We start from the raw sequence: 72,089 nt of genomic DNA, 5'->3' as shown, positions 1-72,089 counted from the left end.
TTTATAAATATAAGTGGTTGGAGAGAAAACACTTTGAGCTTGATCTTCAAGTTTAAAAAAATAACTGAAGGTAAGGGCTTACTTAGAATATCACCAATTTGTGATGGTTCTGGAACATGTTGAATGTTGAGTTTGTTGACAACCACTCTTTCACGGACAAAGTGAATGTCTAGTTCAATATATGCTTAGTTCTAATGTGTAGAAATGGATTGTGTGAAATTATTAAAACACTAAGATTGTCGCATAGCAAATTAGAAGAAAGATAATCTATGAGTAACTCGGAGTCGAGAGTTTCTAACAATAATAGTTCTGAAGAAGTATGAGCAAGAATTCGATATTCGGCCTCAATGTTAGATCTTGCTACAAGTGGCTGCTTTTTGGAGCTCCAATATATAAGGTTGGGGCCAAAATAAATGCATAACTTGGATGTGGTCCTTCTATCATCATGGTCACTAGCTCAATCTGGGTCATTGCACGCTCTAGGAAAAAAAATTATAAATTGCATTATCAGGGGAGAAAATTAAGCCATTAATGGAGGTGCCACTAAGACACCCTAATATTCTCTTACAAGTGCTACAATGATTTTCACGAGGGTTTGCGATAAATTTACAGGATTTGTTTACACAAAAAACAATGCCAAGACAAATTATTATTATTTATTGTAAGGCATCAACAATAGACCTATACAAAGGGCATCTTGAATTATATAGATCTCATGCTTGTTGAGCTTCCAATGACTGAGCATAAGAGTGTTGAATCCTTTTGCACCAGTCAAATTAACTTTGGAGAGGAACGCTACTACAAAACACACATTTAACTTTGGTCACGAAGTTTATTCAATCTCGGTTATAGAGGCAAGGTAACAAGGGGCGTCATAATAACTTGTCACTTAACCCTTCGATTTTTAAATAATAGAGGAGATAATTAAAATGATCATAGGTTCAATCTCCAGTATTAGCCTTTGTATATCTTTAAAACTATTGCCACAAACCTCTTGGTTTATGACCAAAACCGAGGGAAAAATAATATTTTTAAAATACTCATTATATTGTTTATATCGAATATCAATAAATTATTTTGTTTAGAAACTACATTGTTTACACAGAATATTACATTGTTTACGCAAAATATTAAGATAAAAATATATAACAAAATTTGAATCTGATTCATCATCATCAGTGTAAAACAAATGATGGATCTTCGTTTCATTGAAATCTTGGGGAAGAGAAGATCTTGGGTGCAAGATATTCTCTATCGCTTTTGCATTCATTTGTTTCTGGCATAAAGCAAAAAAAAAAAGGTTAGATAAATAAAATTAATATTCAGTCATATGAGTATTAAAGAACACAAACCTTGAACACAAATAATTCTCTGCTATTGCAATCCATCATAGAGAACTTTTCCAAGCTTCTTAAAGAACACAAACATTGAACCTAAATGTTTTCAGGTCAAATTCTTTTATTATCAATTTTTTATATTCATAATGCTTTTATCATGGATGTCTTTTAGGTTTCATGTGGATCACTAATGATAGTGTCTTGAGCGTTGATACTCATTAAATAGAAGACAAAAATGTGTTTAAGGACGGTAAATAAACACAATAAACACGCCTATATATCCCTTCGGTTACGAGTCAAAACCGCGAAAAATATGTTTCATTTTAAATAAAAAATACAATGAAATATTAAACTGAAAAGCACCATATTGCTCGATTTTTGTTAAAAATCGAGGGGGATAAGCTTTTTTGAAGAAAAAAATACATTCTTTTTTACATTTTCTACAACAGAATATTAAAAATTACAACAAACCCAAATTTATCATTGTTATTCTTGGAGAACAACAAATCTTTTTTGTTATTCACATTTTGTTGTATACCTTTTATGCTTCCAACTTCTAATAAGTTATTTGTTTCAACTATTAGAAAATGTTTTTTTTGCACTTGCAATCCATTCTAGAGAACATTTCCAAGCTTCTTTAAGTTTCAGGATTTCATTATCTTGAGCAAATGTTTTCATTGCGAATTCTTTCACAAGAAAGAGAACAAGATATATAGTGGTGGATGTAGGACATAGATTCGTTGTGGATTGATGTCTTGGAAATATCATGAGCGTTGTTACTTTAAGAATGTAGAGCGTAGATTCATTGTTGTAGCTGTGTAACTAAATCCCTCGGTTCTTTTTCAAAACTGAGGAGATAAGTTTTTCTTTTTTAATTAAATAATAAAATAAAATAAGCACTTTTCCCTCGTTTTTATCAAAAAAACAAGGTAATACATTACTTGCAAAAAACGATGAATGATAAAAATTTGAAAGTAACATGCCTTATTTCCTTTTTGATTTTTCACCATTTACCATTTTCTGTGTGATGTAATTGCTTGCAATTTACATCAAGTTTAGGAATAAATTTCTCAATATTGTCAACCGAAGAAAACAATGATGTTTTCTTTGATTCACAACATAGGAAGGTTATTCAAAAAATACAACAATAACATCAACACCATTACGTGGGATAGATTGCAAGGGGAAAAAAGATATTTTGTTCAAGATAGTAGAACTTTGAAGATATTTTCTGTCTTATAATCCATCCAAAAGAATGATGCGTACGAGTTTGGGACGACAACATATAAGTTAGGATTATGGTAAATTATGTTTAACGTGTGATTTTATAGTAAAATTTGATTATTTAATCTCTCTTTTATTACGGAAACCGAAGGGATGCATCATTTAGTTTACTAATATAAAATAAAATAAAAATAAAGGCACCACTTATAAAGAAATAAAAACATAAACTGCATTAGTTGGGATTCGAAGCATGTCCTGAATTATTTTTTCCCTTGGTTTTATTTGGAAACTTGAGAGAATGTCATTTTTATTTTTTTAAAAAAAATAAAACATGACGCACTTTAATATTATACCTCGAATTTTTGTTAGGTGAGGTGAAAGCTTTGTCATGAAATGTATTATTTATAGTAGTGAAGATCATTAATATACTTGGTATGAGTCAGAAGCAATAAGACATTTTCATGATATTTCACTTCTATTCCAAGGAAATACTCAAGTTTCCTTAGGCTATGTTTGGGAGTTTGGAGGGGAGGGGAGGGGAAGGCTTCCAAAAATGAAATTTAAAAAAATTATAGAAAAATATTTGACATTTTTAAAAAAAATGATTTTGTTTAGAATGATAAAAGAGTCATTATCATTACCAAATTTTTTATTTTCAGAATACTATAACAACCTAAAAGATATTTGGAAAATTTATGTAAGCCCTTCAAAACCCTCCTTCAATACAATTTTTGAGTTCCCCCATTGTGAGATATTGGATCGAACTCTAGTATGGCCGAAGGGTAGCTTCTTGGTTCGACAGGGTTAAGCATGATGTCGAAGGTTGTTCACATGCTTGTGTCGAAGATGCTAGGGTTGTTAGCATGTTAAATTAGGTTTTAGTGTTTAAACCCTAATTTGTTAAGTTAGCTTGTTTATTAAGTTGGCTTGTGTAATGGGTCTTGTGGAAAAAGCCCATTAGTTAGTATGTTAGGTTTTATTATAAATAGCATACTAGTCTCTCATCATTGCTAAGCTGCAAATCCTAATTTAAGGTGAGGGAGGTTATTTGTTATTCTTGTAAACTTGTAATCTTGTTTTAAGAGAAAGTAAAAGAATAGCAGTTATAACCAATTCTTGTGTTCTTATTCTCTTCCCTAATTCCCTATTATACTTTGTTATTGGTATCGTTTTTCACAACAAATTGGTGCGGTGAGCGTGGAGAAGATGCCGTCAACAAAGTATGAGATTGAAAAATTCACCGGAGTGAATGATTTCGGTCTGTGGCGCTTGAAGATGAAAGCCCTACTGGTTCAGCAGGGTTGTTTGGAAGCGTTGAAGGGAGAGGCAGCCATGAATGCTGCATTAACGGCAGCGGAGAAGACAACTATGATCGAGAAAGCACACAGCGCAATTTTGTTGAGCCTTGGTGATAAGGTTCTCCGACAGGTATCAAAGGAGACGACGGCATCAGGGTTATGGGTGAAACTTGAAAGTTTGTATATGACCAAATCGCTGGTAAATCGACTCTACCTGAAGCAAGCTTTGTATTCATTCAAGATGATTGAAGACAAAGTATTGGCTGAGCAGTTGGATATGTTCAACAAGCTGATTCTTGATCTTGAAAATATTGATGTGAAGATCGATGATGAAGATCAAGCGCTGTTACTATTGTGTTCTTTGCCTAGATCACATGCTCACTTCAAAGAAACTCTCTTGTATGGAAGGGAGTCCCTGACGTTTGAAGAAGTTCAATCAGCCTTGTACTCTAAGGACTTGAATGAACGAAATGAGCATAAACCTTCGACTGTTGGCGAAGGTTTGGCCGTTAAAGGAAAACTCTTACGAAAGGATGGTAAGTTCGACAAGAAGAAAGGCAAAAGCCAGTCGAAGTCTTACAGTGGCGAAGCATCTGGCATTCGATGCTACCATTGTAAAAAGGAGGGTCACACAAGAAAGGTGTGCCCTGAACGCCTGAAATATCATGGAGGTAAGGATAATGGCAACGCTGCCATTGTTCAAGATGATTTCGAATCATCTGATGTTCTTGTGGTTTCAAGCAGTGACTCTAAGAGAGAGTGGATTATGGATTCAGGTTGCACTTGGCACATGACTCCAAACAAAGACTTGTTCGAGGAATTATGTGATCAAGATGGTGGATCAGTATTGCTGGGAAACAACAAGGCTTGCAAGATTGCAGGTATTGGATCTGTTAGATTCAAGCTCCATGATGAGTCAATAAGGTTGTTGACTGAAGTCAGGTATGTTCCTGATTTGAAGAGAAATCTGCTTTCTCTTGGTGAATTCGACAAGAAAGGATATGTTTTCCAAGGAGAGAAAAGTATCCTAAGAGTCATGAAGGGTTCGAAGGAAGTCTTGAGAGGCGTGAAGAAACAAGGCTTGTATACCCTTGAGGCTGAAGTTGTAAGTGGTTCGACAAATGTTGCATCCACGAAACCTTTGTCGAAAACTGAAATCTGGCACATGAGATTGGGCCATGTCAGTGAAAGGGGTCTGGTCGAATTAGGGAAACAAAATCTGCTTGGTGGAGACAAAGTCGAAAAGCTGAAGTTTTGTGAACCCTGTGTACTTGGAAAATCTTGCAGAGTGAAGTTCAACAAAGGCAAATCAAGAACACATGGATCCCTTGATTACATCCATGCTGATCTTTGGGGGCCTGCAAGGTGTGCATCACATTCTGGGGCAAGGTATTTCCTATCCATAGTAGATGATTATTCCAGAAAATTATGGGTATTCATCCAGAAGACTAAGGATGAAACGTTTGAGAATTTCAAAAGTTGGAAGACTCTGGTTGAAAATCAGACTGGCAGAAAGGTCAAGAGGTTGAGAACCGACAATGGCCTTGAATTTTGCAATGAGGCATTCGACAGTTTTTGTGCTACCTCTGGTATTGCAAGGCATAGAACTACTGCAGGTACTCCACAACAAAATGGTTTGGCTGAAAGGTTTAATCGAACTATTTTGGAGAGAGTTAGATGTATGTTGACTAGTGCGGGGTTAAAGAAGGTGTTCTGGGCTGAGGCTGTTGCGACAGCAACATATCTGATAAACAGATGTCCTTCGACAGCGTTAGATATGAAGACACCTGAAGAAGTTTGGTCGGGACATCCACCAGATCTCGACAAACTGAGAGTATTTGGCTGCATAGCCTATGCTCACATTAGGCAAGACAAGGTCGAACCTAGAGCTCTGAAATGCATGTTCATGGGATACCCAGAAGGAGTCAAAGCTTATAGGCTATGGTGCCTAGAGTCAGGTCACAGGAGGTGTATCACCAGTCGAGATGTTGTTTTCAATGAAGCTGAAATGGCTTTTAAGAAAACTGATGATGTTGGTCGAAGTACAGAAACATCTGACGAAGAGCTGGAACAGGTAGAGATTCCTGTTGAGGTGGAGCATGTTGATGCTGAATTGCATGTCCCTGATGAAGTCGAAGAAGAAGCAGAAGATGCTGAGGAAGTTGAGGAAACTGACGATGACTACCTATTGTCGAGAGATAGGTCGAGAAGAGTCATCAAACCACCTCAGAGACTTGGGTATGCAGATCTTATAGCTTATGCATTAATCTCTGCCAGTGAGGTTCTTGATGATGAACCTAGAGATTATAAGGAAGTTATGAGGAGTCAAAATAAGACTGAATGGCTGAAGGCCATGGATGATGAGATGAAATCTCTTCATGATAATCACACTTGGGAACTGATCAAGAAACCTGCTGGGGCAAGGTTAGTCAGCTGTAAATGGATTTTCAAAGTTAAGGAAGGAATTGAAGGAGTGACGTCGAAAAGATATAAGGCAAGGTTAGTCGCAAGGGGTTTCACTCAGAAAGAAGGTGTCGACTTCAATGATGTGTTTTCTCCTGTTGTGAAACATAGGTCCATTCGAATGCTGCTTGCCATGGTGGCATAGTTCGATCTTGAACTAGAACAGATGGATGTTAAAACTGCGTTCTTGTATGGTGATCTAGATGAAACGATCCTGATGAGGCAACCTGAAGGGTATGTCGAAAAGGGGAAGGATGATTATGTGTGTAAGTTAAAGAGATCCTTGTATGGGCTGAAACAATCTCGTCGACAGTGGAATAGGAGATTCGACAAGTTCATGGCACGCATAAGTTTCATTAGAAGTCAGTTCGACCACTGTGTTTACTTCAGATTTCGACCTGGTAATTCATTTGTTATTTTGTTGCTTTCTGTGGATGATATTCTCATAGCAAGCAACAGTGTCGAAGATGTGATGAGGGTGAAGGCTGAACTCAATAAGGAGTTCGATATGAAGGATCTGGGAGCTGCTTCCAGGATTCTTGGAATTGACATTCGAAGAGATAGAAAGAAGTCGAAGTTATGTCTATCTCAAGAGGCATATCTACGGAAGATTCTTGAAAAGTTTGGTATGTCGAATTCGAAGCCAGTTGTGACTCCAACAAACCCTCAATTCAAGCTGAGTGTTGATCAGTGTCCCAGTACTGATGTCGAAATAGCCTATATGAATAGCATCCCATATGCTAATATAGTTGGTTCTTTGATGTATGCTATGGTCTGTACTAGACCCGACATAGCTTACGCAGTCAGTCTTGTAAGCAGGTACATGGCGAATCCTGGAAAGGCTCACTGGCAAGCATTGAAGTGGATTTTAAGGTACATAAATGGATCTCTGAACAGAGTTCTAATTTATGGTGGAGCCTTGGGTGAAGATAGTAAAGCAGTAATAGAAGGATATGTCGACTCTGATTATGCAGGTTGTATGGATTCCAGGAAATCTATTTCTGGATATGTTTTCACTATGTTTGGCACAGCAATTAGTTGGAAAGCAACACTTCAGAAGGTTGTTGCTCTATCAACCACTGAAGCGGAGTACATTGCATTAACTGAAGCTGTGAAAGAAGCATTGTGGCTTGAAGGTTTTGCGAAGGAGCTGAAACTTCAAGGTCGAGGTATCACTGTTAAATGTGATAGTCAAAGTGCAATACACCTGTCGAAGAATTCAGCCTATCATGAGCGAACTAAGCACATTGATGTGAGGCTGCATTTCGTCAGAGGAGTAATCGAGCGTGGAGAAGTCCAAGTGCTGAAGGTTTCGACTGAAGACAATGCTGCTGATATGATCACCAAGACATTGCCGAGTTGCAAGTTTTTCCACTGTATGCAGTTGATAAAGCTGCATGAAGAAAACTAGTGTGTTCCCTTGATGTTGTAGAGTTAGATCCAAGGTGGAGATTTGTGAGATATTGGATCGAACTCTAGTATGGCCGAAGGGTATCTTCTTGGTTCGACAGGGTTAAGCATGATGTCGAAGGTTGTTCACATGCTTGTGTCGAAGATGCTAGGGTTGTTAGCATGTTAAATTAGGTTTTAGTGTTTAAACCCTAATTTGTTAAGTTAGCTTGTTTATTAAGTTGGCTTGTGTAATGGGTCTTGTGGAAAAAGCCCATTAGTTAGTATGTTAGGTTTTATTATAAATAGCATACTAGTCTCTCATCATTGCTAAGCTGCAAATCCTAATTTAAGGTGAGAGAGGTTATTTGTTATTCTTGTAAACTTGTAATCTTGTTTTAAGAGAAAGTAAAAGAATAGCAGTTATAACCAATTCTTGTGTTCTTATTCTCTTCCCTAATTCCCTATTATACTTTGTTATTGGTATCGTTTTTCACAACACCCATTTTATGGGGTTTTTGGTGTTATGAATAAACTCAAACCCTCCAAAACCTTCCTACCCAAAAACTTTTTATCCTTTTCACCCAATTCTTCTTATTTTTCAAAGTCCTCCCCTCTCTTCCCCTCCAAACTCCCAAACATAGCCTTAACTTCCAGGGCCGGTCCTGACTTTTTAGAGGCCCAAGACAATAATAAAAATGGACCCCTAATATAAAACTAAACAATTAACTTTTTTTGAGTTTTAGTTTTTAATGATTAAAAAATGATTGTATATAATTGTAAAAGCGCATACTGACAAATAATTTGATTACCTTAGTTGGTCATGGTAGAACTTGTAATTTTCAATTGCATGGATTCGATTTCAGTTGACATTATTTATATTTTCTATGATAAAAGCTTCTTCATCATCTTCATTGTTCGAAACATATACTCTCTATAATGAAGCTTCTTCATTAGCAAACGATGATTCTTTGATGAACTTGATGATGGTTCTTTTAGGATTCTTAAAATCATCCCTTCAACATTTGAATTAACTTGTTGAGATTTTTAAGGACTTCTTTCTTTCTTTAATTTTTTCTAAAAATGACAATCACTTCCATCTTTGATTTTAGGATTGGATCAGATTTTTTTATTCTAATTCTTAACTATTATTGTCGGACACAAAAGTTGTAACATATCTTAAAATATTTAATAATTTTTTGAGAATTTTTTTTAATAATATTAAAAGTTATTTTCAATAATTTTTTATAAATTAAAAACTAATTTTAACATCTAATTATTTAAACATATATCATTAACAATTTTAATATAATAAAAATCACATAATTTTTTTAAATATAAATGATATATCTAAAAAAATAATCTTTTATAAAATATTTATTTAAAATAACATTAAATTTAAGTGATATTTTAAATTTTAAAAAACTTATAACGAAGTAATAAATTATTTTTAAAAAATTAAAATAAACTACACTTTATTTATTATAAGATCCTACATTTCTAAAAGATAATTTTAAATAATTTATAGATTAATTTGTAATTTTAATACAAACTTAAATTCTTTATATCCAACTTTATTGTAGAAATAAAACAATTAAATTTAACCCAGGACATTACCCTTCTGGGTCATGGAATTTGAAACACGTAACCAACCGCTCAGCCAAGCGCTGCTTTTGTAAACTTTATGTAATGTATTATATTTAATATAGTTCAATTGAATTTACAAATCCCATAAACTCAAATTTAGAGGCCCTCATTTTTTTGAGGTCATGGGCTGTGGGTCAGCTTGCCTTGGCCCAAGACCGACCCTGTTAGCTTCACTACAACAAAAAGACCTTTTCACCACGGTTAGTAAAGGGATACCATTAGGGTTGATCAACCGTGGCAACGTAAGGTGTGGTAGTATATGGCAACTTTACCACCACAGGCTGATAACCATAATAAAAACTCAGTAGTGCATTACATATATTAACAATTATAAAAAACAATTAATTGTAGTAAAATATGGAGGGCAGAAGTTTGATACACAACGCTACAATTTGAGAATTTATTAACATTTCACCATGGTTATAACTAGAAACCGTTGTGATATATTCTCTTGAGTTTATTATAACTTATATGAAATGCATATTTCACCAACTTGTCAATAAACATATTACCTTTATCCATATTTTTCTCTTTGATTGTTAGAATTTGGTTTAAAGCTTGTAGTTTTTCAATCAACTTTTTCTTTTTTAATAGTTCGTTATGCATTTTATTAACTTTAGTAAAAAAGGAAGTGTTGATTTAAGAACAACATTAAACCAAATTCTAATAGTCAAAGAGCGAGATACGAATAATGGATTGTAGAAAGCACGTAAATCATTGATTAATGTAACTTGTTTTCTAACATAACTTAATTTTTCATATTATTATTTTCTAGTTCAATTAGAAAGGTTATATATTCAGTGAGGGGTTGGAAAAACACTCAAACCACATACGATATATTAAACCTATCTTCTATGACATGTTGACTGAACATAATGAAAGCTCCAACGTACATGATATATCATTAAAAATAACCAAAATCTTCGACAACTTACAACTTTTATCAATAACAACATAACTTAACAACAACATACAATTTTTATCAACAACAATATATCTTAACAACAACATGCAACTTTTATCAACAAAACCAAAATCATCAACAACAATATATCTTAACAACAACATACGACTTTTATCAACAACAACATAACTTGCTTGAGCACGCAAGGAACCCTGAGTTTTATGATTACCATTGCCTTGAATGTGAATTGGATCACTAGAGTTGTTTGATTGTTGCTTGACTTGAGTTGGCTTGAATATTTCATCAAATATATGCCAACATTCCATGACATAGTAGCCATACTTGTTGCAGAGTTGACAAGTTAGACAATTACCAATGCCAAGATTGGACCTTCCATGACCAGGACCACATAATTGGTGTCCTTGACTATGAATTTATGATAATCACCATGACATCCACCATTTCTGCTTGATTTTTCACTAGGTGTGGGCCAAATTTGCAGTAGCATATGTGATATCTAACTGTTGTCGATACTTGACAAGTTGTGCTTCTAGAACATAAAAGAAAAGATTCAAAGTCATGAAGATCCAATGGCTTAACTTTATCATAGATCTTCATGATGAATAGATTGTATTCTTTAGGTAAACTTTGTAGAATCGCACCAACCGAGTCTCTTTTAGAGATAGGATTTCTAATTGCAAGAAGTGAATCAACTATAACTCTGATTCGTAAAACATAATATGATATTGAGAGATTTTCCTTCTTCATGATTTTGAGTTTCGTCCTCAATTGATGAACCATAGATTTCATTAATGCCTAAAAATGTTTATGAATTTTGTCCCAAACTTCAAAAGCATGTTTGTAAGATAATACTCAAGGTAGAACCGCTTCATAAATAGAGATTGGTCTTGAATAATCCAAGATTTTTATTCTTCGGAAACGATATTGCCAATTCTATCGACATTAGTTTTGAACATCAGAGGAATTTGAAGATTAACCATAATTTTGTGTAATTTATGAGAGAGGATGACTCCTTCAACATGTTGGTTCCAAAGCATTTTTTTTTTTTTTTGCAATTTGATTGAGAGTTTTGGTGGGATTTTTTTTTGAATAAGGTGTGTTTTAAAATTAGTTCTCCCCCACCATAAGGCCTTAATGATTTCTTATTAAGGTTCTATCTTTTTGCTCAAAAGTTGCGAAGAAAGTCGAGCTGATCTAATCCTAAGGATAAGATACAACCAGGAATAGAAATATAAGAAAGAAATGCAAAGGTTCATTATCTCCATAATTGACATACAAAAGCTTGATATCCTGGGTCATCTCGACACGTTATAGTGGTTCGTTTGAGAAGCTCTTGAAAATAAAGCTAGCTTTTTTAGGGATAAAAGGGGGAGCCTGTCTAGTTCTACTAAGGCGTATAACATCGAATCTGCTGCTGGTGATGAAGAAATAGTTGGTTGTTTGACTCTTTGGATTTGCTATTTTGACAACGATACTAACAATTCTAGTTTGTCGGTACTAAATTCCTCCTCCACCCAAACGTTTATTAATTTCTTTCTTGACAAAGGAATTTCTCGAAAATAACATGCAAGGGATTGAGTTACAAGAACTTAGCTAGAAAAATACTTTTCCCATATTGCCTCGTTCTATAACTTCCCTTCTTTACCCTATCCACAAAGTTGTAAAAAGAGAGAGGGACGACTATATAGCGGAGTCGTTTCAATTGTATGCCACGGGATTGACCTAAAAGTTAAGTAAGAAGGAAATGATCCAGTGGAGACCAATTCAAAGCTTAGTGGTAAAACTCTCATTTCTTAGATAAAAAAAACATGGGTTGTTAATAGGGATGTGCCCATTCATTCCCCCTCCTTTTCCGCTTGATAACCCGAATAAGAAGCCTTAGGGTTGTCAGCAATGTAAGGAAATTAATTTCTCTCATGCCTGCCTTTCAAAGGTTGGGTTCTCTATGGGAAATTTTAGTAAGGTCATTAGTTCCAGAGCCTATGAGTGTTATGCAAACAACATCGATTCACTATAAAGACTGTGACATTTCATGTCCAGCTCCTTTTATTCTATAATTCCTTCCCCCCTTTCTTTTACCGCTAGTTGAAGCACGGTATTTGCCGGTCTCAAGTACTAAGATCCCAAATCGAGATTGGCTAGATGGGAGTAGCTCATGTCCGACTCGAGAAATGATGTTTCATAAGATAAGTTTGTGCGTGAAAGAAAAAAAATGCAATTATGGGAAATGAATTGAAATGTACAAATTATGAGGAGACATCTTGAGGTGAACCTGCAAGATTCTATGAATCTGGGGCTGAGATTTCGAGATATTTCATTGGAGCTTCTCTAAAGCTCTGTGTATATGAAGATTCTTCTTAGAAAAACAAATAGTTTCTAGAAAAAAGAATATGGTAAGTAGAAACGATCCCTGGTTTATAATTTATATGTGTGTGATACCATATTATGATAAAGTGTTCATCAAATGTATTAACTTTAATCAACGTTATACTTTACTAGTGAATGCTTGTGCAATATTTATACAACTCATTCACTTTAACTAAGACATGAATTAAGTTTGTTATGAGTCAAAACAACTTTCTTTCAACAAATTTAATTAACTCCAACTACTAGTGTTGTTACTCTAACTCCCTCGTACATCTTAATCTTAATATATAAATTCAAAGTTGTCCCGATGATAATATAAATATTTAGCTAATAATAATAATAATAATAATAATAATAATAATAATAATAATAATAATAATAATAATATCCAGCTACTACTATTATAAAAGTTATAATTATTTATCTATTATTATTATTATATATATAATTATTAAATTTATAAAATTGACACTATATTAATAATTAATAATAATGATTATAAGAATAATAATAACGATTAAGAAAAAAAATTAAAATAGTATAACTATATCTTTAACTTTTATTTAATATAATATCTTATACAATTCAATATGTAAACAAAATTAAAAACCTAAAAAAAACCATCAAATAAATTTTTTATCTTTACATTTTATATAATATAAATATAATATCATACACATTTTCTAGAATTTAATCCTTATAATTTTTTATTCCTATTATCTTAAATTTACTGAAAAATTTATAAATTAATAAAATAAAGTGTCATAAAAATATTTAAATTTTTTGTTTAGTTTTGAAATAATATAATTATAATGTTTATTATATTTTTAAATTTTGGAATGTAGAAGAGGAATATTTTTATATTTATATAATTATAAATAAATATTAATAACTCATTTATCATTAATATGTTTTAATTTAAATCATTTTTAATTCTTCAACGACTCTCTCCCTTTAATTTTATTGGATTCACTATTTATAAAACTCTTCATTTTAAACTATAATTCACTATTCACCTGATAATTATATTAATATTATTAATTTTTATTGGTCTGCATATGAGTATAAATATTATAAATTTAACTTTTAAAATTTTTATAAAAAATTATTAAAATTAATATTAAAAAGTTATGTTATTATATTAATAAAATTATAAATGATTATTTTTTATAGTAAAATTTATTGTATTATATTAATAAAATTATAAATTATTCATTTTTTATAATAAATTAATGCTAAAATTATATAAAAAAATAATATTAATAAAAAATATCATGATGTGATATAATTGTTACATGTTAACACTAATAATATAGTTTAACATTAATAATAAATTAAAAATTACTTTTTAATAAATATTATAAATTTTAATTTTCAAATGCGCGTACATCTCACGGATTTAGACAATCTAGTTAAACTAATATTTAAAAATATTTTTTATTCCAAAAAATAGTGTTACTTTAGCTAAAACTCCACTCACTATTTTAAAAATCAGTCATTAAACTGGTGAGGATATTGGATTATTGGTTTATTGGTTGAATCATTGGATTACAGGTCGAACCGCATGACTAAATCAAATTAAATCGGATAACTCGATTGAATAAATCAGTCTCTAGTGTAATACTATATATTTATTAAATCGGTCGAACCGGGTGACTTAGTCTCTAAAAAATATCACAACACCTATAAAATTTTACAATTTTAAAATATCATAATTTCACATATTTGTCTTTTACATTAAAATCCTAAATATAATCATCACTCACAACAAAATAATACAAAATATAAATTTAAGTAAATTTTAAACCGAGTCTAATTGCAAACAGGGGAAAAGTTGTTCCAAATAAGATTTGAATAAAGTTTAATTATATTTTAATTATACATTTTATAAAAAAATTATGAAAACGACGTCGTTTTGTGAGAGAAAAAGTATGCATTTGAACCACCGATTTTCTAAAACCGTTGGTTCACCGTTTTTTTTGGTTTTGATCGATTTTGGCCGGTTCTCACTGTTTCAACAGCATTTCTAATTTAATAATCAGATCAGACCGATAACCTCTTTAATTTCCGGTCTGATTAGCTGATTCAGTTTTTAAAACAGTATTACAAGATTCCTTTTTTTAAATGATAACCACGACTGCACTGTGTTAGAAGAAAAAAACACCAAAACAATCAATTATTTTTCTCTGTGTGCATTTTTGGCCGTATTTTAAAAATTATACCCCGTTAAAACTATCATTTAAAAATACATACTTTTTAAAATTAGAATATTCAAATAATGTACGTTTGAATAGTTTCCTCTTGGCCACAACCACTTGTACACAAATTTTCTTCGTACTAATATTCCTGGCAGGAAAGATTAGAGTTGTCTCAAATTTTTAAATTTTTATAAGTTATATCTATAAATTAGTCTTGTACAGTAATCAGTGTCTCAAACTTTTTAAATTTTTTTATAAATTAATTGTAGTTTAATTAGAATATTTTTTATTGCTTAAATATTAAATTATTATTTATGGTTTCATAATAAATCTGTTTATTTCTGTTTTTTAAAATAATTTTTATAGTGACATATTTTTATTTAAAAATAAATTATAAAATTTTATAATAAAAATTTCAAATTTCTAATTAGTTTAAATAATTATTTTTAAAATGTTATTTTAATCGTTTCATTATTTTATTACAGTTTTTTATATAATTTTTTTTTATAATTACTTTATTTCAAGTTATTTCAAATAATTTTTTATAAAAATTATTTTTGTGATATAATTTTTTTAAAAAAATTACAATTTCTATTATACTTTGATCTTCAGTAATGTGTGTTAACGTTATAAGATGTCAAAATTAATTTTTTAATTTTAAAAAAATGAATTTAATTTTTTTAAAAATATTTTAAAAGCATTCTTGTAAAAATCATTTTTAGAAAAACTTCTAATATTTTGAAAACTTTTAATATTTTAGAAAACCTCCTTATAAAAATAATTTTTAAAGCTAAAAGAAATATGCCCATTAAGAGTTTAAAATGTCATCAACAAGTTGAAGATGGAAAGTAAATAGATAAGAACTGACATCCACAAATTAAAGATCAATTTACTCTCAAACCAAAGGTCAATTTTACGTAACTTATTTTAAGTACATCATTCTATATGCCATACCAACTTTGAATACTTTAAACTTTCATGATGCAGACCTTAAAATATGTCTCAGCCTTAAAATGTATTCATTTTAGCCCATTGTTAATTCTCTTTCTTTTATCTCTTGTCTTATTACTAGTTATGCTAGCTCCATTGTTAATTCTCTTTCTTTTATCTCTTGTCTTATTAATAGTTATGCTATTTCTTAATGAGAAATTAAGATCTCACTTCAACACTTATATCCGACACCTCTAAGGTATCTCAAAATTTTAAAAAAAAATCTTATTCAAAGTTTTTATTAAAAAATTTAAAATTTCTTGGATGATATCGAAAATTTCAAGTACATATTAAAAAATTTAAAAAAAATGAAACTTTTATAAAAATATTTTAAAATTCTGAAAGATTTTAGTAGAAATTTTGAATTTTTTCAGTAAATTTTACCGGAAACTTTAAAATTTGTGAGATTTTACCGAAATTTTGAAATTTCCAAAAGATTTTATCAATAATTTCGAAATTTTCTAAATTTTATCAGAAATTTTAAAATTTACAAAATTTTATTACCCATTTTGAAATTTTCAAAATTAATTGTAACTACCGGCAATTTCAAATGAATTACCCGGAAATTTCATTCGAAAAAAATTATTTTCATTTCACCAATAAAACCTAGGTGTTGGGTATAATTTGAGGTAGGGGTGTTCAAAATCAAACTCGTCCAATAAAAAATCGCAATTATGTTTTTTATTCCACTTTTCTCTAATCTTATTTTTGTATATTAAATAATAAGTTTTTTTTAAAATATGATGCATTTTTGTTATTTAATAAGCATAAATGACTAAAAACAAAGCTATATTGTCATTTATATGTGTATGTATGACTCAATAATTTTTTGTAAAGAAATTGAACCAATCCAAACCGCATTGATTTAGTTTGATTTGGTTCGATTTTATTTTCAAAAGTCAACCGAATCAACCCGAATCGCACACTTTTTATCTTGCGGTTCGGATGATTTTTTAAGTCAAAACTGTCCAAACTGCACTGCAAACACCCTAATTTGAGGTGGCAGGTTAAATTGTCTTTCTTCACTTTGCTCCTTATTATAACATAAAGCACATTAAATCAGTATAACAGAAAAGAATGCAATTGCAACTTGAACGTGTTTTTATACAATTCAGAAGTTTGAACATTCTACACATCCAATCATTCATGACCAATAACCACTACATTGATTGTGGTAGATGGCTAAGTCTAAGCTAGATCTAATTCAACACATTAATTCTACAAACTCAAAGTGCCAATTTCATCTTCAAAGAAGAAAAACACCACTAAGCTAGCTAACCTCCCTATAGTCTCGCACCAAACCTTCATGTTCAAGTGGCACTATAGTTACAATTGTTTCTGGAACAGGAAACAACATAGGCTGAGGTAATTGAGATGAACTACCTTGTGATCCAACAATTTTTTTACATGTCTCAATAAGACATTGTCTACATTTAGGACACGACGAATGCGAACTTAGCCATTTGTCAATACAACGAACATGAAATCCGTGGTTACACTTTGGCAAAAGGCGCACCTTATCACCGTTAGTGAATTCTGACAAACATATCACACACTCTGAGTCCAAACTCGGAAGATTCAACTCGGCCGAATAACTCACCGTGGTGAAAGTCTTCAAAGCTTTCTTCTTGATTCCAGTGTTTGTCGCTTGAGCTGGAGTGTTAGCGTGATGACTACCACCACCACTCGTCACAACTAAATTGGAACACTTTAATGCACACCTTATGATTGAGTTCAAACAAAGTGAACAAATAAGAGCACATAATAGGACAGAGAGTACCATAACAACATTTGCATCAAAATTACCATCTCCAAGATAGGATGATTCTTTACTTGAATCATGAATATTTGTGGAAATTGGAGGATTACCTAAATTTGATGGTTGGTTAATTGGAGAGTGAAGTAACATCCTTCTTGAGTGGAAAATTTCAAGGTCATGGAGAAGTGGTGAAACAAAGGAAGTAGTAGCATACATGTTTTTCTTTGAGGTATATTAATGAATTTGAGCTAAGTTCTTGAGGTTGGTTGCACTAAGAGGATTGATTATATATATAGTGTGGTTGGAATTTTTGAAATAATTATTTAATAATTGAAATAATGTGGTGAATAGTGTAGCTAGCTAGGTAAATAGAATATTCCTATAAGATTAAGGTTAAAATGTGACAAATCATAGATGTCTTCATTTTCAAGTATATGGATACTCCACTAATTTTAACCTTTTGTAAAATGCCTTTCAAATCAATATGGGTCCTTTCATTCCCACCATACACGCATCAAAATGTGCCACGTGGGAGTTTATATACACACATTAAATAAACAAGGAATAAAGTTTATGCAAAACGTATCTTCATTTATTTATTTTAGAAATGGTAATACAAAAGAACTTTTTTTCTTCTTCTTCTTTCTTTCATGATACAATGTCATAACAATAATGGTGTTTAATATCTTGATTCTGTTCCTATGAGGAGGACCCACGAGCAGAAGAGGGAACAGGGAAGTTGAAAAATAGTAGTATAGTATTATTGATCCAAAGGTTCCTCATTTTTTTGTCGTTTTGGGTCCCAAATGAGAAAAATGAGTTTCAATATAGTAAGTTATGACTTATGAGCCAAGTGGCCTTATCCGTACTTGTCTAATGCCTATAGGAAGGCTAAAATACAAATTAATTAAGAAGACATCGAATTTATTGATTTCAACTTTTAAATCATATGCCTACATATTTAAGAAGACATAGCCCATAAAGATTTACCCGTGTGTTTTAGAGAGAAGCTTGAGCATCTCTCTCTAGAAACTTAACACGCTTTCCCAAAACCCCCCTGTGGTGTGTTTTCCTTTTCCCAGGTTCCTCTGGGTCTCCCCAAACTAGTTTTGGTCCTCTCAACCTTTAACCTTTCTTCTTCCTCCTGGCTTTCTGTACTTTCAACCTCATTCTTCTATCCTTATCTTGAGGTGGGCCTGTGTTTCATGGAGAAGTGGAGGAATATCCCATTTTCAAAAGAAGAAGAGGAGGGCGTAGAAGCAGAGCCAGATGAAGTTAACGGCGACGACTCATTTCAACGGTCACTAGCAGGGAAGCTATGGACAGACAGCAGCTTCAACATTCGGGCGTTTAAGAGTACTATGGTGGCGGCCTGGAAACTTAGGAACCCAGTTGAGATTCAGGAACTGAGCAAAAATCTGTTTGTGTTCAAGTTCTCAACAAAAAGAGATCTGGAATCGGTGTGGAAGAATGGCCCATGGAGTTTTGATAGAGCCCTTTTAGTCCTCTCGAGAATAACGGGAGAGGAGCAACCGGCGGATCTAAGCATGCACTACGGTGTCTTCTGGACGAGGGTTTATGAGCTTCCCTTGGTCTTGAGATCTGAAGCTATGGCGAGGAAGCTGGGGAATATAATGGGCAACTTTGAAGAAATGGACACTAAGGAGGCTTACCGAAATGGCAGATTTCTCAGGATTAAAGTCTCCCTGGATCTGAGAAAGCCATTGAAGAGAGGGACAGTGGTGAAATTCAAAGAGAAAAATCTAAGGGCTCATTTCAAGTATGAGCGACTTCCTACATTTTGCTACATATGTGGGAGAATTGGCCACCAGCTGAAGGATTGTGAATCCTTGGAGGAACTGAATGAAGAAGGCTTTGAAGATCTTGATGAACAAGATCTCTCGTTCGGGAACTGGCTAAGAGCATCTCCGCTCCCTAAGATGGTGGAGGAACAAAAATCTAAAGAGTCAAGCTCTGGCACATGCAGCAAAAATTTGTTCAATGCTCCCTCTAGCCAGAGTAGATGCGGCACGAAAGAAAAAGAAAAAGGAAGAGAAGAGGCGGAGGTAGTCCAAAGTAGATTGAAAGAGACAGGTGCGGGCGAAGGTGATCCTCCCCATTCAAAGCGGAAGGAAACATTGGTGGATGTAGAAGGAGTAGCGGAGTCGTTGGAAGCAGTCCTGTTAACGGCGGTAGATGACAATCCGATGACTAAAACTGACTCAGCTGGCACCAAACCTAGGAAGTGGATTAGGAAAAAGAATGTTAAGAGAGCAGGTAATTCCAGTCAGTCTAACAAAGCTCTAGAGGTAGGGAAGAGACAGCTTGTTGAAGTCCAGATTATGGAGGGCTCTGTGGAGGATATGGGGATAGGTGATAGGAAAAGGAGACAAGTTGGAGACAAGGAGAAAACTCAAGAAACAAGACCAGAGGTGGTGTTGGTAGACCAACACCGCCTGCCCCAATGAATCTCTTATGCTGGAACTGCAGGGGTCTAGGGAATCCCCATGCAGTTCGAGCCTTGTTGAGGCTCCTCAAAAAAGAAAACCCTAGCTTAGTCTTCCTCATGGAGACGAGATTAAAGACGAATGAAGCAGTTAGAGTCAGGAACAGAACACAGCGGCAAGGAAGTATCATAGTGGAATGTAAAGGAAGTGGCAAGGAGAGAGCAGGTGGTCTTATGCTGTTATGGAATGACTCGGTTACGGTCAATGTGGTCTCTTCATCCCTTAATCATGTGTCTGCTAAGATTCAACAAGAGGATAATCCCCAGCAGTGGTTGCTAACCGGTGTTTATGGATTCCCAGAAGAACAAAACAAGCGGGAAACGTGGAATCTCATCCAAGATATAGGTAGGAGTGTGGAGGAAGGATGGTTATGCTGTGGAGACTTTAACGACATTACCAAAGCTGACGAGAAAGTGGGGGGAACGTTAAGATTGACTACACAACTCTCATGGAGCAGACAGGCGCTGGATGCCTGTGATCTTAAAGATCTAGGCTTTGTTGGCTACCCATTCACCTGGACAAATGGAAGGAGTGGCGGAGATAACATTCAGTGCAGGCTCGATAAAGGGTATGCGAATCCAAGTTTCCTTAATCTCTTCCCCGATTCGTCTGTGGTTCACTTGCAACGCTACGGATCCGACCATGCCGCTATAAGAGTTGAAATTAAGAAGGCCGCTGAATTCATGGAGGACAGGAGGAAATTCTTGTTTCGATTCGAGGAAGTATGGACAAAGGATGAGAGATGCGAAGAGACTATCCGCAGAAATTGGAGGAGTCCACGACGTGATTTTCATCAGAAGATCGAAGCTTTAAAGGAGTTACAACCGCTATTCAAGGAATACAGAACCAGTGCTGTAGCAAAGGACTTGAAAAGAGTGGAAGAGCTTCTCAAATCGGAGGAGTGCTGGTCCGGCAACGAAGCCCAATTGCAGAAGTACAAAGCACTGGAGAGGCGCCGAAGATCCTTGCAGAGAATGGAAGAAACTATCTGGAGACAGCGAAGCAGAGCGTGTTGGCTCAGGGACGGCGACAAAAATACTAAGTTCTTTCATGAAAAAGCTGATCAACGGAGGAAGTCTAAGGCCATAAAGAGATTGAAAGACCCGGAAGGAAATTGGAAGAATGGACAGCAGCAGTGTGAGAGGATCCTAAACAACTACTTTCAAAAATTGTTTACTTCCTCCTCCCCCAAAGGCATTATTGAAGTGTGCAGTGTGGTGTCTAATAAACTGTCTAATGATCATAAGAATTGGTGTTCTAACCCCTTTACTGCAACTGAAGTGCAAGAAGCTCTATCTCAAATGTATCCAACAAAAGCTCCAGGGCCGGACGGACTTCCTGCACTTTTTTTTTTCCAGAAATACTGGCACATAGTAGGAGAAGAGGTAACTAAACAGGTGCTGGAAATTCTAAATAAACAGGCTGATCCAATATCCTTCAACAATACTTTTATTGTCCTAATTCCTAAGAAGAAGAAACCATGCTGCCCAGAGGAGTTCAGGCCTATAAGCCTTTGCAATGTTATTATGAAGTTAGTTACGAAAACAATTGCTAATCGCATCAAGAGCATTCTGCCGGATATTATTGATGAGGAACAAAGCGCTTTTGTCAAGGGGAGGTTGATCACGGACAACGCTCTCGTAGCTATGGAATGCTTCCACTGGCTCAAGAAAAAGGTTAAAGGAAAGAAAGGGGCTATGGCGCTGAAATTGGACATGTCTAAGGCGTACGATAGGATCGAGTGGGAGTTCGTTACTCAGACCCTGCTAGCCATGGGTTTCCCGGTTCAGTTTGTGAAGCTTATTGAGAGATGTATATCATCAGTCTCGTATCAGGTCTTGGTTAACGGCAGCCCTAGCGAAAGGTTCCACCCTGCTAGGGGTCTCCGCCAAGGGGACCCCCTCTCTCCTTACCTGTTTGTTTTATGTGCAGATGTGCTTTCGGGGATGCTGAAGATGGAGATCAAGGAGAAGAAGCTTCATGGTTTAAGGATAGCTCGAAAGGCGCCTGTTATCTCACATCTTCTTTTTGCGGACGACAACATTCTGTTTGCTCGAGCCACTACCTCAGAAGCTGAGCGCATATTGGAGGTCCTTCGTTGTTACCAGGATGCCTCCGGCCAAGTTGTTAATCTCACCAAGTCAGAAGTTTCGTTTAGTAGCAATGTGAGCAATGACGCAAGGAGTCTGGTGAGTAGGAAGCTCGGGGTCTCAAGTGTGACTAATCACTCCAAGTATTTAGGACTTCCGGTGGTGTTTGGAAGGTCAAAAAAGCATATTTTTAATATGGTTGTGGAAAGGATCTGGAAGAAGCTTAAGGGGTGGAAGGAGAAACTTCTCTCGAGAGCCGGAAAGGAAACATTGATAAAGGCAGTGGCACAAGCAATTCCAAGCTATATTATGAGTTGTTATAAACTTCCTGAAGGTGTGTGTAAGGAGATCGAATCCATGCTTGCGAAGTTTTGGTGGGGATCTAACAATGGCACAAGCAAGGTCCATTGGATGAGTTGGGACATGCTTTCCATATCAAAAGGTAGGGGAGGTATGGGGTTCCGTGGCATTAGCGATTTTAATATTAGTTTGCTTGGTAAGCAATTTTGGAGGCTGCTCAAAGGTGAGAACTCTCTGTTTGTCAAAGTTTTCAAAGGAAAATACTTCCCACGTGGTGATCTTATGGAGGCTACCTTGGGTTTCTCTCCGAGCTACGCTTGGAGAAGCATTTTAAGTGCGAAGGAAGCGGTCAGCAGAGGCCTAAGATGGAGGATTGGTAATGGCTCACAGGTGAGAGTTTGGCAGGATCCCTGGATTCCCTCGAGTCCAACGTTTAAACCGTTAATCCGGCAGGCAAATATGGACACGGGATTGTATGTTTCTTCTCTTATTGACCATGACTTGGGCTGCTGGGATAGGCAAGCCTTGAGTGCTCTTTTTGATCCACACGACGCCCGTAGTGTTGCCAGCATACCGGTTTCTAGAAGATGCTTGGAAGATAAAAGAGTTTGGCATTATGAGGCTAATGGTGAGTACTCAGTTAAAAGTGCATATCACTTGCTGGGTGGAGACAGAAGAAGAAATGATGCAAGTCACTCGGGATCCCAAAGGAATGATTTCTGGAAATTACTCTGGAAGGTCCCTGTTCCGGCTAAGATTCGCAATTTCGTCTGGCGCCTAGCGAAGAATATTCTTCCTACTCGATGTAATCTTCAGAAAAAAGGTATTGTGCTGGACCCCTCGTGCCCCCTTTGTCAACATGAAGCTGAAAGTGTAAACCATTTGTTCTTGAATTGTGAATTTACGAGGAGAACGTGCTTTTCCCCGCCTCTAGGATTTAGACTCCCCAGTAACGTGGAGATTATAGACTGGATAGGAATGATTCTGCGCGGTGGAGATATGTTGGTAACTCAGCTGCAGATTACTTCCATGTGGAAAGTATGGAATGCCCGTAATAATTGTGTGTTCAATAGGACGTTAGAGGATCCTGCCAAAGTAGCCATGGATACTGCAGAAGTCATCAAGGAATTCAATTATGCGAATCCAGAACTCGCTAAGAAGAAGAAGGCTATGACTGAAGCTGACTGCCACGGTTCTGCGGGGGGAGTGACTATTGTTCAAGTTGATGCAGGTTGCTATGATAATGGTGTTATGGCCATGGGATGTGTGGTGAAACCTGATGGAGCTGGTGTGATTATGTCTGCTTGCAGACGTGAACAAGTGCTGGTGAACCCAAATGTTGCTGAAGCTATGGCCATTAGGTGGGCGCTTTCGTTGATGCAAGCCATACACCTGGATAATGCAGTGCTCCAATCTGATGCGCTGAATGTCATAGATAGTATTTATGGGCTGAATTATAGTGCTGATCTAGAACCAATTGTGTCTGATTGTAAACACTTGATTACTTGTTTTAGGAATGTTTCTGTATCTTTCATTGGTAGAAGAGGTAATGTGGACGCTCATCATATGGTGGGTGTCGGCAGATCTCTAGGCAACAAAACTTGGCTTGGGTGTATCCCTAATTTGTATTCCAGTCCCTCTTGTATCAGTTCGGTGGTTGCGCCGCTTTCGTAATATAAGAGGTGTTTTATCAAAAAAAAAAAAAGAAGACATAGCCCACTATTATGTCACACTTCAATTAAGCTTGTGCAATATTTCGCCTCTTAGCCACATGGCCTATACCTTGTTTAGGACAAATCTTAAAAATGAGAAAAATATATTATTAGAGTAGTGATAAGCAATTATCAGAGGGATAGACAATACTGGCCGGATTAATGATTGGAGGTTGATGAATGGTGGTTGGAATAGTGATCGACGATAAATAAAATAAAAGTTTTTGTTACTCAAAATGATGATCAAAGTGGTTACAGTGATGGTTAGAGTGGTAGTTGGTGTTGATCAGATTTGATTGAAGGTGGATGGAATGATGGTTATGTTAGAAACTAATAATTCAGTGTTTTAAGTTTGTATTCGACTTTTTGTCAAAAAAAAAGTTTGTGTTCGACTTTAGTGTGTTCGATCTAGTCGAACTGAGCTAAGTAGAATTGGTTGTGTTCAACAGGGTTGAATACAACATATAATTGTTGTGTCGAAGTGTAGTTTGTACTTTATAGATTTGGTTGCCTATATATAACGATAACTATGTAAAAACAAAAAATAACTTCACTTTAATAAAATTTATTTTCACAATATAGTTTTCTTTCTTTTGTCTTTCTCGCTATTCTTCTTCTTCAATTTCCCGAAACCATTGTTCCAATAAATTGGTATCAACGAGTCCGGTTGTGATTCAAAGAGAATCTGTAATGAAAAACGGTAACACAACATCAACATATTTTCCAGCAAATTTATCTGTTTTCAAAGGTGAAAACTATGAGAGGTAAGTTGTGCAAATAAAGGTCATCTTCAAATTTTAAGATGTGGTTGAAATCGTGACTGATGGAGTACCTGCATTGGAAGGGAATGCAAATGGTGTTCAGAAGGCTACACACGAGGAACAAAGAAATAATATGGAAAAGTTATGTTCTTGATTCATTAGTGAGCAGATCCAAATGTGTTCGAGAAGATCATTGAAGAAGAAACGTCCAAAGGAGTGTGGTACAAGTTGAAGAACTTATACGACAGAGATAAAAAAACTGAAGCCACAATCATTCTAAATCGAAATGAAGAACCACCTAAGCAGAATGTTAGAAGATTGAGTAGAACAAGAACTGAGTCAACAAGGCTAGTTGGACATGAGAGATTTCTAGATAAAGTAATTGATGCAGATGGTGATCTCATAGAAGAACCTATGATTATCGCTGAATCATAACCAATTGACTTGAATCAAGTGATGAATGATTCAAATAGGTTTGCAGCCAACAAGAGCTCAAGGGAAATCGAGAAGAATAAGACTTGAGAGTTTCTCGAAATGTCAATCAAGAAGCCAATTGATGTGAAATGTGTGTACAAGCTGTAACTAAGGCCAGATGGTGCAATTTCCAAGCATAAGGCAAGACTTGTGACAAGAGCTTTTCTACAAAAACTTGGTATTGGCTTTGACGAAGTTTATGCACCTATTGCAAGACTGGAGACCATCAAAATTGTTGTGTCGATTGCACTATACTAAAGATGGAAATATATCAATTAGATGTAAAGTTAGCATTTCTGAATGGACCACTGGAAGAAGATGTCTATGTTAGTCAACCACCAGGATTTGAAATCAAAGGGAAGGAGTCCAAGGTGTACATGTTAAGGAATGCTCTTTATGGTTTAAAGCAAGCCCCAATATCTTGGAATAAGAGGATATATAGCTTCATGATCAAGACATGTTTCACAAAGTGTGTCTCATAGTATAAAGTGAATGTCAACAATGCAATCAAAATCAATCGAGTCATTATATGCTTATATGTGGATGACTTGCTAATTATAGGTGCAGATGAAGCATAAATAAAAAGGGTCAAGTCATAGCTGATGCAGGAGTTTGAGATGTCTAAACTAGGGAACTTGTCATACTTCCTACGGATGGAGTTTAAAGACACAAGTGAATGAGTGTTTCTGCACCAGAAGAAGTATGCCCAAGATATCTTGAAAATGTTAAAGATGAGAAACTACAATGCAACCGTCACACCATTAGAGACACGAGCAAATTTGAAAATGAACCAAATGATGAGTTTGTAAACAAGACATTGTTCAAACAAATCATTTGATCCTTAAGGTATCTATACAACACTAGACCAAATATTTGTTAAAGTGTCAAGTTGTTAAGTAGGTTTATGGAGAAGGCACATGAGTGTCATCTCACTACTACCAAGAGGGTATTGAGATACATAAAAGGTACTATCGATCATGGTGTGTTGATTCCAAAGCATAAGAATATCAACACAGATGCAGAGGCACATGGCTACACTGATTTAGATTTTAGTGGAAATTAAGACGAAAAGAAGAGTATCGCATGCTACATATTCATGATTCGAGGTGCTTCAATATCTTAGAGCTCGACAAAGAAAATCATTGTGGCTTTGTCATCTTACAAAGCTGACTACGTGGTTGCATTGTATGCTGCTCGAAGAGCTCAAAATCATGGATAATGCTGCTTGAAGAGCTCAAAATCATGGAAACTAATAAAAGGAAGTTGTTTGTCAATAGCAAGTCAGTAACCGACCTAGAAAATTATCCTATATGTCATGGTAAAAGTAAGCACATATAGAGGAGGTATCAATTCCTTAGGTATCAAGTGAATAAAGGGAAGCTTTAACGTGAGCATTGCAAGACAGAATGGTATCTATACAACACCAGCCCAAATATTTGTTAAAGTGTCAAGTTGTTAAGTAGGTTTATGGAGAAGGCACATGAGTTTCATCTCACTACTATCAAGAGGGTATTGAGATACATAAAAGGTACTATCGATCATGGTGTGTTCATCCTTAAGGTATCTATACAACACCAGACCAAATATTTGTTAAAGTGTCAAGTTGTTAAGTAGGTTTATGGAGAAGGCACATGAGTGTCATCTCACTACTATCAAGAGGGTATTGAGATACATAAAAGGTACTATCGATCATGGTGTGTTGATGCCAAAGCATAAGAATATCAACACAGATGCAGAGGCACATGGCTACACTAATTTAGATTTTAGTGGAAATTAAGACAAAAAGAAGAGTATTGCAGGCTACATATTCATGATTCGAGGTGCTCCAATATCTTAGAGCTCAACAAAGAAAATCATTGTGGCTTTGTCATCTTACAAAGATGACTACGTGGTTGCATTGTATGCTGCTCGAAGAGCTCAAAATCATGGATAATGGTGCTTGAAGAGCTCAAAATCATGGAAACTAATAAAAGGAAGTTGTTTGTCAATAGCAAGTCAGTAACCGACCTAGAAAATTATCCTATATGTCATGGTAAAAGTAAGCACATATAGAGGAGGTATCAGTTCCTTAGGTATCAAGTGAATAAACGGAAGCTTTAACGTGAGCATTGCAAGACAGAATGGCAACTAACTGATATACTCACCAGACCATTGAAGAAAATCAAGTTCGATGAGTTAAAGAGAAGCATCGAGATGAAAAGACTTGAAGACATGAATTAGGGGGGTGATTTAGAAGCTAATAAACTAGTGTTTCAAGTTTGTGTTCTACTTTAGTGTGTTCGGCCTAGCCGAACTAAGCTAAGTAGAGTTAGTTGTATTCGATAGAGTCGAATATAACATATAGTTATTGTGTCGAAGTGTAGTTTGTACTTTGTACATTTAGTTGCCTATATGGTAACTATGTAAAAACAAAATTTAACTTCACTTTAATAAAATGGTAATTGTTCCAATATAAGTATAGTTTTCATAATATAGTTTTATCTCTTCTCTCTCTCTCTCTTCTTCTTCTTCTTCTTCAATTTCTCAAAACTGTAATTATTCCAACAGGTTATAGGTGGTGGTTGAAATGGTGGTTACCACTTGTGAGGTTGATGGACATGATGGTCATTTGAAAATTATAAGGGGATGAAGTGGTGGTCAACGTTTGTCAAAATGGTAATGAAGGTGGTCGAAGTAGAGTCTTATGGTAGTTGGAGTCACTACAAAAAAAATTGTAATTTTCCACGTGAAAATTACGTCACAACCCAAAATATTACGTCGCTACACACATATTAGCAACATGAGCCAACACATCTCAGGAACACAAGTCATAACTTTTTGCGACGTGAAAAACAAGGCGCAACTTTGCCACGTGAAAATCAAGTCACTAATATGTACATATAGATAGGTACAAATATCACCATCACCATGTTCCATCACGTTTCTCAAACCACCACCATATCGTCGCCTTCTCTTTCGTTAACCATCACCATATGCAAATACTAGTCACACAATCATCGACACCGTCAACGACTTCTCAACAGTGGCAACCGAACATATTTTTAATCAAAATTCCTCCGCTCCCCTCCCCTCCATCGTTTGAATCAAACATATATACAATTAGAAAAAATCCCTCCCCTCCCCTCCCCTTCCCTCCATTAAAATCTTTCCACTCCCCTCTCCCTCGTTTGAACCAAACAAACCCTTAACTCTCAAAATCATAAAAATAAATTTTATAGTTTATGTTTTTATTAATGATAACAAAAGACTATTGTAGATGGTTAACTATTAATGTATGATGACCATCGGACACTATTACCTTTTGGCTATCACTGATAGAATTTTTCATGATACACTTCAATTAAAAAATTAAATCGAACAAAATTGTTTCAATTTCGTCAGAAATGAATTGACTCGAATTATTATTTTGTACACTAATTTTGCATTTTGAATCGAACAAAACGATTAGTAAATATTTTTTTTCAAACGGATAGTCACCATACCGCCGGCAATTACCACTTTAACTACTAAATGACCACAACTCCGATCAACTCAGATCACCACAAACTACAAGTTCATCCACATTCAATCAATAATTTGACCACAATCAACAGCCACTTTAACTATAATTGGTCTCCAATTTATCCACCTCTAATTATGAATTTAACCACTCTAATCTAACCATCACTTCTAACAACAACGATCACTCACAAGGAATTTTGGTTCAATCAATTCAACCGAGATTGAACGTGTCGATTCCGTCCAATTATAAGTATTTTGCAAGTAATAATAATATGTTTGAAAATGTTAGTGGTGTGTGTATGTATATATTTCCGTCGGCAGCAGCATTCTTTTTGTTTCACCATCTTTCTTCCCATATGCCGAAGTGGTTATTATATAGATCACAATCTTTTTTGATAATTCTCCATTTGATATTAATCAAATCAATCATTTTGCTATTCCATGAGCACTAATACTAGCTACCTGGATGTATATATTTTTGGGTTGGATATCACTTATACTATGGTGATGGTTCATTGTGGATGTGGACCCATATTCTTGGAGAGATAAGGGTAAGAGTCATATCAATAACAAAACAAAAAAGATTTCATTAATTTCTTTAACTTTCTTTCTTATACTTAATTTCATGCATGTGCTTTTTCTTCAATCAGGATAAGATTTCATTGCAGATAGGATCATAAGAATCAACATTTTATTTTTATACCACTATCTTTTTCATAAAAGGATTTTATTTAATATTAAAAATACACTTTTATGTATTCACTTAACATATATACCAGTATGTATTAACAAAATGAAGAACATATTTTGTAACTGTACATATTTCATCGAAAGAAAGTCGCTGCGGAAACAAAGAACTATGTACATATTTGGATTGAGAATGAGTTTGGCAAAAACAAAATCACGATGTTATCGTCAATCTTACCGTGCTTCCAAACAAGCGCTATATTTGTTGCTTACTTACTACTGCCGTGCGGCTTAAGTAACATGTTTTTCATTTCTCTATAACTATGAAACTCCTCCAATGCATCATTTGTTGTTTTCCTATTACCAGAAGACATGATGCTCACCGGTGATGGGATATTCGGAATTTGGTTAGGCTCTTGAACATTATTGCTCTTCCGGGTTGACGTGTTATCACATGTGGCGGAGAAGTCTTGATGCAGAGGTGCTGCTTTCTTCAACATACTTACAAGTGCACCAACGGCAGCACCTTGGGACTTTCTGATTGGAAGGAATCTACCAGCTTCAAGTAGTTGAGCCAAGTCACCATGATCGAAAGATTCCGCTCTGTTGCATGCATAAGAAAACATATGAATTTTTTTTACTAATAGACTAAAGATCTTTCATGTATAATATAATTCAACAAAATAGAGAAAAGATTACCAGATTGTACAAATAAACTATTCAAAATCTGAACGAGAAGAAATTATTGGTTAATTTCTACTTTATAGTTAGGATTAGGATACATTGACAGCCGGATATTTAAGTGTTTGAACAAATACTTAAGAGAAAACTATCATAATTAAGATCAGATCATTCTGATTTGGTTGTATTCTTGGTTTTAAATTAATTTTGGGACTGAATCAAATCAATCTGACTTTTGATTTGATTTCCATTTTTTATTTTTCCTCCAATTCTACATTTATCAGGTAGTAGGGAATCCATGCCTGTATACGTACATTTTTTATTCCCGAATCATATATGAAGAAGGTCTCCTCTTCTCTTACTGTTTTAACCTAGCCGCAGCTCGAACATCACATGTTATCAGAGCTTCGGCTCTTATCCGGTGGCAGTTCACTATGGAAAAACTACCATGTGACTTCAATGCGGGACTCAGCTGTGGCTGTTCACTATTTTACAAACGCAAGACTCAGCTGTGGCAGTCCAAATAAGAAAACAAGGGTGTCACAACATTTTACAACCTCAAAGTTACCCTCAGGCAAGAGCTTGTTGCGAGTATAATTGCGAAAATCCTAACAATGCAACTAGATTCAAGAAAAGAGAATGATAGAATCTACGTGTTTCTAGCAGTACTCAACCAACAACTTGATGAAGTTTGTGGCAGAATTCTAGGCTGAAATCTGTGACTTCAATGCGGGAAGTGTTTACTGAAGTAAGGAGGGAGGAGTCTAGGAGAAATGTTATGCTGCGGCACTCCAATGATATAAAGATTCAAGAGGCTGAAAGTTTAGCATTGGTCGCAACGAAACATGAGCCAAGAGAAAGAGTGAAGCAGCCTTGGAGCGATCAATGTAGACAGCCATTGCACATTAAGGAAACCTACTCGAAACTTCATAGAAAATCACCCAACTTGATAAAAAGCCAAATTGAGAGGGTCAGGTTTTCCATGTTGCAAGTGAAGAAAATGAGTTATTTGACCATTCTCTGGACCTGCAATGGCCCAGGCTGCTTTTTTTGTGTTGTCTTACTTTTTATTTCTTATTGTTTTTAAGGGTCCACCATCCTCCTCTAAACTGTGTTTCCCACTCATTTCTTCCTAATAGAGGTTCTTCTTCTATCAAAACAAATCCATCACATAAATATGGATTAAAGTCTAACCACAATGAAACCCATCAGCTCAAACAAATGGTCCCAGTGTAAAGACAGAGAGGTTCAGGAAAGGACACATGCCCTATCTACAACAAAAACTAGTGCATAAATTATGTGCATTTTCATCTTTCACTCTAATCAAATCAGAGTAAGTGTGAGGATAAACAGTACCAATGGTGATTATGTTATTTGGTCTACTCAACCCTGTCTAACATCTCTGGAAACGGAGTGGTTTTATAGCATAAAGCCAACTCAAATAGATGAAATTTTTGTAAACTAAATAATTAGTAGAAAAATACACAAGAATTTAAAAATAGCATAATTTTAAGAAGTAATGTTAATCAGAGAATAATTATTTCATACTAATCGATTTCTATTTGGTCAAACCTTTAATTGAATATATTTAGTTCAACAAGAATAGAAGTTGTGAAAGTTGAAGACCATATCGTCCCTCAAGTCACACGGTTTAAATATCTTAGGTTTGTAATACAAAATGATTGAGAAATAGAAGAAGATGTAAACCATCGAATTCAAGCTTTGTGGCTAAAATGGAGAAGGGCTTCAGAGATTCTATGGGACGCAAAGGTACTGCTCAAGCTGAAGGGAAAATTTTATCGGACTGCGGTAAGACCTGTGATATTGTACGGGACAGAATGTTGGGGGTTTAAGAATCAATACGAGAATAAAGTAGGTGTAGCAGAGATGAGGATGTTGCGTTGGATGTGTGGTAAGACTATAAAGAATAGGATTAGAAATGAAAATATTAGAGTGTTGGGATAGAACCTATAATAGAGAAGAAGGTGGAAAATAGATTTAGGTAGTTTGGGCACGTAGAGAGAAGACCTATAAATTCTTTGGTAAGGAGAGTATATTAGATGGAGAAGCTAAACAACTAGAGGAAGAGGAAGAGAAGTTATTAGGAAAGATCTCGAGTTTAACAATTTGAATAAAAACATGATTTTGAATAGAACATTATGACAAAATTTGATCCATGTAGCCGACCTCACTTAATGGGACAAGGCTTGGTTGTTGTTGTATTTAGTTTCTCTAATTTAGAATAGCAAAATAAAAAATACAATATTTGTAATTACGAGTTGTATATGTCTATTATAGAGATGGCTGATGATATATATATATATATATATATATATATATATATATATATATATATATATATATATATATATATATATATATATATATATATATATATATATATATATATATATATATATATATACTGGAGAAGTTAATGAAGAAAGTAAGAAATATGAAAATATTGACATGGTATCAAAAGGTTCCATCAAATCTGTGCGAACCTAATTCACACTGGCTTTGTTCAGCGATGAAATTTCTTGGTTCTTGTTCAGTGATAATTCTTTTGCGAACTCTCGATTGCTTCTTTTCGCGCTTATATGGTTGTCTCGTGGTCTCGTCTTCACAATTTTTTGGTGATTCTCTTCTAATTCGCAGTCCCGATTATGGGTTGTTTGGTTTCTTCGAGATTATAATTTGATTCTGGTCGTGGCATTATGATTCTGATTGTGACTTGGTTTGTGGTTTTGGTTCTGTTTTGGGTTTCGTTGATTTGATTGCAATTCTTATTGGTTCTCTCTTTTTTTGCGCCTTCGTACTAATGTTTTGGCATCATGGCAACTACCGAAAAAGATAATTTTGTATTCGTTTTGGCAAGAATTGTCCTACTTGAGAATCTCAGTTTAAGATGTATGTTAAAAGGAAAGGGGTTAAAAGGAAAGGGTTATGGAGTCACTTGGACGATGTCTCTGTTGCACCAACAGAAAAAGCTGCTTTAGAGGAGTGGGAAATCAGATTTGATACTCAAATTATCACTTGGATTCTCAGTACTATTGATCCTCATATGATCAATAATTTGCACTCATTTTCAACTGCTCAACAAATGTGAAATTATTTGAAGCGTATTTACAATCAAGATAATGCAGCCAAATGTTTTCAATTGGTGTTAAAGATACTCAATTATAAACAAGATAATTTATCCATTAAGAATATTATTCTGATTTTTTGAATATGTGGACAGAACACTTTGCTATATGCCGATGTTCCTAAGACTTCTCTTGCGACTTCTCTTGCAGTTGTCTGTGAGGTCTACAATACTAGTAGTCGAGATCAATTTCTTATGAAGCGTCTTCCGTAGTTTGAGGTTGTCATAGGTGCTTTGCTGAATAGCATCCCTGTTCATTCTTTGGATACCTGTGTTGGCGAACTTCTCAAGGAGGAACAACCCTCTCTTTACTCAAGGAACCATGTCTCATGATGTCATTTCCGAGCCTATAACGGATGCATATGTTGCTCAAAGTCGAGGTAAAGGTCGTGATATGCGTCAGGTTCGATGTTTCTCTTACAAACAATTTGGACATATTGCTCGTAGTTGCAATAAGAAATTTTGTAATTACTCCAAACAACAAGGTCATATAACACTTGTCTTCTTGATCAATTGCCTTTTTTTACAGTTATTGATCTTGATTCTCCTTTCTTTCATCTTTTTAAAACTCAACTTGATTATAGTGATGTACATACTTTTGGGTATGTGTGTGTGCTATGTTCACCTACCAACGTTTGAAAGGCATAAGCTTGGAACTCATTTTGTTCAATATGCATTTATGGGATATAGTCATTCTCATAATGGTTTTGTCTGGTATGGTCTCAAACTGTCGTTTGCGCATTTCTAGAAATGTGACATTTTTTTGTAATCAAGTTATGTTTCATTGTTTTCATCTTGCCATGAATGATATTGGTAGTCTTCCCGATTTTTCTATTATGCCTCAATCTATTGAACGTTTTAAACAGGTAATGTATATGTCAGACGACACGGGCAACACGTTCCCACTCCCCTTTCCTATGAGCTGCCACCCAATCCTGAACCTGATGGACCACGGCGTTCTAGTTGAATATCGAGCCCCAGATAGATATTCACCAACCAGGTATGATTCTTCACAAACTTCTCTAGTTGCCTCACTCTCTAGCATATTTATTCTTCCTTGTTACTCACAAGCTTTTAAAGATGTGCACTGGACAAAGGCAATGAATGAGGAGCTTCAGACTCTTCAAGAGAATTTTACATGGGATATTGTCTATTTTCCGCTTGATGTCAAACTCATACGTTGCAAATGAGTGTATTCTATGAAACTGAATTCTGATGGTTTTCTCAACTGTTACAAGACTCGATTGGTTGCCTTAGGAAACAATAAAGAATATAGAACTGATTATGATGAGACATTTGCACCAGTTGCTAAAATGACAATTGTTCGCACTGTGATTTCTATAGTAGCTTCTAATGGGTGGTCTCTTCATCAAATGGATGTGAAGAATGCATTTTTTCATGGCGATTTGACTGAAGATATTTATATGACTCCCCCTCAAGGTCTATTCTCTTCCTCTAAGGGTGTGAGTAAACTCAAAAGCTCCTTATATGAGTTGAAACATGCTCCCAGAGCTTGGTGTGAGAGGTTTCGCTCTGATTTACTTGAATTCTCCTTTATTCAAAGTCAATATGGATCATCTTTGTTCATTCACCGCACATCTACAGGCATTGTTCTTCTCCTTTATGTTGATGATATGGTTATTACTGGTTTTAATCAGACATCCATCTAGAAGCTTAAACATCAATTGCAAGCCTTTTTTTAATATAAAAGACCTTGGTAATTTGCATTATTTTCTTGGCCTTGAGGTTCATTCTATTTCCAAGGGTATATGTTTCCATCGGCATAAGTATGCCATTGACCTGATTTATATGGATAATCTCAAATCAGCTAATCTGGTAACTACTCCTCTTGAAGTTAATGTTAAATACCACTGTGATGAGGGGGTGACCTTTTGACCGATCCTTTATTGTATCAGCAGCTCGAGGATAGTCTCAATTACTCGACCTGACATACCATTCGTTATTCAACAGGTAAGTCAATTCATGCACTCTCCTTGCCGTCTTCACTTAGCAGTAATTCGTCGTATAATTCACTACTTGAAAGGTACCTCTCAACGGGGCCTATTCTTTCCTGTTGAGACAAATCCTACATTGATTGCTTATAGTGATGGTGATTAGGCTGGGTGTCCTAACACCCAGTGATCTGTAATTGGTTGGTGCATGTTTCTAAGTTCTTCGTTAATCTCATGGAAACGTAAGAAGTAAGCAAGAGTCTCTAAATTCTCTACTGAATCAGAATATCGTGTCATGTCTGGTGCGTGTTCCAAGATAATTTGGCTTCGTGGTCTTTTGGCTGAACTTAGATTTCCTCAACTAAAGCCGACGTCTCTCTATGCTGACAATATGAGTGTTATTCAAATTGTTGTCAATCCAAGCTTTCATGAGTGCAGGAAACATATTGAAGTGGATTGTCATTCTATTAGAGATGCCTATAATGATCATGTTATTTCTCTTCCTCATGTCTACACGCAGTTGCAGGTTGTAGATTTTCTTACCAAGGTTGTTCTTTATCGGCGCCATCAGTTTCTTATTAGTAAATTGATGTTATTTGATCAACCACATCAATTTGAGGGGGATGTTAATCAGAGACTAATTGTTTCATTATAACTGTTTCCTATTTGGTCAAACCTTTAATTGTACTAGTTTCCTTAATTTAGGCTAGCAAGATGAGACAATACAATATTTGTAGTTATGAGTTGTAAATGTTTATTACGGCTGATGTATTATATATAGTGGATATAGTGGAGCGGTGTTAGCAATTATGTCAATATCTAAAGCAGAAAGGAGGAAGAAGTATGAGAAGCATACTGTTTTCATTCGATCCCCCTCCAAGTAAAAAACAATTCAATGAAGACAGCAATTGAAAACTAAGATTACAATAGCACTTATTAATCAATTTCCCCCTTTTTACTTTACTCCCTTTAAGGTCACTAGAAAGCAATCAGTAGTTGAACTAGAAAATGATTAGCATCAGAGCTCAACCCTATAGCACGGATATTCTATGATACTTGCTTACGTAAGAGTTGCAACCTAATCCACCAAGAACTTGTTACCCTGGGCCTGACCAGAAGCATACCATGATCTTAGAATTCATGATCAACCTAATTCATCCTCACTGAAAACAAAATCAAACAAAAGGGTTGATTGTCCCTGAAGGTATAGCCCAGTGGTATGGGCTGGGACACTGAAGGAGTATTAAAAAGTTGGTTTGTGGTTCAATTGTTGTTGCTAACAAATTCTTTCTCCCCATAATAAATTAACCACTACTAACATTTGCCTAATAAAAACAAAGGATTGAGCCTAACTCATTCCTACAAAACCGGCTTGTAGGATGAGAATTACCCCCACTTATGAACAAAACACAAACCTTATCTCTAAGCAATGTGGGACTAAATCCACCCCTTCAAACCCAACACAATGAAGGTGTTGGGGCTGCAATCAAGGCAAGCAAAATGTCGCAATTAAGGCGACTAGGGGCTGACTGCAATTAAGACGGAAATCTCAACATACCCCCTCACGCTTGGGCCTCAATGAATCCGAAGTGTGGACGATGTGGGAAGCCCAACGATGGATCTAGGATAGGCTCTGATACCATCTCAGAATTTGGGTTAGGCCTAACTCATCCCTACAAAACCGGCTCGTTGGGTGAGGATTACCCCCACTTATAAACACAACACAGACCATATCTCTAAGTAATGTGAGACTAAATCCACCCCTTCAAACCCAACACAATGAAGGTGTTGGGGGCTGAAATTAAGGCAAGCCAAATGCCGCAATTAAGGCAACTAGGGGCGGACTGCAATTGAGGCGGAAATTCCAATAGTATATGGTCGTAATCTAAATCTAGCGATAGATTCATCCCTTCCCTTTCCATACCATGACAAGAGCTTTGTAGTATCAGGTTCCCCTTAATCTAAATGGTCACAATCGAACAAATATATCATACTTTTAGTTAAGGAATTAAAACACCACCCAACAAAGCATCCACTACTTATAACAGAACATTAACAATATAGTATAAATCCCTATGAACTTCTGTCACAAAGTACCTGCTGCCTGGGTCTGTTGTATCGTCGTCATCCACATCAAAAGGACAAATAAAATCAGTATCATCAAAATCGTCCTGATATGACCTGCTAGAGCTCCTGGAAAATGAAATCTGTGGCGAGCTGTTAGGTACATTCTTCACTCCAGAATACTTTTGAGACTCATCTTTTCTAGGAGGACACATCTACGCAGAGTAAAAACCAACCAGAATGAGAATATAAAAAGTCAGACAAACAAAGCATCCAATGTTATCAGTAATTTAATATACGATACAACATACCTTCTCAGCTGGTGTGCACAATTGCATAAGATTCCTACTCCTTTCTGTCTCAGAAGTACACCTTGAAATTCTAATGGGAGTAGATGGTGGCAAATTATGCCCACTCATATGTCCAGGGGAATTAGCAACTTCAGCATCAGGAATATTGACTGGAGCACTTTCAGAGCGTAAAAGTATTTTTGAAGCTAATGATCCCAAATGATAGATTGGAGATGATGGCGAAGGCGAGGGAGACGGAGAGAAATTCGGCGAGGGATAGTAATCATCGAAATTCACATTCTTCTTGTGAAGCAAAGCCATTTCACTTGGATGCGGAGGCAAACTAGAGGGTGGTGGATAACAATGATAACTAGCATTAGAAACCAATGTGTTCGATTCCGAATGAGTAGGTGAAGGTGAATAATAATTAGCCGAAGGAAGCGAGCCTCTGCAATTTTCATAACTCCAACTATGTCTCCTCGAAAACGGCAAAGATGACGGAGAGCCATGTGATGGCATTCTAACCGGTACCACCGGTAGCGACGGAAACCGCATCAACCGCTCGGTCATAGGACTACCGACATAATCAGTTATAACTCGCGGAGATAAAGGAGTTGATGATGATTCAGAACTCACATCAGAAAGACACTGACAATACAGTACCGAAAGACATAGCCTACCAGACAAAGTATCCACAGGAGTAAACACAAATTTCAGCATTTCAGACTCTTGTTTAGAGGTAAACGGTTCAAAAAAAGTAGACACACGATGAGCAAGAGTAAAAGCACAAACACTTGCAGAAGAATTAAGTTCCTTGAAAATCTTGTAAGCAGGTAAATTTTTAACAGTAGCATACAAAGACCTTATAAGTAAAGTAGCTTTCTTATACAAATTTTGCAAAAAACTGTTACTTGATCTTCTTGAACTGCTTGAACTAGAAGAATTAGAACAATCCCTAGTTTTCCTGCTTTCATATTGAATCACCCATCTCTCTACAATCTTCTCACTCTGTGAACCCCCAAATCCCAATTCCTCAAAAGGGTTTCGTTCTTTCAATTCCAATTGCATGGTTCTGTGGACCAAAACAATATCCACCACAATCGGGTGAAGATTGTTGTGGCGCCATAGGTCAGCGTTTTCAAGCGCTGTAGGACATTCTCTGAGAGCTAGATTGAACCATTTATCTCTGGGACGAACGCTGGAGGAAGATGATGAAGAGGTTGAAGATGGTGAAGAGAGGGTGCTGAAATTACGCGATGAAGCAGAAAGTGCTCTTGATTCTAGTATTATATGGAGGCTTTTGGCGAAGAATTCAGTGATGATTTGTTCGGTTTTTGCAGCTTCAGTGTGCGTTGGAGAAGATGTTATCATGTTGTGTTGTTGGAGTACTAGGTAGCGGTGTTAACTACACTGAACAAAACCAAAACAAAAGACTGTGTTTGTGTTTTTTTGGTGTGTTTTTTTCTTTTTTGTTTCTTTTTCAGTTGAGTTGAGACGAAAAATAAGTGATTAAGTTATAGGATTTGATTTTGGGTGAGGGACTGTGTGGGACCAGTTGGCAGTGGTCGTTATTATTCGCTGAAAAATTGGGTGAGTAAATTGTTTTACATTGCCGAGAAAAAGCATTGAATAAGCGCTTATTTTGAGTTTCATTCATTCTCTTGTTTCCTATTTTCTTGACTTTTTGAAGAATGTGTGTTAGTCGAGGGATTGCCGTGGAGAGGAAGACTTCAAATCTATTTTTATTTGGATTGTAGTTGAGAAACAATTTATTATAATTCAGAAATTTAGATATTTTTATTGATTTCATATTTAATCTTCTTATCTTGGACATCAAGCTTCTATTTTATAGGAAAAACATTGATTTAACAGCTAAATTTATACTATTAAATGTAAAAAATAAATAAAATAATATGAGTTAGAGTTTGAACCAAAATAAATGAATTTTATAGGATATAGGTAGCATCTAATTAATCATTTTTTAAGAAAATGATTAATTATGTTGATTTTAATGATAAAATGGGTCTTATTTACTAAAATAACTTTATTAATAATAGGTAAGGAGTACTTAAATGAATTAAAATACAATAAATAAGGGTGAATTAGTGGAAAGAAATAATAAATATCACATTGGTATTTTAAATAGACAAATAATTTGAGACAAATAAAAATAGGAAAGAGGACATCTATTGTGAGACTGAGGGAGTATATTTTAACTATATATAAATTAGATACATTAATTATTCAATAAATTTAAATTTTTAAAATTTGTTTATAAATAAAAATGAAGGAAATATATCATTAGATTTTTTGAAATAATTTAGGTAAAATATATTTTTGTTGTTCTTTAAGTTTGTCTCGGGGTCTATTTTAGTCTCTTAAATTTAAAAAGTTTCAAATTATTGCTTTAATTAATCAAAAAGGTCCACATATATCCTTTATATTCGTCCTGTAAGTCAAAGTCAATTGATTCGTACATGTGGCAGACACGTGTTTTATTTTTTTGCCATCTGAAATATAATTTTTGAAAAGGGAATGGAAAGAGAAATGCAGAAGTCACTGTGGTTTCTTCAAGCAAACCCTATCCTTAATTTTGATAAACAAGCATTAGTCCTCCGAATTTAAATACTTCGGTTACTCACATGATCGACTATATTGATCCTTTTATATATTTGTTCAGTGTTTATGTATTTAGGTTTTTTAGGCCTAAATGTAAAGTTAATCTTAAAAGAAAAGGAATAAATGACCGTAAAAGTTTGTGTTTAAAAGTGAAAGGTAAAGGAAGATAAAGTTGGACAAGAAAAATAAAGAGTTTTCAACATGAAAGGTGTTAGTTCTCTATTTAGTTGATTGACATTAATTTTAGAAAAATAAATATAACAACAATATGTTAAATAAGATGGTTAACTTGCTAAGAAGAACAAGTTGAGCAAGAAGTTCTATTTTATAAAGAAACATGTTTAGATGAAATGTTTTATCATCTGGAGCAACATGTCGGACAAGATGTGCTATGCAGAGTCATTAAACATCATGACTGTTTGGGTTGGGCTGTTGGATCGATTCAAAATTTAACAGATGCAAAATATTATGGAATATTATGCAATCCTATGTGGCGCTGATTTTAAAGGTCTAGAAGATTCAAGTTATAATCAAGAAGAATATGCACTTTTTAATGATGGAGATAAATTATGAAGGTTATGATTGAACACCTATTTTTATGCAGAAGTTTCTACAAATTTGTAGCAGCTGATATGTTGTGATTTGAAGCCCAAATCCAGTTGGAAAAATGGTTATAAATAAAAGCATTGTATTGTAGGTATGTAACCAGCCGAAAATGTAAAGCTTCATATTATTATGGTTGAGTCTGTCAGCCACTCTCTAGGAGAGTTGGTATGTGTGAGCCTCTCGAATATCATGTTGATATGAGAGTAGGACTGATGTTTAGAGTTGTAATTCTCTATTGTTCATTCTTAAGCGTTTAAGCATAGAATGTTTATTGTTCTTAGAGGAAGCTTTTAAGCAACTATAAGTATTATTCTTGGTCAAGAGTCTTGGCTAGGTATTATCTTGGAAGTATGTCTTCTAAAGTCTTGGAATTGAAGATTGAGGTAAAGGACCGTAAATATCAGTAACTAGGATTGTTATTGTGAAACATCATTGCGGTGATTGGAAGTGAGAAGGGTTTCTCATATCTAGGAGGTTTCTAGTTAGAAGTTGCATTGGGTCGGGATTAAGTGAGAAGTTGTAAACCGGAGATTGTTTAGATTTGAATTTATACTACTAATAGTGGATATCCTTCCTAACTTGGTAGTCCCCATAGTAGGTGTTGATGTCACTGAACTGGGTTAACAATTCTGGTGTGTTATTTACTTTTCAGTATTGTGTATGTATGTTTATACCTTGCTTATGTATTTTGTTCAGATCAGATGTCTCGATATGTCATAGAACATCTGAAGACTGATATACTAGAATTTTAATTGGTATCATAGTAGGTATCCTAGTATGTATTGGGTGAGAACTTGGGAAGATGTTTTCTGGTACTTTGAGCAAAGAAGAAGATTTTACTGAAAAGGTGTATGAACGTGGAATATTCATACTGTTGTTTGAATGATCCCTTGAGAAGGATCATTGATTATATGTGACAGGGTGTGTCATGTTCCTGTCTGTTGTTATCAGGCTTGTAACTTTGGTGGAGAGTTACTGTTTTGGGTTTGATTTATTTTCAAACCTAGGTTGTTTTGTTGACACTTGGATTGTGGTATTTTTGTGAAAGGATGATCAAGTCGTGCCTGAAGGTTGTTGAGGAGTTTTTGTTTGTTCCGCTGCATTTGATAGAAAACTCCCGGCAGTTCGTGTTGTGTGTATATGGTGTTGGGGCTATAGAAAGGTTGGTTCATCTCTGAAGGTGTATCCTATAATGTTGTGATACGCGGAAGACTTTTTCAACCAGCTTATTAAAGTTGCCAAAGATACTTGAGGTTCATCTCAAGTCCACTAATAAAGGAACTTATCAATAAGTTTGATGAGAATATAAAGAGAAGTTGTTCAATGGTGATCATATACATTTGCATGGATATTCCTAGTGTGTGACTAAATTAGGAAAGTGTTCCCGACCTGATTATTGTTGGAAGATGGACTTCCATTGAAGACCTTGAAGGTGATCAAGGATTTTGTTGTGTTATGTTAGAATGGAAATGATGTTCTACTGGATGTTGGAACATCATATCAGCAGGTGTGCAGATTCCTATTGCATAGAAGATGCTTTGGGTGCTAAACTAATGTGTGTTGATCACATATGTTTATAACCTTCTCCTGATTTGGAAGAGGATGCATCTGGGGTGTGTATCTAAGAAGTTTTTATCCAGGAAACACATATTAGATAATTGTGTTGATTAAGTAATGATCAACATATTATTTACTCCTGAGGTTAGTTTAATTCTTATCAAAGTAAGTAGGAGTGCAGAGGATGAGCTCTAAGTTCTAGTGGAGAAATTTTTTTGGCATCTCAACCAGGTTCTTTATATATGGAGGTCGAGCTCAATTGTCAAGGACATTATCCCTGACATCTGGAAGGTCCTTATGATCAAAGGAGCCAGATTTGTGTTGGTCAATTTGGAAAAATGATTCATTTGGAGGTCCAAAAGTAGGTCTGAAACTGGTTGGACATAGTTTTGGATATGAACATGGACTTGGTCAGTTTCAACTAGTCAACTTTGAAGCACCATAACTTCATGCTCACTTATCTAATGACTTCAAACTTTATATTAATGGAAAGCTCTCATGACATACTGAAATATTGGTGTTAGGGTATTCTTAAGACCAGGCTTTGGCAAAAAGATATCCTTTGAAAATCACAAATCTCAACTGCCAAACACTTGCAAAAATTTCTAAGTGTTTAAGTCAATTTGGACAACTTGAACATCCATCTTTGGCTTAACTTTTAAAACATTTAGGGACTTACTTTGACTTGGAATCTTCCACAAACTTGTAGTATAATATATCATATTCAATTCCAGCCCTTGGTTGCACTTTTTGGACTCTTGAGGAGAGAGATACAATCATGGAAAGTCACTAATTTGACCATGCATTTCAACACTTAGAAAAATTTCACAAACTCCTCAACTTTGCCCTTTTTGCAAGTTATCTTTTTTTTCATGATTATACTTGATGTAACTTGACCAAACCTCATATTATCATGAAAAGTGACTTGAAATGTTCATGTTGACCCATAAAAGTCTACAGTTGACTTTGGCAGACTATTAACTTTTTGCCTATTGGACCAATTTTCCCTCATTTATGAATTAAAACCTCTTGAAACCCCTTGGTGAGCTTGATGATGTACAAATAGATGCCTTGAACCATATATTGATCAATTGAACCAAGTTTTGCTCAAAAAGTCAACTACAAGTTGATTTTGACCAAAACTCTAGTTCTTGAGCCAGATGACTAGGATCTTATGACAATGGAACCTTGGGCTCTCAATATACCCTTGAACAATATTATAAAACCTAGAGCAATAAGGATGCTTGTTGTTGCATGATGGCCTTGAATTTGAAGGAAACCCTAACTCTGGTCCTTGATCCCAATGCCAAAGTAAGGACCAATGATGCATGATATATTATATGACCTAATGCAGGATATATGCATATGAGGATAATGAAATGTATAAGCCAAATGATTTGATAGAGGGTAGTAAAAATTTGGGGTATGACAGGTTTGTTTTAGAGAAAGACGGGGTTCTTTTTTAGTGCCCCCATCACTGGGCCAAGGTCTTCTATTTTGGGCTCGGTTCTCAGGCCTAAAACATAAGACCGCTAGGATCCTACGTAAGTAGGACAAGAATAGCACGTGATCTTTGTCCTGGTTCAATTACCCCGAGGCCAGCGGATGCGGGGATACCAATTCTTCTAAAGGCAATTGGCCACGTGTCCTTAGAGGAGCACGTGGATGAGGAACTCCAACGGTCATGGCAATATGGGTCATTTCGTTGGGCCTTGCAGTAATGTTGGACTCGACCCTTTCCTACAGAGGGCCAACCACGGACCTAGTCCATAACACCTATAATTACACCATAAGAATCATATCATAATCAGAGAAGTTAAACCTAAAGGACAAAACAGGGAAAATAAAAAACTATGCAAAATAACAAAATTCATAAGTTTACTTCTACAATGCAGAACAATGAAATTCAAAAGTTAAATTCCATAATGAAGAATAAAAAAATTCATAAATTAACTTCTTAAGCCTCCCAAGGTCATAAGACCTACTCAAAACAAAGTTCAACACCAAACACCTTACCAGATAGGTCCTTCAACTATGGAGAATTTCGATTACGAAATCTTTCAAACTCATCCAACTCAAGCTTTCCTCCAAACTATAATTAAAGATAAAAGAATGACCAACAAAATGATCAACATTTTTGCACGCCAGCTCTTTCAGATACCACTACCATCAGAGTTGTTCATTGATGATAATGAGGATATAATGTTGTCTTCATTATTTACTCGTTGTTTATTTTTTCTTTTTCTTGCATAAATTTTTCCTTTTGTATCATAATTCTCTTCATAAATTAATGAATTGTTAGTAGGAGTTTAACCCTTTACCTTTGTTCTTTTGTTTATCTACCTCCTTAAGAGATGTATTGTCATCATAAAAAATAGGGATAATAAGGATCTACATGCTTGCCGATATAATATTTGTAACAATCAAATAGTCTCAATGGTTTTGATGATGACAAGAAAAATGTATTTCTATATGCTTTCTGACTCCATACTACTTTCTTTCTCATCTCATTCCTTTTCACGAAATTGTCTTAGCGTATTAAGAGTGAAAAATAATTAATGAGACATTTCTTATGTGTTTTGGTGCTAGGGTATTATTGTAATTAGCGCAAGAGGAATTTATCTATTGTGAGAAGTTGCTATTTGATTTGTGAGCTTAGCTAATAAAAGCTCTCATTTACTTCATGAGATTGTTCGTGAAAAATCTCCGTTTTGTTAGTGAATTTCGCCTGGTGAAAAAGATCTCATTTGATTCATGAGATTGCCGGTGAAAATCTCTATTTAATTATAGACATGTATGAAAAAATTATTATATTTTACTGTCAACTAGCAAGATACCCATGAGTCTGCACGGGTAAATTTTTTTGATATTATATAGATTTTATTTAAATATACATGTAAGTTTGAAATGAGTTATTTAATTATAAAATGAATAATAATAATATAAATTCAATTTTAACATTTGAAAATAAAAATTTAATGTCTCAAATAAAGACAATTGTTAATTAAAATAAAATAGGTGTTTTGCTGATAAATTCAAAACTGCATGCATATTTAAAAGTTGAGATATTTATAGGAATAAAAAACATATTAAACCCTTTTAAGTATTTTAGCCTTGAGATTTATCCTAATCATGTTATTCTCCCGTACTACATGTCATTAGATTTTATTTATATATAATTTATGAGTATGTCTACAAGTACTTCCGATCTCGAATTCCATGGAGTGGTCAATATGGGGAATTTTGAATCTTAGCAGGTGTTTGTAACAGCGTTTGTAAGCCATTTCTCGCGTCCGAAGACATTTTTGACGTGAAAATTATATGAAAAAGCTTAAGCTCCAAATTGGAGTGTTGAAAAAACGTACGTCTGGGCTACTGGAAACGAAAAAGCAAACAGACACTTAGTCACCACTATCTTTCATTAAAAGTGAACTATAAATCAAGATATGTTTGAATTATTGATTTGTGATGAAATATAATGGTAAATAATATCATTTTATTGTTTGAATTCGTAAATAATAAATGGAGCGGAATAGAATATGATGACATTTCTTTCTATTATATGTTATTCAATTTTTTAATTTTTATTTCATCCTATGCAATGGAAAAATTAATTATTCAATTTTGTTCTGTTAAATTATAAAAATTACACAAAATAAAATATAATCTTTATTCCATTTTCTTTTAATTAATTAAGTATTAGTAAAATCTGAGGATAAGTGGTTTACTTAATTACTATACAATTAATTAATTAATCATTAGATAAAATCTAAAGCAAGTGGTTTACTTAATTGCCATCACAATTACTCTTACCAATTATTTTTCTCCATAATTTTTTTTTGTTGACAATGAGAGTATAATGTCAACTAGCAAGATACTCGTGCGTCCGCACGGTAAATTTATTTGATATTATATAGATTTTATTTAAAATATACATGTAAGTTTGAAATGAGTTATTTAATTATAAAATAAATAATAATAATAATATATGTGTTTTGCTGATAGTGGCCCGTGAGAAAAATAAAAAATTTAATATTTAAAAATAAGAATTTTGTGTGTCAAATAAAAAAAAAATTAGTTAAAATAAAATAGGTATTTTGTTGATAGTGGATCGTGAGAAAAATAGAATTTTTGACATTTTAAAGTAAGGATTCTCTGTGTAAAATAAAGACAATGAAATCGATATTTTGCTCATAGTGGTCCGTGATAAAAATAGAAATTTTGACATTTAATTTTTTTTAATCATAAAATAATTATGTTTTTGAGATTAGTAAATTTGTATGTGTTGCTATTCGTTCAATTTAAAAGATTCAATTTATTCATTTATTTATTTATGCTTAGAAAAATTAAAATGAAGGTGAAAAGTGTAGAAAGAGAAATGGTGAGTGAAAGAGTGAGAATTGTGGAAAAAAGTTAAAGTTGAAAAAATATCAAATAAGAACTTGACAATGGGTGACATTTAGTTGAAGTAAGATGAACTAATTGAGAGATTATGTTTTAACAATTTTAACTTTTTGCAAGCGTTAAAAATTTTAAAACAAAGGGTATTATTGATAGTTTGTAGATATGTTCTTTTAATGGATAGATAGGTGATTGATTGATAGTTGATAAATTTTACTCTTATTTGACAACTCCTGTTAATTATATTTTTTTTATTTAGTACATCATTTATTTGTGTGACGTACATGGGTTAGAACATGCTTGATTTTATATTTTTTTTGTAAGAGTTTGATTTTATATTTTTCTCCTATATGTTTCAACAAGCGAATTTAACGTCAAAGGTAAAAAATTATGTTTATTGCCGGTTTTTATTGTCATTCAACACAAAGTATATTATTGTCAAGGTATAATCCAATTAAATTTTAAAAATAACTATATACAATTTTTTTTTTAGTATTTTTGTCCAACATTAAATTTTAAAAATAAGTATATAAATATTAGGATTTTTTTTAAAAGACAACACTAATTATATCATCTAGAAAAGAGACCTATGTTGTCAATAGCGGTCGGCGCGGCCGTAGTCGCGAAGCGATACGGAAATTTTGGCATGGCCGCTTCTGGTAGTACCGGATTGGCGCGATGGGTAGGGGTGGAAATAGGCTGGGGCGAGCTAGGCTTTGCCAAGCATAAGCCTGGCCTGTCAAAAAAACTAAAGCCTAAGCCTGGCCTGTGGCCTATCGTAGGCTTAGTTTTTAGGCCTGAGCCTGGCCTTTTCGAAGGTCTGGTTAGCCTGTTAGCCTATATAAAAGCCTATTTGTTTTAGACATATGTATATAAGCAATTAAAATAATATTTAAATAGACTAACTAACTAAAAGATCAAGAGACTAAAAATTTGTTTGCATTGACTTATTTTAACTTACCTCTTAGAATAAGTTTTACAAAACTATTTGTTTGAGAGAACTTATGAAAAAAATGTTCATCAAATGTTTTCATCTTATTTTTACAAGTTCTTCAAGATAACCAAATTTTATTAATGTATTTTAATTCAAAGTATAAAACATAACATAATGATAATAAAAAAAGTATTCATATTTATTTAAATAGGTCGGCCTGATAGGCTTAAAAGGCTTCTTTTAGGGCCTGAGGCCTAGCCTTTTTAACTAAATAGGCTTATAAAAAAGCCTAGGCCTTTTCTATTTAAAAATAATGTGTGGCCTGGCCTGAGCCTATATAGGCTAGCCTGTAGGCCCCTGTTATCGGCCTGGCCTATTTCCACCCCTAGCGATGGGGAAAAGCGGCCGCGTTACTGTAACACCCCAAATCTACCCAACGAATATTTAATAAAATCAGAGTGCAGAAATTCAACATACAATTGGGATATCACATTCAACGTAAAACAACAAACAACTTAATCACATATATCATAGATACATATCACATAACTCGGATGAACCGACAAAACCTGTTTACTCTTTTAAAAAATAAAACAACTTTTATTAATAATAATGATATCAATTATTCAACTTCACTTCGCATAATATTTTTATTAAACTAAAATAACTTCACCAACGTCATATTACTTCATAAATTCCACTTAAAAGTTAACAACTTATAGTTATAACAACAATTAAAAGACAATCGTTCATCCCCCCGAGTGCTACGTATCAGAGCAAGACCCAACTCGAACTAACAGTAACTAAAGACTTCATAAAATCACTTCAAACTTCCACCGCTATCTTGAGTACCTGTCAATTTCCCATGGTAGGAAAACATCATTCAGAAGGGGTGAGATATCCAACAATATAAACAAGCGTATGATAAATAATATATTAAGATTAGATCATACAATTTCACCACTTCATACTCATTCAAACAGCAGTTATAATAACAAATAGCAACAACGGTTATAATAATTATTTATCATCAACAAGTATAATAACAATTATCAGCAACAAGTATAACAACAACAACTTATAACAACAACAACAAATGCGACTCAACTGTGCAAATGCATGTGGTACCATTGGAGCAGAACTCCCAACTTAAACATATGCCAGGTTATCGAGGCATTTCAACTTAAACAGGTGCCATTAAGGCCAACTTAAACAGGTGCCGTCAAGGCCAACTTAAACGTTTTGCCATTCCAGGCTAACGTAATATGCAAATGTATGCATGCAACAATAACAACAACTACAACGTCACAACATAACAATGCAACAACCACAAACAACTTAATCAACCTTGGTCATAAGACCTACAACTTAATCAACGCATCATCAATAACTTAAACAACATTGGTCATAAGAACTGCAACTTAATCAACGTATCAACAACAACAACAACCAGAACAACAGCAACGAAAACAACAACTTAAACATGCATCAATTGCATCAACTTAATCATTACAAAACAGCCCCTAAACATCTAGGTACTAATTCTTCAATTTATTAATTAATCTACTACCAATAATTCTTATCATTCTAATTCCAATTCTACTATTCGTTAATTCTATTATTAATTCCAATTATGCTACTAATTCAGCCTGCTACATATATCATCGCCATTACTACTGCTATTTCTTCTTCACACCAATTCCATCTTTATACAACTTAATCCATTAACTACATATCTCATCACTAAGAATCATCACTATAATTTCTACTAATTAAATTAATCAATTCCAACGGTATAATATTCTAATTAATTTAAACCAATTTCTTCACTAATAATAATTATAATTCTTCTCAAGTTAATCCTACTAAGGCTTGATCCCAACAACCAACATAAAACATCAACAGCCAGAAATCAAAACATATTTCTAAAACTCGTATAGCACGCGCCGCGAACCTCTCTCTGCGCCGCGAACACCACAGAAACCTTCAGTTTGCGCCGCGTCCAAACCTTGGCTCCGCGAACTAAGTCTTACAGAAATTCTTACCCGCGTTGACAACATCTTCCAACAAAATTAAAACTCAATTTCTTCCTTCGATTGCAGTACAATTCAATTTCGACCATCACAGGAACATAGCAATATTATAGTTATACTCCACCAACATCTAGCAATTTTCTACAACTAATTCCTCAATAATAATAATTATAAACCCTAGGTTAATTTCCCACAACCATTGATTGAATTTTTATAACCTTATTCACCGACGTCAATCAATTTCAACATTCAACAATACAATCACAACACACAAAACAGAGGCAATCATACAACCATAACCCCCACATATCATTCATCATAATCCTGTTTATAGAGCTAGAACCCCATCCTTACCTTGAATATGAGATTTCTTTACTCTCCCGGTTGCCATAGCTTATGCCGCCACTTCCAACTTTTCTCCGAAAATCTTTTCTAACAACGTGCAGAGACGCACCAAAAACCTGTTCGGAAATCGCTTTGTCATACGGACTTAAAATCATCAAAACGAAAATCGCTCCGGTCAGAAGTTACCTCTACGAGTATGGAACGTTGTGTCCAAGAACCGCGACGATCCAACGGTTGGATTGGGAGAAACGTCCGTTTTACTAAGGTGTCTCACTGCATAAACTTGCTGCAAAAATTGGACTTCCTCTAGCTTTTCTCTTCCGCCATGGCTCTCTTCTTCACCTCTCCTCCAAACCCTATTCCTCTTTGTGTTATGATAGCTCTTCCTTCTTCCAATTCTAAATCCAACATAGTAAAGTTATTTTATTTAATCACTTAAATAACTTAATTGGGCCTAAGTGACATACCCCCTCCTTACTTCACAACCACTCAAATTAAACCCAAAGTTATTTTTAAGCTCATTAATAAAATAACACTTCAACTTTATTTCACCAAATTAATCCGATTAGTTACCATGCCAACTTAATAAAATAATTCCGACTTCGTCGATAAAATTCGAATTAAATACAAATAGTCCAATATTAATAATAATATTATTTCTACTATTATTTCTTCGACGAAATCAACTTTATTAATTCTCCGACTAACCAAATAAAATTCGACTTTAACTTAATAATCCAAATACGCTTCCCAAAATAATACCGACTATTCCGATTGATCCACGAACTTCGATTAAATCCAATGATTAAATTCTTAAATAATTTAATTAACTAATTAATTAAATTCGGGGCGTTACAGTTACGGCTGATGCGGCCGAGATCGCGAGGTTCGGGTGTGGAGCGGTGTGGCCCAAAGCTGCGCTTTTTCTGGAATTTGAAACTGGAGCTAAGGATAGAAAGGGAAGAAGATGAGAAAGAGAAATCGATATGGAAGCAGGTGAGAAAGAGAAAACAATAGAAAGAGAAGATGAGATGAACAGTTAGCAGAGAAATATTTAATATAAATGAATGGAAAAAGAGGGTTGAAAAGTCAAAAAGTTTACAAAACCCAATGTACATTATATACCACATAGTTGTCACACAAATATATACCACACGCATAGAGTGTTGAATAATAATTTAAAAAGAATAATAGTAAGTACTAACGATAATAGAGGATTGAATAAATGAATGAGAAAAGAGTTTTGAAAAGTTTAAAAATGTACACAGCTGTATACCATATATATTACGGTGGCAAAACAGGTCGCCTGCCTCGCCTTAAGCCCGCCAAAAAACGAGCGGGACAGGCATGTCCGCCAAGTGAAATGGGCATAAAAATCATGTCCGCCCCGCCAAGATGGCGGATTGGCAGGCGACGGGTTTGCCTGCCTATTTTCATTTATATTTTTTTTCATTTTTTTAATAGATTAATAGGTTTTTTTACCTTTTAATTAAATTTTTCACTTATTTTTTAAAACATTTTTTATAAAAACAACTTTTTAACAAATTTTACTTAAAAAAATATTACATATATTTACAAATAAATATATAAAATAAACCATCAAGAATTGGAATTACTAAAATTAACTAAAAAAGAGGGAATTTTGGAGGAGGGGCGGGCTTTGACGGGGCGGGCTATGGCGGGCGGCGGATTTTGGCGGGGCGGGCTTTGGCGAGCGGCAAGCCTAAAATCCCAACCCAACCCGCCATTTTTTGGTGGGTGCGCGGACCGGCCCGATGGACCACTACCCGTTTTGCCACCCATATATATATATATATATATATATATATATATATATATATATATATATATATATATATATATATATATATATATATATATATATATATATATATATATATATATATATATATATATATATATATATATATATATATATATACAACATAGATTTTAAAAGAATAAATAATAACAATGCACAACATAAATTTAAAAAAATAAATAATAATAAAAATAGTAATAGTAATAATAATTAACACTTTTAAAAAATAAAAAATATTGAAGTACTACATAGCACACAACATAAAAAGTCAATAATAATAATAATAATAATAATAATATTTTAAGATTTAGATGTTAAGTGTTTGTTTTCTTGAATTTTATTGGTATTTAAAAGTATGTTGCAATGTTTGCTAATATGTTTTCAGCATGTAAATGTTATTAAAATAGTGTCCGCGTTACTAAAATAGCACTCGTGCTGCGCCGCTTTCCGAGATTAGCAAGATAGAAAGAGACACAAGCCATGTCACTAATACATCCCTGATCATAAGAAATACAAGACACGTGTAAACTACTATTACTAAACAAATAACACATGCTACATTCAAACCGTGTTATCTAACCACCCCAATACACGTATCACGACAACCCAGCTACCTAACGTATATGATCCCAGCAACAAGTAAAACCTCTTCAGATTAATAGTCACCACCAAATAGAGCTACAACAAACATGTAGACAAGAAGGGGCAAGGATCTGCTACCTTTGGTTTCAATATCTTTGGTAACTTTGTGTGTCTCTCTCTAGCTAATCACCATGTCTCTCTAAAATGTATTATTTTATTCATTTATGTATCCTATTTTAACACCAAAGGCATCAAAGTTATGGAACAGGAAAGGTAGTCAATCCTATCCCGACAAGAAGCTGCTGACTCTATATAAGAGCAGAGCTGCAGAGTAAGCTTACTCTATTTTTTTTTTATCAAAATTGAATTTCTCTTTTAAAAAATAATTTACAATAAACTTATTATTTAAGTATAAACAGTGAATTATCTTATGGTGGGATGACTAATTACCAGAAACAATGATTAAATATTGGAGTTGTTTGTTTTAGATGAGCATGATATGTTCGCTTCTCATTCTTCTTTGTGGAAATAATTGTTTTTTCTCTTGGTCTTTCCTATGAACATAAACTTTTATAAATTTATATTTTATGGATTTAAATCTTATTCATGTGAGATAGAAAACCTCGTATTTATATGTCTATTTCCGATTTTATCAAATTATTTGCGAATATTTTTAATTCTTAGAAATAAAATTTCCTCTTAAATTTTTTATTTTTCTTTTTCACACAAAAAATGTTAAACTTTTTACGATTTTATGAACATATTTAATAGATAATCATCCATAAATTTTCACTCTCAATTATTTTAGCTCATTTAAGTATTTTTAAAAATAAGAGTTAAATATATTTTATAAATATTTTTGAAAAATCTAATTTTTTTCATAGTGTAGTTATTATTGTTTTATCTTTTATGTATTAAATCATTACTCTACTTAATTTCTTTAAAAAACTCATTAAAAATATTTAGTTTGAGTATTTGGCTCCTATATTAAAACTATCGTTTTCTTCATTACAATAGTATCAAATTTTAAGTTCTTGCTCTATTTCTTGCGGATTTTAATTTTCTTTTCATTATTAGATCAAATATAAATATATATTTCTAAATAATAATAATTGATGATAATAATTCTGTAAAAATTATTTCTAGTTCTTATTCTTATTATGAAAAGAATAGTTATCACTTTTACGGTCATTTCAAAATAATCAGCGTACCTTATATTTTATATGTCTCCATATTTTCAGTAATTTCTAGCAAAGAATCAAAAGTAAAAATTTCATAATCATCATTTCATACCTGAGTAACCCTAAACCCCTAAACTATATACAAGTTTCCAGTAATTTCTAGCAAATAATCAAAAGTAAAAATTTCATAATCATCGTCCCATGCTTGAGTAACCCTAAACCCCTAAACTATATACACGTTTCCAGTAATTTCTAACAAAGAATCAAAAGTAAAAATTTCATAATCATTCCATATCTGAGTAACCGTGGTTGCATTGATAACAAATCAGGGCCCTTTCCATTTTTTCCATTATGGAGGCGTCTTCTAAATTAATATATCTCTTAATGTAATATTAGTATTTTTTTACAAATTTAATCCTAACGAATTTTGTAAGAAAAAAGTTGTGATTAATAAATTCAAATTTCAAATAACTTTTAGTATACACACAATGTAGCCCATTGATTTATATAATTCTTTCTGCATTCGATTTTATTCAACTGTTCGAGTGATTGTTTATGATCAATTTACAAATTATTGAACTACGATCTTATCTTTCACATAATGGTATAGGTTAGTTCACCATTGGAGTGACATTGTTTTTGGTTACCATGCCTTTTATCTGAATCTGGAATATTCATAAACAATGATTAATTAGTATAATTATCCTCCTGATTTGTAGGAATTATTATGTTTTAATATATTTTTTTAGGTTTTTTCTAATGCTTTTAATAAATACAATTTTGTCCAATGCGATTTTTTCTGTTTGAAAATATGTTGAGATGATGAACTCCGTCGACTGAAAAAGGGAAAGTATATGATTTGTCAAATAAAAATCTTCCAAATGAATGTTTTAACAACCAACAATAATATTCCTCCAAGTTGGCTTAGTCTAATTTTATTAACTTAACTCTACACCATTTTCATTATTGTTGTTTGAGGTTGTATCAAAAGGGGGAAATATTATATTATTTTGTCTTGTCTCTTCCAAATGATCTTTTTCAATCAAGCTTGTGCAACATAAACACTTTCTTTCATGAGTTGTGCTCTTTATTTTTCCTCCATTGAACTCCTTTTCCATGACATATACTTGATTTTTACATTGAATGGTTTTTATCATGACAAATTAGCAGCTTTGGAGATCATAATGAAACTAGAGCCATGGAAAAGTCATTCAAAAATCTTGAACAGTGTATGACAAGTAAAATCAAACATTCCTTTCTTTATCCCCCATATCATACTTGGAAGCTTTGGTGTTATTACTCAGGTGAAATTATATAATTTTTCTAGGTAGTCACTTTTGCATTGAGAAATTAGATAGTATTTGTATAGTCTAAAGTGTAAGAACAATATTTGGTTTTGCATCTGGCCTTATGTTTTGATGATAACCCTACATGATATCTTAGATAATAATTTAGTACTACAACGGTTTCTGTCCTGTGTGTAGCTTTTGCTAACAGGTTTTGACTCTGAAGAAAAGACGTGTGTCGTCATCAAGTTCTGAACTCAACACACTCTGATTCTGGAAGAAACCAATGGTGTTTACAATAGTAGACAAATCCGCTTCCTCGGTTACCACCGTGAAAGCTTCCTCGGGACGAAGAACGAATTTCGAAGGGGTAAGCATTAGCTCGCCAGCCACCCAGGCGTCCCCGAAAGCAGTGGCTTCTTCCACCTGAGCAGGATCCCCTTCAGCGGCAGGCCAGTTGGGAGACGATCTTTGCGAAAAAATGGAGTTTGTCGAGTTACCCATATCCTCGCGAATGTTCTTGCTCAAAGTATCTTCATCGGAACAGTCATACATTTGTACCTGAAAAGCAGTAGAGAAAAGTGAATTCGACTTCAAAATCAAATTCACCCTTCCACCGCTAATCAAGTGAAAGGGCGCGCACAAAGGAAACAAGGACAACATCCTCGGCCAAAGCCCTTAACTCAAAACAACAGACAAAGGCGTCGGGGAACCCCCTATATCAACAATGAACCTCCCTCACGACTAAGGTTTTTGACGCCGAGGAAACACCTCCTCGACACCTGGGGTTTATGGGTACCACGAACCCAACCCAGGTACCGTCGAAGGTTAACCCATGTGTTCGTGTTAACTACCTTACCTAAACCAACGCGACGGGGGAATAACAGCGAAGTAACGAATAGTCACTACCTAACCAATAGCGCGAAAGTAAAAAAAAACAGCAGAATCGCCGTCAACCATCAACACGCCATCAGATAATGCCACAAAATTATGTTTCTCCTATCCTAAATCGCATGCATTCTACCTAATAACTAGAATAAAGCATAAAAAGATGGAAAGATAAGCAAACTTGTGTGTTCGAATGGAAAGTTAGTAGTGGTCAGAAGTGGTTAACGGCAGAAGAGAATTCTGAGTAGTTGTTGAGCAGAAATCATGGGAAGAAAGAGAAACGAAAGTGTAAAAACGATGGGCTTCCCGTTATTTATAGAAGGGATCCCCAGCGCGTGACCGGACATGCGCCTAGCCTAGTCCTAACCTAGCAATCATTGTGCCGCAGTAGCTGCACGTGTCTCAAGGCACGCATGCGACGCCACCTCTCCATATCCCATCAACTGTTCATCTCCCCAAATGATGTTTATCCTCCTCGACAGCCAGTCTCCTCGAAACAAAAGTAAAACATATGAACGGGCAACGTCCCAGACTCTCCTTTAGATTAGAAACTACCCTTAAGTCATCACTCCCATGCTCGGAGCAACGACTTAGGGGCTGCTATTATGGACTAGACTGACAGCGAGGGACGGCCCAATCCATATCCTCTATGGGGCGGCCCAACGACCTAGGCCCAATCAATTAAAGGCAGAAGGAACATCACCTCCTCTGTCAGTTACCTAGCTTGTCACGATCCTGTCGACCAAATCGACTCTCTCATTTCTTGTTGAATACTTAGCTCCTCGGATCTCGCCCGTCGGACCCCGTGTCGATTAGGAACACCCTTCTCCTCGCCTGACAGCTAGTTTCGAGCAGTCTCTCGGGATTCCTAGGTTTACTCCTAAAATCCTGGCAGTCATGTGTTTTGGGTCTAAATCCACGATCTAGCCCAAAATGCAGACCAATGGCCATGCGCTGGGGGTATTATATAAACTCTCTCACTCGAGAGGGGAAGGTAACACAATTCTAAAATCCTAAAGACTAAACAGTATCTGTGCTCCTACTTACTTGATCGTCAGAGTTCCTTGCAGGTACACCCCATCCTCTTCATCATCAACACTATGCAAGACGTTCATGGCCCCTTTTCTAGTTCTGATCCTTAGGTCAGTACAATTTGAATAATCTGTAATTACTATTTATTAAAGGAAAAAATACATGTTAACTTCCTAATTTCTCCATATTTTTAAGGCTGCACTTAATAATAAATAATATATTAACAAAAATTAGTTTGACTTTTCAACTATTGCAACCAATCAGTTGCCATTTAACATTTGGCAAGATGTTTAACTAAGATAAAAAAAACATTTGTAATAATCAAATAGTCTCAATGGTTTTGATGATGACCAGAAAAACGTATAAGATGTTAATCCACCTTTTTAAGAGATGTATTGTCATAAAAAATGGAGATAAAATGGATCTATGTGATTGTAGATATAATATTTGTAACAATCAAATAGTCTCAATGGTTTTGAAGATGACAAGAAAAACATATTTTTATATGCTTTATGACTCCATACTACTTTCTTTCTCATCTCATTCCTTTTCACGAAATTGTCTTAGCGTATTAAGAGTGAAAAATATCAACGAGACATTTCTTATGTATTTTGGTGGTAGGGTATTTCTGTAATTAACGCAAGAGGAATTTATCTATTGTGAGAAGTTGTTATTTGATTTGTGAGCTTAGTCAATAAAATCTCTCATTTACTTCATGAGATTGTTCGTGAAAAATCTCCATTTGGTCAGTGAATTTCGTATGGTGAAAAAATATCATTTGATTCATGAGATTGTCGGTGAAAATCTCTATTTGGTTTGTGGACTAAGCCATGTGTAAAAAAGTTTGCGGGAATAACCTATGAAAAGCTCACATATATATAGTGGAAACTTATAAAAAATTACATGCGGTAAAAATTGCATGAAAAATCTTTAAAAAAAACAAAAATCATGCGATAAAAATATATGAAAAATTCAAAGAAAGAAAACTAAAAAACACATTAAAAACTTATACTTACTAGTCATAAATTGTAAACGCTTCATAATCTGTATGAAAAATGTGTAAAACACTAGAAGTTTTAAAAAAAATTGAAATTTAACAATAATTGTGAAATGTTAAAAAATTTCGAAGGAGTTGTGGGGCGTGTCAAGTTAAATTTGGGGTGTGACAATAAATTGTCTAACAAGAATTAGTTTTGTGGTTGAATAAATAATAATGGGCTTTTGGGCTTGTGCTTCTATAAATAAGAAGTCCCTTGAAATTGTTGTTGCAAACTCATCAACTGCTGCAATGTCACGGCTTCTACGACTTCGCACTAAAAGGAGAGAGGACAGGATAAGTGATTTGCCGGACGCACTTCTGGATCATATTCTCTCATTCCTTCCGACCAAAGACGCCATAGCCACAAGCATCCTTTCAAAACGTTGGAAACCAATCTGGCGCTCACAAGTCATCATCTACATGGACGACGAACCCTTTCCAGACTCTTTCGCCTTTCACCAATTCTTCAATTCCTTCATCACCCTGCGAGATAACACCCTCCCCATCCTCTCTTTCCACCTCAAATCTCGCCACCGCTTCTTCGATTTTGTTTATCCTGCAATTACAAGACACCTCGAAACCCTAATCGTCGATCTCTACCGCCCAAACAAAATGCCTTATATAGTTCTACGCACGAAAACCTTGTCGGTTCTCAAATTGAAGAGGACAATATTGAACCAAGAATTTCCATCGGTTGATCTTCCATCGCTCAAATTCCTTCACTTGGAAAATGTCACTTTCACACGCGTTGCAAATTTCCATAAACTTCTATCTGGCTGTCCCATTCTACAGGAGTTGGAAATTAGTGATTTAAGTGTACAGATCCGTTCTAAGTTGCCTCCTTTAGTTATTGCAATATCCAATTTGGTAAGAGCCAACATTTCTGGTGATAGTATGATTGGCCTTGCATGCCTTCATAATGTGGACCATCTCCACGTACAACTGGTATGTATTTTTCAAATGATACCGGTAATTTATCAGTTTAATTGTTTTGTACCAACATCTTTGTAACTCAATGCAGAACTGTTTGCCACCTATTATCGTGTTTTACAATTTAACCCGCCTGGAGCTTATATTCAACTTTCACCATGAACTATCGGCAGTTTCCAAATGGAGATGGCTCACAAAACTGCTTCAAAATACCCCCAACCTTCAAACTCTGATCATTCATGATCTCTTTAAGGTTTTAACATTGCTTTTTTTTTTTAAACTATACTCCTATTTGTTTTAAAAAACTTCTATTTTATATCATTCAGGTTGATGAAGAAGTACTAGAATGGGAGGACCCAGACATTGTTCCCGAATGCCTTTTATCTCATCTTACAACATGCTCACTTATTAATTACACCCTCGTAAAGTCTGAACTTCGATTTGCAAAATATATAATGCGGAATTCAAGACTACTAAACACCATCACAATTCAGAGTGCCAAATTCCTAGACACAAATGCAAAGCTTCAAATGTTAACAGAATTATCTTCTTGCCCAAGGATTTCACCCACATCTAAACTTTTTTTTATCTAAATGATTTCAGCCACAACTAAACTTTATTTATTCATTTATTTGAATGATATTTGATAGAGCATGTGTGCAATAGCAATCCTAAGCTTGTCACTCAATCTTCTTGGATGGTTTGTTTTTGTACAATAAATGCATCCGTTTAGCTTTTATGGGATATGTCAAAGACGTTGCCTATGAGGTGATAGGTAGAGAGAGTAAGTAAGTAGAAAGATGTATTTATGCTCTAGTATAACCTACGAAGTCCGGACTCGGACATGGAACACGACACGGATACGGACACGAGGACCTGTTAATATAGAAAACATAGGACATGGACACGGCTATATATATTTTATATATTAATATAATAATGCAATGTATGAGCATAATTTATAAAGAGTTTAAAACGGGAACCAAAATTTATATATATTTCAACTTAGTACTTTCAATAAAAAAAAAAACATAAATCCACCAAAACAAAATAATACAAATTATACGATAGTTACTCCATATTGATAAAACTTTAGATTGGAGAAGTGAAATATGAAAAGATAAAAACTCTATTATTTTTATAAATAAAAATATAATAATTATTGAGTTGGGCTTTTTTTTAATAAAAAAAAAATCTAAATTTTACGAGTTAGGTGTGTCCTTTATTTGAAACAAAGTGTCGTATCCGTGTCCGCTGCAATTAAATTATCTTTTTTCGTTGGACACTGCAAAAACGTGTCAGATACGTATCGTACGTGTGTCGTACGAGTATCCGTGTCCGACACAGCGACACGCCTTCTAAATGGCGTGTCGGCACTTCATAGAGTATAAATAACTCACAAGTTTCTTTGGTTGATAAAGAATTCCATAGGAAGTTGTGGGACCATTTGAGTTGGATAGCTTTCTAGAGATATATTTCTGTCGGTGTTAAAAGAGTTTTCTTCTTTACGAGACAACCATGTAACAATTACTACATAATCAACTAATGTTATTGTTGTAAGCATCAGCTGCTACACCAAGGTTGTCTTTTAAGAGCAGTCTAAGTAACTTGTTGAAAGAGGCACAGAGGTTTATCACGGGCTCTGAAAAATGCTGTGGAAGAAATTGCTCCAATAGATGTTTGTAGGAAGTCTGGACTCTCTCCCTCTATAACTTGCAGAAAGAAGCCTAAAGAGGTTTATAATGGACTCTAAAAGATGTTGATAGGAAATGAAAACGTTTTGGACTATCTTCCTCTGATAGAGTTGCTTTGGAAAACAATGAATGGAATTCAAGACGACAACATTTCATATTTTCAGCAGATGGGCAAGAACACCTCGCTTTTGTTTCAATTGTCGTGGAATGGATGCATAAAGGTGATTCTCTAAAAAAAGATAGCATAAGTTCATCTTTTAATGTCATGTTAGATATCACATTCAGAATGTATTGTTGTTGCATTGGCACTTCATAAAACTTTTTTTGACATTTCTAACTTCCAAAGCTCACATTTAGTTGCATCCATCATGGTTGGGAGTCAGTGGGCTTTGAAAATGAAGATCATTGTAGTTACTCGGTGACTTAAAAGAATTTATATGTATATATATATATATGGATTCAGTATATTATATCTTTTTGTTAGTTTGTGTTTTACCACTCGTTTTTAGATTTATAATATTCGGGGAAAGCTCTATGTTATCCGTGTATTTAGTGCTACTAAGCATAGCTCACACCAATAAAATTAATTGCATACAATTATATCAACATTAATGTTTACCTGGATTCCTTGTAATACAAGATCCAATTTAGGAGTTACATTCATTATATTGGTAACCTCTATTTGTAATCCAAGATGTCTAACATCAGCTTGCCGAAGCTGATGTTCGTTCGACTATGTCCGCTAAGATGATTGGTTCTCTGCTTTTATACAATTTGTTTAGCTGGTTTATGTTTTTAACCAAAATCTTAGTAACAGTCTTGGTTCTGGATGCTGTTGCATACAACTTAGTATTATGTTACAATCCTTTTGAACTGGTACAGTATTTCAGCCTTAGCACTCAAGTCCTATTTGGTTGGTGATTTACCAACTTGCCTCTGTTGAAGGAGGCTGATAAAATTAAACACTAACTTATTTTCCTCAGCTCTTGAAAAGAACAAAATGTTGTTTTATAATCTCCATTTTATGTTAAATATTCGTATTTGTTACCAATATAATGGCATGATCTATTTCTGTTTTACATGAATGGAAAATATTCAACGTATAATCTCGATTAAACAGATATGCCTAGAAACTAGTTTGTGTTGCATTTGAAAAAAAATTGTTTTGAAAAGTTTGTCAAGGTTCATGTTTGCCCGTTTCAACTATTAACATGTAGTTCTATTGCAGGACAGTTACATTCAACACAGAGAATAATTGTATACCGAGAAAGTGGTATAATTCTTATCATTGTATGTTGGATTGAACATTTTTTGTCATTACGTTGAAACTACTGTCCTTGAAAAAGTAAAAGAAAAACGTTGTTTGTGCTTGGACTGACCGAGTTAGATATCTTGGTTGCACTACAACTAACCGAGTTGAATCCGCACATGCGGCGTTGAAGAAATGGTTGGGTGATAGCAAAGGGGGATTTGGGTAGGGGATGAGACACCGTGAACCAAATGCTCCAAAATCAACATAAAGAAATTCAAACATTGTTTGGTCGGAGCAAGACGGTTGTGGAACACCGGTTTAAGGGTAAAAATCTCTACTCGCAATTGATTTACAATATATCTCGTGCCAGATTGAAAGTTCATGATTCCTATGCAAAGTCAACTGCGAAATAAGTGTCCGTCGAATAAAGTGGTCGGAGCAAGATATATTGTAAATCCCTATGCAAAGTCAACTGCGAAATAAGTGTCCGTCGAAGTGGATGTCATTCCTCGAGATGGGCCATCATATAGCAAGTGCGTACGACCGGGTGTGTGTTGATTTGACGAGATTTGGATTTTCGGAGACATTTTTTCCGCTTCATAGTCCCCCACCTTTAGACGCATTCGACCACATCATTTGTATCGGGTATCTAAGATCGCGCCACTTTGTGCAAGTTTTTTTGAAACCGGGTTGTCCTATTCCGGCTATGTCTTGTGAGTGGACGACACATCATACAAAAGAGACAGACACTTGGCCAGATCATTTTATTGAAAGAATGATGAAGTTCTAAGAAATGATGAAGCAAGAGAGGAAGGAAAATAGAGAGAAGTCGAAGAATTTACTGGTTTTAGATTTAAGCGCCAACGGGTCGTTCAGGGCATTTTAGATTAGACCAGATCTTTTTTATTTGTAATGACCGGATGTGTGTCATTTTTTGTATGTATTGTCGTCTAGAATGTAAAACCAAACCGATTCAATACATATATAATATACCTATATTTAATGTTGACAACGTTTATTTCATTCCCATTTAATTGTTGTCATTTGGTGCACTTGTGAAATTGGACAAAACAGACTGCACAAAATAGAATGCTTTTGTTCAGTTTCTACATAATTCGGAAGTACACTCCCGAAAATTTAATGCTTCAGGGCTTATTTCGAAAATGCATTTCCGAAACATCCACTGATAGCAAGATAAGATTTGTTGGGTCATTATTACTCCAAGAAGTCTATAAATAATGAAACTATACATTTTCATCAACATCAAGCCACAAAAAACAATGACACAAACCTACCCCCACCTTGCTTTTGTCTACTTCAGCAGTGGTTACCAGATGTCGTTCCAATTTAGGTTCTCGCGTGACACGCCATTCGCGGGATTGATACGAACGCTTAAATCTCTCTTTCAATACCCCGAAAATCAGAAGGTTGTCAAGCTTGAGTACCATTGGCCTTCACTTACCAACGAGGGAGACGTCCAGTTCACCCCATTTGAGGTCAAGAACGACGAAGATTTAGAGGTTATGTGGTCAACTTTTGATCGATATTCTTCGAAGGGTCCGATTGAGTTGGATGTTAAACTTCAAAGATTGGGAACCGACATTATCAAAATGTTGACCCATACTCAACTACCCGTGTTTAACAATATGTAACTTTAATTTCATGTTGATCTATCTTTGTAATTTCGATTATTTATAATAAATCGAAGCTTTGTTGGTTTGTTTTTGTTTTCTGCATCAGACAATATTTCGGACGTGCATCTCTGAAATATCCTAAGGGGTGATTTTGGATGTGCACATCCGAAGTCACTTTATTTCTGAAAAAAAGGTGACTTCGGAAGTGTATCTCCGAATGCACATTTTATTCTTTAGAAAAATGGTATTTTCGGAAGTGCATCTCCGAAATCACCTTTTTTTCCAGAAAAAGGTGCATTTATGGAATTTCGTCACGATTTGCTAAGAAGTCCGGAAGGTCTATAAAAAAATTGTCATATTTTTTTGTTGACAATGAAAGTATAATGTCAATCGGATGATAAACTAAATTTTACTCTTATTTGACAACTCCCGTTAATTATAATTGTCATATTTTTTGTTGACAATGAAAGTATAATGTCGATCGGATGATAAACTAAATTTTACTCTTATTTGACAACTCCCGTTAATTTTATTTTTTTTTATTTAGTACATCATTTATTTGCGTGACCTAAATGGTTAGAACATGTTTGATTTTATATTTTTTGGTAATAGTTTGATTTTATATTTTTCTCCAATATGTTTCAACAAGCGAATTTAACGTCAAAAGTGAAGAATTATGTTTATTAGTTTTTATTGTCATTCAACCCAAAGTCTATTGTCAAGGTATAATCCAATTAAATTTTAAAAGGCTTAATTGCAACTTTGTTCCTATATTTAATACTTTTTTATTTTGGTCCCCACAATTTAAAAACTACTATTTTAGTTATTTTTTTAAGTTTTTAGATTAACTTTGGTCCCCAACTGGATGTGTTTTGGTATGGCACTAGTAATAAACCCGTGCGTTTGCACGGGTTCCGGTACGGGAAACGCATTTGTTTCAGATGTATATTTTTTTAGAAAAATATTCGGTATCTGTGAAAAAAATAATTGAATGTGTAGAAAAATTTCTGGTACCCGTGAAAAAAATAATAATTGAATGTATAGAAAAATATTGGGTAGCTGTGAAAAAAATAATAATTGAATGTATAGAAAAAATTTCGGTATCTGTGAAAAAATAATAATCTAAATATGTAGAAAAATGTCTAATACCGGTAAAAAATAATAATTAAATATATAAAAAAATGTCTGGTACCCGTAAAAACATTTAGATCAATATGATTTTTTTAATACAAAATACAATTTTACTATAAAATATGTGAATAATAGAAGCTAAAGAAATGTAATAAAAAAATAGAAGAAAGCAAATATTAGAAGCAAATAGAAACTAAATATTTGTCTTTTTATGATGGAAGATTTTTAATATTTTAGATTATATTTGTGTTTCCAAGAAAAGAATAAAAAAAAATTTGGCAACTATTGATATTATCTTTTCAAACATTCCGAATTTATCGTCATACTACCATTTTTATTTATTACTATTAATTAAAAAATAATAATTTGAAATTATTGTTTCTAAACTATATAAATTGATACATGTATCTCTCTCATTTTTTCTCCATGCGCCTATCTCATGTCTCTTTCTTATCTCAGAGTGCGTACAACTGGAATACCTTGGATAACTGTTGAGTCCTATCTGCTAATGTTTTTTAAAATCTAAAAATACAAAAAAAAAAATAGATTTAAAAATAAACAATTTTTTAGTTGGTTTATAAAAAATAAATTATAGTTTTGTTCTTAACTTAAATAAAAGATAAATAATTTAAGTATATTATATTTATGTTTTTTTGAAAATGAAGAATTTTTCTTAAAATTATTATAGAAACTTAGTTAAATATGGAGATCTCTTCAAAACTTATTTTCTATTTATGTCTTATTTATATTTTCTATATAGACTATCTTTAATTTTCATATGATTTCATCTCTCCATCCAGGTGTCATCTCCTTATTAGTCTTACAGGATTTCATTCTTTTATATATATATATATATATATATATATATATATATATATATATATATATATATATATATATATATATATATATATATATATATATATATATATATATAATTTCATCTTCTATATATACCAATACTTACTATACAATTATGCACCCTTAGAAATCAAATCAACTTGCATACACACCTATATACAACTATCTATACCACTTTTCACAATACATAGTTTTATAGATTATCTTTCTATGTCATGTTTATAAAGTAAATGTCTAAATCAACACTCAGTATGTTGTACCTCACTTATTCCTTCTATGTCATATCCCTTCTATATCATTTTTATACAATTGTTTTGTAACATGTAATGACATAAAAAATAAAGAATTGTAAAAATACTTAGTCAGGTGTTTAAGGAAAGAGATAAAAAATTATATAAAATATTTTAAAAATTAATATACATAAAATTATTTAAAAAATTAAAGTACATAAAAATATTTCAATGAGCATTTAAAGCAGAGAAAATTAATGTAAACAATTGAAATATAAAAAAAGAATTAAGGAATTCAAATTCAAAATAAAATAAATTTTATAGTTGAGATTTTAATAAGCATTTAAATTTCTTAAAATATCATATCAACATTGACAAAACATCAATGCATAATCCTTAAATTAAAATAGTGAAGGATTCAAATTAAAATTGTTTACCTGTGAGAAAATTAAAATCGTATATTAACTATATATATTAAAAGTTATTAAAGAGAAGAGGAATAAGATTCTACTGTTTTCTAGTTAAATATAATTTGATTTTATAGATTTATAATTTTAACTATTAAAATTTACTTTGCCAACAAAAAGACAAAAAATAAACTATGAGAAGTCCATATCTATATTTATAAAAAAAAACATATATACAACACCTAAATAAAAAATAAGAGAAAAATAAAACCAAACTTACATTTTTCATTTTCTACCACACCCGTTCTTTTTTTTTTTTTTAAGAGATCCAAAATAAACAAAAAAAAATCAATTTTCTTACCATTTCTTCCCCCAACAAACACAAAAAATTGAAATCTCAAACAATAACCAGACAAATCAAATTAAAATTTTTATAATGACCAATGAGTTTTTGAAACAGATCTGAAAAAATCAAAAGATCTGAAGGAGAAACCCACCACTTGGATAAATTGAAGGGAAGAACATCATAGGAGCAGCATGTCGGGTTTTCGAAATAGATCTCAAAAAATTATATGAAATATGTTATGTTGCAATGGTTTTGAGAGAGATGAAGATTTGATTGAAGAAGTATAGGAGAGAAATGAAAACAAAATAGAAAGCAGATTGATAAGGTTATGAGGTTACAACATGTTTTGAGGTAGAAGAAGAGAGAGATGGAAGTCTGAACATAGGTATAGTAGGGAAAGAAAAAATTGTTGGGAAACATAGGATGTTTAATTTTTTTATCTAAAAATAAAGCATGCATTGGAGTTCCACCGTAAAAAAGGAAGAGTAGAATCAGAGCTTTCAAAACGAAAGACGCAGAGGTTCAAGACGGAGGAAGGTGGAAGATGGGTTAGAGAAATAACAAAAATGGTAGACTTGGATAGCAAAGAGAGTAGTTTGAGGTAATGAAATGAAAAGACTGGAGGTTGAGTAGGGGAAACACTATATTTGTGTTTTCAAGAAAGAGAGAAATAATATTTGAAAATTGGAAAAGTTTTGGGTTTGTTGAAAAACAAAGAAAAGAAAACAGATAGCACAACATAGCAGATAGAAAACAGAAAAGCAAAGAAACAAAATAGATAGCATAGGAATGAGAAGTAGAAAAGGAAAAATCAAAGAAGGTATCCACGTGGCTCATTTAGGAAGCAAAGGGGCATAATTGTATTTTTCAGACCATTAAACTTTCTTATATTGTAGATGACATTATTGTTGATGATGTGTCAGTTCCATGTCACTCAAATATTACTATAATTCGTTTCATTTTATTTCATTATTAATTTTAATGTTTATTTTATGCAAATAATGTTTAATAATATTAATATTTATAGAAAACCCTACTTCCCGTATTTATCCCCACTCTCACTGCTGCAGCGCCTCTATGAGATAAAAACGTATTTCCATCTTCTTCTTCAGTCTCCGAATCCAACGCCATTACTTGTATTTTCATCTCCTTCTTCGTCAATTTTCCTATCTTCTTCGTAGTACCACCAAGTATATCTGAAACAAATTTCTCCTCTGCATCAACAAGTTCGTCAGGTACAAGAAGAAGAGGGAGTATGTAACACATCCGAATCACTTTCCTCATCACTATTCGGTGGAGTATGTAGCACATCTGAATCACTTGTCATCAGAAATATCATGCATCATTGAAGGTTTTTTTGTTGTAACCATAGGGAGAATAATCTACCAATCAACAACAACATGATCTAATTCCAACTCTTCTAAGTCAGCTTCATCATCCTCACTACTAATGTTATAATTTGGACCTGTTTCACTATCTTCTTCATTGACCTCCACATTTTCTTCTATACTAACTTCTTCATTAGTACCCTCTATATAATCTTCTTCACTAACTTCTTCATTAGTAACATTTTTCTCTACATTTGCTCCCTCACAATTAACCTCGACGTTTTCCTCTACATTTGCTCCCTCACCCTTAACCTCCACATTCTCCTCAACATTTACGCCATCACCATTAGCCTCCACATTATCCTAAAAAATAACATCATCAATAGAAATTTCTTCAACTTTGTGTTCAACATAGATGTCAATGAGTTTAAATCCTCTAACATCTTTCACTAACCTTAACACGTCGTTATCGCTATTTAGAGGCCGAAGTCCACGTGAAAAGGAAAAGTTGGGGTTCCAATACCATAAGCACTTTAGGTTACAATATCCTTCAGCTTTGACCATGTCTTTAATTTTCATATAGGACAGAAAATCCACATCCTAGTCCCAATCCATTTCAGTAACAAGCTCACCAACATATAACTTCACTGGATTATCTACAAAACGACCCCGATGATGTAACCTAAGTCTGACAAGTTGGGTGTCGGGTGGCCTGCAATAGAACATGACATATTAAAAAACAATACAACATTTTTAGGGACCACAATCAGACATTTCAACATTTTTAAGGACCACAACAATTTCAATGAAACTGGGACCAGACAAACAAAACGCAGAAATAAATGGGGGACTCAACTCATTGAAATGTTGCGCATGAACATATGCCAAAAATTGATTCAGAAAAAGCAAAAGAAGTAACGTTTCTATCCATATCAGAAAACGAAACAGAAACCCGAAAGAAGCAAGCGACGATGGATAGACTTACCTCGAAACGTAACTTGGGTCTGCCATATAATCGACTCTAAAAATGAAATGCAGAAATGCGTGTCTTCTTCGTGGTGATTAATTGTAGGCGCCTTGATTGTGTTACTTAGGGTTCATCGTGTTATTTATGTGTGTTTCTCAGTAAACCTAATTTTATGTTCTTCATTGGTGAAGGATGTGATAATTTGTTTGGTATTTTTAATTCACTTATGTTATATTTAATTGGTAAAATATAATAACATAAATATTATTTTAATATTTAATAGAATAAATATTACATGCCAGATTAACAAAAAATACGCCATGTCACTGAAAATAGACACCAGATTAAAAGGGGACTAAAATTAATCTGAAAATTTAAAAAAGAGGCTAAAATAATGGTTTTTATAATGGGAGACCAAAACCAAAAAACGTGCTAAATATGAGGGTTAAAATTGCAAATAATCCATTTTAAAAATAAGTATATGTAAGTTTTTTTTTAGATATTTTCTTACAACACTTAATTTTGAAAATAAGTGTATAAATATTAAGATTTTTTTTTAAAAGACAAAACACTAATTATATCATATAGAAAAGAGACACAAGCTATGTCACTAATACATCCCTGATCATAACAAATACAAGACACATGTAAATTACTATCACTAAACAAATAACACATGCTACATTCAAACCTTGTTATCTAACCACCCCAATACGCGTATCACCACAACCTAGCTACCTTACATGACAAAACAACATAAACAGAACTGATTATTAGAAAATCTACATATAATCCCAGCAACAAATAGCTTACTCTACTTTTGTTTTATCAAAATTGAATTTCTCTTTAAAAAATAATTTATACTAAACTTATGATTTAAGTATAAACAATAAATTTTCCTTAAATAAAAGTATACACACTAAATTGATACACTAAAAAAAATTCCTCATCAATTAAAATATGGGATAAATTTAAATTAGATTTCATGTAATTATGGTGGGATGACTATTTACTAGAAATATTGGAGTTGTTTTTTTAGATGAGCATCATATGTTCACTTCTCATTTCTTTTTGTCAAAATAATTGTTTTTTTCTCTTGGTCTTTCCTATGAAAATAAACTTTTATAAATTTATGTTTTATGGATTTAAATCTTATTCATGTGAGATAGAAAACCTCGTATTTATATGTTTGTTTCCGATTTTTTTAGACAAACATCATATGTTCACTTATCATTCTTTTTTGTCAAAATAATTGTTTTTTCTCTTGGTCTTTCCTATGAAAATAAACTTTTATAAATTTATGTTTTATGGATTTAAATCTTATTCATGTGAGATAGAAAACCTATTCATATGTTTGTTTCCGATTTTATCAAATTATGTGTGAATATTTTTAATTCTTAGAAATAAGATTTACTCGTAAATTTTTTATTTTTCTTTTTCACACAAAAAAAGTTAAAATTTTTACGGTTTTATGAACATATTTAATAGATAATCATGCATAAATTTTCACTCCCAATTATTTTAGCTCATTTAAGTATTTTTAAAAATTATAGTTAAATATATTTTATAAATGTTTTTGAAAAATCTAATTTTTTTCATAGTGTAGTTATTATTGTTTTATGTATTAAATCATTATTCTACTTAATTTCTTTAGAGAACTCATTTAAAATATTTAGTTTGAGTATTTGGCTCATATATTAAAACTATTGTTTTCTTAATTACAATAATATCAAATTTTAAGTTCTTGCATAGAGAAATTTTTTGCGGATTTTAATTTTTTTTAATTAGATCAAATATATAGATATATTTCTAAATAATAATAATTGAAGATAAAAATTCTGTCTATTTCATACTTTTATTACGATAAGAATAATTATCACTTTTACTGTTTATCTCAAAATAATCCACGTACCTATATTTTATTCATCTCGAAACATAATCCGCGTACCTATATTTTATTCATCTCGAAACAAATCCAAGTATTCACGGTTCAAATTTAATCCCTACACATTTCGATTAATCAAGCGTCTTCTAGATTTCTTGCCATGTACTCTTCAAGAGATTCATACAAAATACAACAAAGAAATCAAACAAAAAATCGATTTTATGCAGCATGTAAAACTTTGATTGCAAACCTACCAACGAGATTCCAAAAAGCACACTGCGACACGACATAGATGCTCTATCGATAATTTCAAAAATACAGATATAAAATTAACAATAGGTGTTTGATATTATGTTCCTTTGAATTCTTGCAATTGCTTTGTATGTTAGATTAATTATTTAATTAATCAAATATGGATTGAAATAATTAATTATGTTATGGTCAATATTATTAAACACTAATTATAGATGAATTTTGGCTGCCTGAATGGACCGTGATGGTTGGACCATTCACTTAAGCCCAATGAGAGATCTTTGCCCTCAACGGTTTAACTATTTAAGTATTGTCCCATTAAACGATTAATATACTGAGAAACCCTAAACGGCAATAAGGGTGAGGGTAGTAATTCTCTCATACTCAGTTAAATCTATCAATTTAAGCGTTGTCCCATTAAACGATTAATATTAATATACTGAGAAATACTAAACGACAATGAGGATAGTAATATTCTCTCATACTCAATTAAATTTATCAATTGGTATCAGAGCTATTCAAGTACTCTCTTGTAAGGTACTTATTTATACAAATTATCGACGAATTTCCAGACTTGGTTCAGAATAAAGTACTTATATTTATTGAAATTTTAAATTGGGGTTTGTAAACTAATAGGGCTTTTATAGCCATTAGCAATCTTTTGTGAATATATGTCAAAATCTGATTCATGGTTTTATTATACATAATGTATATTACGACTGATTTTTAGGTATATCGACTTGTGCAAATAGAAAAATACAGATATTAATAAGTCTATTAAATAAAGATATATATTATTAATCGATTCAGCCAATTTTTTTCTTCCTTTATTATATGATACATCTATTTTTTTTTAATTTCAATCTTGAACCTATAACAATGAAACTGAATATTTTTTGAGGGGATACTTGAAAAGTTGTTCGATCACATATATATAATTCTGGGATCGCATACATTAATTTTTTATTGAGTTTCATAAAATGTCTTCATATTTTGCGGAATAATAGTCAACTATTATCCCAAAAATTTTGGAACTGAATTTTAACCAAAAAAAATTGTATTTGATTGTGTAATGAGATTCAATTG

General features: G+C 33.8%; 4 protein-coding genes across 4 annotated transcripts; 2 read left to right on the top strand and 2 right to left on the bottom strand.

Moving 5' to 3' along the window:
* Positions 1 to 16,903: 16,903 nt before the first annotated feature.
* On the bottom strand, positions 16,904 to 17,874 carry LOC131655523 (RING-H2 finger protein ATL78). Its single transcript, XM_058925378.1, has one exon. It carries the CDS (start codon positions 17,811 to 17,813, stop codon positions 17,109 to 17,111), a length of 705 nt encoding a protein of 234 aa, XP_058781361.1. The 5' UTR covers positions 17,814 to 17,874; the 3' UTR covers positions 16,904 to 17,108.
* A 928-nt stretch (positions 17,875 to 18,802) lies between these two features.
* Positions 18,803 to 20,065, top strand: LOC131657939 (uncharacterized). The gene has a single exon (XM_058927284.1). The coding sequence runs from the start codon at positions 18,803 to 18,805 to the stop codon at positions 20,063 to 20,065; it is 1,263 nt and encodes a 420-aa protein (XP_058783267.1).
* A 9,098-nt stretch (positions 20,066 to 29,163) lies between these two features.
* LOC131661142 (autophagy-related protein 13b-like) lies at positions 29,164 to 39,344 on the bottom strand. The gene is made up of 3 exons (XM_058930572.1): positions 37,783 to 39,344; positions 37,505 to 37,686; positions 29,164 to 30,232 (listed from the first exon to the last, which is right to left on the bottom strand). Exons 1-3 carry the CDS (start codon positions 39,130 to 39,132, stop codon positions 29,899 to 29,901), a joined length of 1,866 nt encoding a protein of 621 aa, XP_058786555.1. The 5' UTR covers positions 39,133 to 39,344; the 3' UTR covers positions 29,164 to 29,898.
* An 18,981-nt stretch (positions 39,345 to 58,325) lies between these two features.
* On the top strand, positions 58,326 to 59,895 carry LOC131655522 (putative F-box/FBD/LRR-repeat protein At4g00315). The gene is made up of 3 exons (XM_058925377.1): positions 58,326 to 59,031; positions 59,108 to 59,269; positions 59,343 to 59,895. The coding sequence occupies exons 1-3, from the start codon at positions 58,336 to 58,338 to the stop codon at positions 59,607 to 59,609; spliced, it is 1,125 nt and encodes a 374-aa protein (XP_058781360.1). The 5' UTR covers positions 58,326 to 58,335; the 3' UTR covers positions 59,610 to 59,895.
* Positions 59,896 to 72,089: the final 12,194 nt, after the last annotated feature.

The sequence above is a fragment of the Vicia villosa genome, linkage group LG3 (assembly GCF_029867415.1).
Source record: "Vicia villosa cultivar HV-30 ecotype Madison, WI linkage group LG3, Vvil1.0, whole genome shotgun sequence".
Classification (NCBI taxonomy): domain Eukaryota; kingdom Viridiplantae; phylum Streptophyta; class Magnoliopsida; order Fabales; family Fabaceae; genus Vicia; species Vicia villosa.
The sequence above is the reverse complement of the archived record's forward strand: the minus strand, read 5'-3'. Positions and strand labels throughout refer to the sequence as shown.

Bases quoted from the DNA above. Each gene is read 5' to 3' on its own strand.
- LOC131655523 (XM_058925378.1), bottom strand. From the start codon at position 17,813: ATGTATGCTACTACTTCCTTTGTTTCACCACTTCTCCATGACCTTGAA.
- LOC131657939 (XM_058927284.1), top strand. From the start codon at position 18,803: ATGGAGAAGTGGAGGAATATCCCATTTTCAAAAGAAGAAGAGGAGGGC.
- LOC131661142 (XM_058930572.1), bottom strand. From the start codon at position 39,132: ATGATAACATCTTCTCCAACGCACACTGAAGCTGCAAAAACCGAACAA. The intron at 37,687-37,782 runs GTATGTTGTATC...TACTCTGCGTAG, and splicing joins TGTGCACACCAGCTGAGAAG to ATGTGTCCTCCTAGAAAAGA. The intron at 30,233-37,504 runs GTACTTTGTGAC...TGCATGCAACAG, and splicing joins ACAACAGACCCAGGCAGCAG to AGCGGAATCTTTCGATCATG.
- LOC131655522 (XM_058925377.1), top strand. From the start codon at position 58,336: ATGTCACGGCTTCTACGACTTCGCACTAAAAGGAGAGAGGACAGGATA. The intron at 59,032-59,107 runs GTATGTATTTTT...AACTCAATGCAG, and splicing joins ACCATCTCCACGTACAACTG to AACTGTTTGCCACCTATTAT. The intron at 59,270-59,342 runs GTTTTAACATTG...TATATCATTCAG, and splicing joins TCATTCATGATCTCTTTAAG to GTTGATGAAGAAGTACTAGA.